At 43.9% G+C, this 72089-nt stretch overlaps 2 protein-coding genes and 1 pseudogene across 2 annotated transcripts in view; 1 reads left to right on the top strand and 2 right to left on the bottom strand.

Moving 5' to 3' along the window:
• Positions 1-5651, bottom strand: part of LOC135515701 (staphylococcal nuclease domain-containing protein 1-like) — a 434912-nt gene extending 429261 nt beyond the window's left edge. Inside the window, 1 exon segment of the mRNA XM_064939384.1 lies at positions 5406-5651. Coding sequence (XP_064795456.1) covers positions 5406-5618 — 213 coding nt within the window. The 5' untranslated portion in view covers positions 5619-5651.
• An 8585-nt stretch (positions 5652-14236) lies between these two features.
• LOC135515280 (paired box protein Pax-6-like) lies at positions 14237-16843 on the top strand (annotated as a pseudogene).
• Positions 16844-24504: 7661 nt separating this feature from the next.
• Positions 24505-65228, bottom strand: LOC135515698 (hepatocyte growth factor-like). Its single transcript, XM_064939381.1, has 18 exons — positions 65071-65228; positions 60719-60872; positions 60333-60445; positions 59613-59727; positions 51163-51305; positions 50409-50529; positions 49890-50008; positions 45925-46090; positions 45627-45760; positions 43006-43099; positions 41267-41388; positions 39195-39230; positions 38711-38825; positions 31362-31436; positions 27362-27499; positions 27075-27181; positions 25999-26141; positions 24505-25833 (listed from the first exon to the last, which is right to left on the bottom strand). Exons 1-18 carry the CDS (start codon positions 65132-65134, stop codon positions 25606-25608), a joined length of 2187 nt encoding a protein of 728 aa, XP_064795453.1. The 5' UTR covers positions 65135-65228; the 3' UTR covers positions 24505-25605.
• Between the last annotated feature and the right edge of the window lie 6861 nt (positions 65229-72089).

Below are 72089 nucleotides of genomic sequence, written 5' to 3'. Positions count from 1 at the left end.
CCTCCCAGACACACATTTGAAAGGGTTGGATAAGTGGAAATAGGCTAATATCTGTTCTGCTCAGGTTTGTAGTCTTGAAGGAAAGGAGTGAAGAACAGGAGACAAAGGTTACACCAAGACTAGTGGGACTGAGTCTGTAAGCCATAAAGTGGGGCAGAAAAGTATTTAGTCAGCCACCAATTGTGCAAGTTCTCCCACTTAAAAAGATGAGGCCTGTAATTTTCATCATAGGTACACTTCAGCTATGACAGACAAAATGAAGGGGGAAAAAAAAATCCAGAAAATCACATTGTAGGATTTTTTATGAATTTATTTGCAAATTATGGTGGAAAATAAACTTTTGTTATTGACCAAATACTTCAATACTTTGTTATATACCCTTTGTTGGCAAAGTCAAACGTTTTCTGTAAGTCTTCACAAGGTTTTCACACACTGTTGCTGGTATTTTGACCCATTCCTCCATGCAGATCTCCTTTAGAGCAGTGATGTTTTGGGGCTGTTGCTGGGTAACACGGACTTTCAACTCCATCCAAAGATTTTCTATGGGGTTGAGATCTGGAGACTGGCTTGGCCACTCCAGGACCTTGAAATGCTTCTTACGAAGCCACTCCTTCGTTGCCCGGGCGGTGTGTTTGGGATCATTGTCATGCTGAAAGACCCAGCCACGTTTCACCTTCAATGCCCTTGCTGATGGAAAGAGGTTTTCACTCAAAATCTCATGATACATGGCCCCATTCATTCTTTCCTTTATACGGATCAGTCATCCTGGTCCTTTTGCAGAAAAACAGCCCCAAAGCATGATGTTTCCACCCCCATGCGTCACAGTAGGTATGGTGTTCTTTGGATGCAACTCAGCATTCTTTGTCCTCCAAACATGACGAGTTGAGTTTTTACCAAAAAGTTATATTTTGGTTTCATCTGACCATATGACATTCTCTCAATCTTCTTCTGGATCATCCAAATGCTCTCCAGCAAACTTCAGACGGGCCTGGACATGTACTGGCTTAAGCAGGGGGACACGTCTGGCATTGCAGGATTTGAGTCCCTGGCGGCGTAGTGTGTTACTGATGGTAGGCTTTGTTACTTTGGTCCCAGCTCTCTGCAGGTCATTCACTAGGTCCCCCATGTGGTTCTGGGATTTTTGCTCACCGCTCGTGATCATTTTGACCCCACAGGGTGAGATCTTGCGTGGAATCCCAGATCAAGGGAGATTATCAGTGGTCTTGTATGTCTTCCATTTCCTAATAATTGTTCTCACAGTCGATTTCTTCAAACCAAGCTGCTTACCTATTGCAGATTCAGTCTTCCCAGCCTGGTGCAGGTCTACAATTTTGTTTCTGGTGTCCTTTGACAGCTCTTTGGTCTTGGCCATAGTGGAGTTTGGAGTGTGACTGTTTGAGGTTATGGACAGGTGTCTTTTATACTGATAACAAGTTCAAACAGGTGCCATTAATACAGGTAACGAGTGGAGGACAGAGAAGCCTCTTAAAGAAGAAGTTACAGGTCTGTGAGAGCCTGAAATCCTTCTTGTTTGTAGGTGACCAAATACTTATTGTCCACCATAATTTGCAAATAAATTCATTAAAAATCCTACAATGTGATTTTCTGGATTTTTTTCCCTAATTTTGTCTGTCATAGTTGAAGTGTACCTATGATGAAAATCACAGGCCTCTCATCTTTTTAAGTGGGAGAACTTGCACAATTGGTGGCTGAATAAATACTTTTTTGCCCCACTGTATGTGACAAAGAGCCAAGTCTTCAGGGAAGATCCCTCAACAACCAGACCTCAATTCTCTATGCTCTTCAATCTGACCTAGCCAGATGCTGCACAACAAATCATCTCCTCTAAAAATAACTTTAGGGAGTTATTTTAATTTAAACCTTTATTTAACTAGGCAAGTCAGTTAAGAATACATTCTCATTTACAATGACGGCCTACCCCGGATGACGCTGGGTCAATTGTGCACCGCCCTATGTGACTCCCGATCACGGCCAGATGTGATACAGACTGGATTTGAACCAGGGAGTGTTGTGAAACCTCTTCCAATAAGAAGCAGTGCCTTAGACCGCTGCGCCACTCGGGACACCCATATTTGACCTAAACCCTCCTAGAACACTTGGGAAAAAACAAGTGAACCTCCCTTATACCCAAAATAATCATTAAAAGTGGATAGCAGAGAACAGGTCTATCATTTACTCTAATTTCTTGGACAAATATGCAGTTTTAGAAACGGTTCTTTGTCCTTGACGTATTACATGGCAACGCAGTAATTTTAATAGCGCAGGCCAGAAGGTTGTGTGTTCGCAGACCACTGTGGACAAGAGCGAAGGAAGAAAGATCTACTCACTAGTAAAAGCATTGCTTGACTATAATCGTATTTGCAGACCAGAGAAAAAAAATGCCTTAAACATTTAAATGGAATTCTACATATTTGCTGAATATTTTTTGAATACACTACAAATTACCAAAATGACAGACAAAGGACAGACAGAGTGATAGGCCAATGTGTTAATTTGACTAATTTTATTATATTTCTCCAATGCCAAATCCATGTGTCTTGTTCGCAACTAAACTGTCCCTGTTTGCAAATAATTAAATCTGAGACGTCAGTAGGAATCTGAGCATGGTACTTTCAAAAGTTTGACCGACCTTTCCACCCCAGACAGAGAAGGCCGACCAACACAGAAAATGTCAGCTTTAACTGCTGGCTCCTTTTCTTCCATTGCTTAACCCAGTAAGAGAAGATCACAAGTGTTTCCCTGAAAGCTGTCCGGGTTTAAACATCTTCTATTGTATAGAAAGTGAATAGCTTAATCAATTGATAGTGACAGAATTTGATTTCTTCCCAAACAAAGTCCATTTTTTCTTCTCGGCTATAGGTTGTAGCTCCGTCTCAAAATGTCAAAGCAACAAAACAGTGATATCCCCATATTCATCACGTCTTTCCCAGGTGTTTTACAGCTCATTTCTAGCATAAAGCATTGTGGATCAAAGCGTTGTTATACATCAGTTTATATCACCAGATCAGTTTTATTTTCTTCAAAATGAAGCTAACAAGGGGTAGGCCTGTACTTTTTCCACATTGGCTTTAATTAAGGGTAGGCCAATGGCGTACCCTCTCATACCCCCTCAATTCTAGATTTTAACTTAACAGCCCTTCACTGACACGGAGGTAGGTTATTTAAAGGGTGCATGGGGGGGGTGGAGCAGATACCTAATTTCATCTGTCAAACAGGTACCTCTTTCTTAAATAGGAAGAAATAGGCTACAATACAAAGCCCTCGTTGTTAGTAAATTCTAATTAAAATGAAGACGGTTAAAATGAATTATGCCTAGTCGAATTTGCCCACTTTCAGCACCATGAGCTGTCCATTTCCGCGGCTGCAACTTCATGTTTTAGCACCACAACGAAAGTTACTTGAATCTGTCTTATTGTGAGGTCAATAACTAACAAATACATAAATGGCCAGAAACAGATTGATTTTGTTAAAAACAATTATAGTAGTGGAAAGCTATCAAAGTTGCCCTCCGGTCCTCATCTTCACACTCAAACTGAGCAGAACATAATCTATAGGCTAGTCTGCACACAAGATGGTGCATTTTGGAGAAAATCAGAGATGAGGGGTGACATAGGCTATATATTGATGTGTGCCCTAATAAGCAACTAATACTACAACACTGAGAACTATTGATATTTCATCAATTACATGACCCTCCCCTAGGCTACACTTTTGTAAAAACTAAACCCTCCACTTGATTGAAATTGAAAAAGCATGACCCTCCCCCATTTTCCTCCAGGTAACCAACCATCCTGTAAATGTCAATCTATCCCTTACTGTAACTGTCTCATACCACACACTTCCCTTATTCCCAAGGTGACCACTCACTTGTTTACCCTCACCAGAGGAAACATAAGTCTATGGGGGACATGTAGGCAGTGGCAGGCAGTCTATAATTAATGTATACTCAAAAAAACAGGCCTTTCCGTCAGTAACTACAGTGGGTGGGAGAAGAATCCTACAGCTCTGAATTGTCTGAGTGTTGTATGATAGCTTGTAGCCATATCTGCTGTAGCTAGCCTATACATATCACACTAGATTAGATAAACTGTGGCCTGAATCTGATTACTGAAAATGCTTTTCAGGAAATGAGACAGGCACACAGAACATCTATCACCTCGAATACAAACTGGAAACGGTATAGACTGGCCCACCGAGAGAGGAAGTAAAATGAGTAATTGCCAAAAAATCGGGAATGTGATTAAATGCAAGGCCCAAAGTAACCCCAAACGATTTAGCAAGCCGAATACTAGACTCTAGAAATCGCTTAGATGTAGAATGAGACTGTGCATGCTAAATCATTTGGGGTTACTTTGGACCACTGTAGCTATAGATACTACAACTGCTGCTGCTTGCTTCCACTACCGAGGGAGTTTAAGGGGGGCGAGGAATACGTGTCAGTTTCTCGTGGTCTCTTCTGAGCAGCAGGACTTGCTGACCAAACTACACTGAAGGCAAAATGTTTCAACCGTTTGATATTTTTGCCACACTTTTTGGAAATAGGTAACTTATCTAATTCGTCTCAAACTAAAATTTTATTTTGATAGTAGTGTCAATTTTTCGAGTTGACGGACATACTCTAACGTGAAAGCTAGCTAGCTATGATAGCTAGCTAACCATTTGGATGTTGTGTGTGGAGATTGGAATCAAATAATGCCAGCTAGCTCCGTTCCAGAACCATAAATCAGAGTTTAGCCACGATACAGCTGCACGCGCTCACCAGGACACGAACTTTGAACACTCCTAGCTAGCTAAGCTAGTGCAGGTTTATCTGGCTACAGTAACCTAGCTACATGAACCCCATAGCCGAGGTTAACCAAGCAATTTTGCTAGGACGGGGGTCATGATTTTAACATCTGCCAACAATTAATGTGCAAAAAAAGTTGTCTTGTTGCAACTTAAACTGGCTCCAGATAGTTCAAACACTCGCAAAAAAGGTTCCTACGGTAAAGGTATTTTCCTAAACACCTCATTCAAGCACTTCTGTAGGACAACCAACTCCCTCTTGCTTGTTTGTCTCAATAGTTTCATTGAGCAATGCAATGTTTACTACAGTACCGTTAGTTAGCACCTTTTACACAAACCCTGTCAACTCCTCAATGTACGTTGCTAATCCTAAACTGCAACATTGAGTCAATTTGTGGTTCTAGTTAGCTAACAGTGTTAGCTAGCCAACAGTGTCTTTGAACACGACATTGAATAGTACTTTTCTAACAAGTAAAATCCCACGACAATGAGAAGTTGAATCCCCCACAAGTTGGCTATCGTAGCTAGCTCGTTAATCGAAAGCTAACAAGCTGTTAGCATCATCCCGAGTCCCACACTCTTCATCCATATGTTCCTACCATCTTGACTATTCCTCTCTGGAGCGCCGCAACCGGAGCAGGATTCGCCTGTGCCGAAACTGATGATGCCATGTCCACAAAGTTAGATACGCCGTTTAGGGGGAAACAGGTAAGGAGCCGGGAGTCCAAAGTGACTGTTCTATTGAAACCCAAGAGGAAAAGGCTGGATAACTGTGAACACACGCTATACCGGAAGCACACGGTACCATGCATACACGTCAAAGAGTTACTTTTCCGGGTACAGGATTAGAAATGAATGGGGCAGATGGGGCTATTCCTTGGACGCGTAATCAGAGTGAAATAAGATCTTCCGGTGCATGTGGAGGTTATACACGTCAGCATAGTATTACCCTGGTACCGTTCATAACGTTATCGTGGATGCCTCGAGCTCGAGACATGCAAAAATTGTACAATGTTATGTGATCTATTCACCCAATGCAAATATAATGATTTATTTATTTAAATTGTATATAGACTTATATTTCTACTGTATTATTGACTGTATGTTTGTTTTACTCCATGTGTAACTGTGTTATACGTGTCGAACTACTTAGCTTTATCTTGACCAGGTCGCAGTTGAATATGACAACTTGTTCTCAACTTGCCTACCTGGTTAAATAAAGGTGAAATCAAATAAATACAAATGTGACCTTGTATAAACCAAAGCTGCTCAACAAATCTGAATTTGTTAATCTACAGAGAGAGGCTATGCGTCTTTGTTCCATTGTAGGCTATTTCAACGGGGGGAATTATTTACTGTCAGGCAAAAATGCCTGTACCTAATTCTATTTTGGCATACTTCCCATCCCATGTCATCGTAGACCAGGAGTGTCAAACATACAACATATTTGCCCGAAAAGCAATTATTTTTTTATCATGTATTTTTTAACATATTTTTTGTGGGGGGGAGAAACGAACTGAATATAATTTAAAATTACTAAAACCAAATTGAAACTGTAGAAATTATAATGGACCTATATTCACAACATTTCTTGAATGTCCAGCCATAGCTGCTGACATTTTTGGGGGAGGCTGCACAACAGCTGGTGGTATCGGTCACCTAATACAGGACTAGTAAAGGCCCAGTGCACTAGTTTTTTTTTTTGCATATTTTTTTTTAAATCAAATTTTTCATAGGATGCTGCAGCCCCCTCAGACCCCCTACTTTCCTTCGGCTATGTGTCCAGCTCACTAATAAACACTGTGCACAGTCAATGGATCTACATTCATACAGTTTCTTGACTGTCCAGCTCGCTAATAATCACTAAACAGTCAGGGCGCATCAAAAATTCCCAAAACGGTGGATAGAGGACTATTTCTTGCTAATTTTGACGCAAGGAAATATAGCAATGTTCAGTGCGGCCCTCCGGACCTCATTGAAGAATGAATACAGTGGCTCAGGTAGTGCAGCTCATCCAGGATGGCGCATCAATGCGAGCTGTGGCAAGAAGGTTTGCTGTGTCTGTCAGCGTAGTGTCCAGAGCATGGAGGCGCTACCAGGAGACAGGCCAGTACATCAGGAGACGTGGAGGAGGCCCTAGGAGGGCAACAACCCAGCAGCAGGACCGCTACCTCTGCCTTTGTGCAAGGAGGAGCAGAAGGAGCACTACCAGAGCCCTGCAAAATGACCTCCAGCAGGCCATAAATGTGCATGTGTCTGCTCAAACGGTCAGAAACAGACTCCATGAGGGTGGTATGAGGGCCCGACGTCCACAGGTGGGGGTTGTGCTTACAGCCCAACACCGTGCAGGACGTTTGGCACTTGCCAGAGAACACCAAGATTGGCAAATTTGCCACTGGCGCCCTGTGCTCTTCACAGATAAAAGCAGGTTCACACTGAGCACGTGACAGACGTGACAGAGTATGGAGACGCCGTGGAGAACGTTCTGCTGCCTGCAACATCCTCCAGCATGACCGGTTTGGCGGTGGGTCAGTCATGGTGTGGGGTGGCATTTCTTTGAGGGGGACGCACAGCCCTCCATGTGCTTGCCAGAGGTAGCCTGACTGCCATTAGGTACCGAGATGAGATCCTCAGACCCCTTGTGAGACCATATGCTGGTGCGGTTGGCCCTGGGTTCCTCCTAATGCAAGACAATGCTAGACCTGATGTGGCTGGAGTGTGTCAGCAGTTCCTGCAAGAGAGAGGCATTGATGCTATGGACTGGCCCGCCTGTTCCCCAGACCTGAATCCAATTGAGCACATCTGGGACATAATGTCTCGCTCCATCCACCAATGCCACGTTGCACCACAGACTGTCCAGGAGTTGGCGGATGCTTTAGTCCAGGTCTGGGAGGAGATCCCTCAGGAGACCATCCGCCACCTCATCAGGAGCATGCCCAGGCGTTGTAGGGAGGTCATACAGGCACGTGGAGGCCACACACACTACTGAGCCTCATTTTGACTTGTTTTAACTGCTGACACACTCCACACACATTTGGCTATCGCTTTCAGTAAAAAGAAAGCGACTAAATTACCACCTCATCGACCGGGAAGGGATTGTGTGATAGATCTCCAGGTAAACGCTGCACTTCCCAAGAGTCACGTGTACCCATTGTTCCAAGAGGAGACGTTGGCTATGGAGACATATGTCACGGAGTCTCTGGGACAGCGGTACATTCGGTCCTCCATCTCACCCGTCTCCTCGAGTTTCTTTTTTGTGAAAAAAAAGGAGGGAGATTTGCATCCGTGTATTGATTATAGAGGTCTAAATGCCATCACAGTGGGGTTTAGCTACCCACTAACTGTCATTGCTACGGCGGTGGAATAATTTCACGGAGCGCAGTTCTTCACAAAATTGGATCTCAGGAGCGCGTATAGTCTGGTGCGTATTCGGAAGGGAGATGAGTGGAAAATTTAGTACCATATCGGGCCACTATGAGTACCGCGTCATGCCGTATGGGTTAAAGAATGCTCCAGCCATTTTGCAATCCTTTGTAGACACGATTCTCAGGGACCTGCACAGGCAGGGAGTGGTTGTTTATATCGATGACATTCTGATCTACTCAGCCACTCACGCCGCCCAGCGAAGCGTAACTATGATGTGGGGGACCGGGAGTTGTTAGCGGTGGTCAGGGCTCTGAAGGTGTGGAGACACTGGCTTGAAACAATTTTTCGTCGTCGCCGGCCTACTAGCTGCCACCGATTATTTTCTCCCTCTCCTTATGTGTTTATTGATTACACCTGTTTTGAGTTGGTTGTAATTAGTTGGGCTTTATTAGTCAGCTGGCCCGCCCGTTTCTTTGTGCGGGATTGATTATTGTGACTGCGGAGGCATTATTCACCCAAGTCTTCCGGCACTGCGGGGTGCCGGGGGACATCGTTTCTGATTGGGGCCCCCGTTCACGTCCCGAGAATGGAGGGTGTTCATGGAGCGTCTGGGGGTCTCGGTCAGCCTGACCTCCGGTTATCACCCCGAGAGTAATGGGCAGGTGGAGAGAGTGAACCAGGAAGTGGGTAGGTTTCTGCGGTCTTATTGCCAGGACCGGCCAGGGGAGTGGGCGAGATACATCCCCTGGGCCGAAATGGCACCATGGCATCCGAGGCTCCTGCGGTGGAGGAATGGGTGCAGCGCTCCAAAGAGACCTGGAGGGCCATCCAGGAATCCTTCCAACAAGCTAGTGGACGGCAGAAAAGTAGTGCTGACCGCCACCGCAGTGAGGCCCCCGTGTTTGTACCAGGGGACAAGGTCTGGCTCTCGACCCGAAACCTGCCTCTCCGCTTGCCCTGCCGGAAGCTGGGGCCGCAGTGTGTAGGGCCCTTCAAAGTCCTGAGGAGGGTAAACGAGGTGTGTTATGGATTACAACTCCCTTCCTATTATCGTATTAACCCCTCGTTTCATGTGTCTCTCCTCAGGCCGGTGGTAGCTGGTCCCCTGCAGGACGGTGAGGTGCCGGAGGTCCCTCCTCCCCCGCTGGACATCGAGGGGTCCCCGGCGTACATGATACAAGACACCGGGTGAGACGCCGGGTGAGGGGCCTGCAGTACCTCATGGACTGGGAGGGGTACGGTCCGGAGGAGAGGTGCTGGGTACCGGTGGGGGACATTTTGGATCCGTCAATGTTGAGGGATTTCCATCGCCTCCATCCGGATCGCCCTGCGCGTCGGCCTCCGGGTCGACCTCGAGGCCGGTGTCGGCGCGCGGGGGGGGGCTTCTTGCCATGGATCATCACTGGGCTGGAGATACACAGGAGGCCTGGCTCTGGGAGCAGGCACAGCTGGATGCCCGACCTGGCTGGATGCCCACTCTAGCCCGGCCAATTCGAGGAGCTGGAAGGTAGCGCACCGGGCTGTGAACGCACACTGGAGACACTGTGCGCTCCACCGCCTGACCAGTATTACGCTCGCCACGGTAAGCACGGGGAGTTGTCTCAGTTCTCCAACCTGACTCAGCCAAACTCCCTGTGTGCCCCCCAAAAATATGTTTTTGGGGGCTGCCTCTCATGCCTGCTCCGTTGCCGTGACTCCTGGTAGCGAAGTCGTTCCTCCTCGCTACTTCAGCCTGTTTCCATGGCAGGGTCTTGTCCCATACTATAACCTTGTCCCATGTCCAAGATGTCCTCCATTCTCTCTTCTCCGGGGCCCAGGATCCCTGCTCCTCCTGGACATGCTGCTTGGTCCCTTGGTGGTGGTTAGTTCCGTCGTAAGAAGTGAACCAAAGTGCAGCGTGGTGAGTGTACATTTCTGTTTATTTGGGTAAATGTCGCCAACAAAACAACAAAACAAAGAAACGACCGTGAAGCTTAACATAGGCTATAATGCCTCTAACAAAGTCAACTTCCCACACTGAAAGGAGGGAAAAAGGGCTTCCTAGGTATGATTCCCAATCAGAGACAACGATAGACAGCTGTCCCTGATTGAGAACCATACCCGGCCAAAACATAGAACTAAAGAAACATAGAAAACAAAACATAGAATGCCCACCCCACATCACACCCTGACCTAACCAAATAGAGAAATAAAACGGCTCTCTAAGGTCAGGGCGATTATAGAAAAATAATATGTACACAGATACTCAGATATTCTAAACTAAGTATCTTGCTAACTTTCAAATTGTCACGCCCTGACCTTAGAGAGCCGTTTTATTTCTCTATTTGGTGAGGTCAGGGTGTGAGGTGGGGTGGGCATTCTATGTTTTGTATTTACAACTTTGGTTTTGGCCGAGTGTGGTTCCCAATCAGAGGCAGCTGTCTATTGTTGACTCTGATTGGGGATCATACTTAGGTAGCCCTTTTTCCCTCCTTCTGTGTGGGATCTTGTCTTTGTTCATGTGCATGTTGTTTGCACAACAAAGCTCGTCGTTGTATTGTTTATTGTTTTTGGTGTACATTGAAAATTAAAAGGAAATGTACGCTTACCACGCTGCACCTTGGTCTCCTTCTGACGACATTCATTACACAAATGTAGTAACAGGTCCATGTAGAATAAACAACCCTTAACATAACAATGTGCACCTTTCATCTTTCATTATCATTCCCTGCTGATACAGATACTGTGCTTATCGCAATTTTGTCTGGTAGTAAATGGGGCTACCTTGGCAAACATGTCAGAGTGGTCATACCTTCCTGTGTGGTGTCTCATATACAACAGGAGTTCCCTGATCCTGGTGCAGAATACACAGGGTTTCTCGCTCCCCATTTTGACTGATACCATTAAATTCAATAATAAAAACAGACAATACAAGTAAAAGTTGTGTCTAGTAAAATGTTAATACCGAGTACCAGGTCTCTCTCCATTCAGATTAATCAGTATTAATTCCGTCTGTCATTCTGGACTTCATCATCTTGCAAGTCTCCATCTGTTGGCTCCATACATGTTTCTGTGAACACATACACACAAAGTCACTGTTCTATTAGCAATGACAGTTAGGATATGTAATATCTGACGCACAAACAGGTACTATGTTGAAGTTTCAACAGGTCAGTATAAACCTACCCAAATATAATCTCCCCACCAAACGACTGAGGATGCCGTCTGGCAAAAGCATCTCCAGTCCATCTGTAGAAATAGGCAGAGTTGAGGCAGAGCTTATCAGTGACACACTGTTCTGCAGTGACACACTGTTCTGCAGTGCATGTCTGTTGCACCACATTGCCTTACTAGCCTTATCAAGTGTTGCACCCCTCACCTTCTCCACCTTCTATATAGGATCTCTGACGTTCTTCCAAAGATCTCCTGGGGGGATTGGCGGCACCACAGCAGCCTATCTACCACGGCCTAATGATGATGTATACCTGAGACTCCAAGCCAAACTCTACAGAGTCCATCCCCTGGATCCTTCATCTGCAGCCCTTGGCTTCATCCCGTCCATTCTCACATCCATTCAATTTCCTTAATAAATATTCTAAACCCATTTCGATGCCTGGTCCAGAAACTCAGGAATTTGAAATAGTTTTTTATTGACTTTGACAAGGAACACATTTACAAGTTGTTTTATTTTTATTTTGCTTATCATTTCACAAAACCATCCACAAGCAAACTCATGTTGCCTGCCCTCTCCATCCCAAATTGGTTGTCTGTCGGCTACAGAGAAGCATACAGTAAAACAAGTATAATATTACAAAGATTTACAATAACTTCATAATACATCAGCAATATATAGAATATGTAGGGTCAAATATGTTATATAGCAAATGTAGGGTACACAAATCAGATCAAATGATTCAGTCATACTGGCATTTGAACTATACAATGATGTGGTCTCAGACACACAGTTTTGTTCACACAGATTATAGGCTACTTCTATAAGCATTATTTGGGGCTCAGCGCTGCCTGTTGGCTACCATGGAAACCATTAAATGTGCTTTTGTGCTAATATTTATCGAATTGCATATTCAATTTTAACAGTCCTTCCAAGTGAGGGTAAATTGATTATTGTCATACTTCATTGTGTAGAAATGCGCTAGAATGAAGGCTATATGACCCCACGTTGAGACGCATGAGGGAGCTCTGTGCGCTTTGGATAGGTTTATGGTACCCTTTTACGCGGGTAAAATGTTCACGTTTCTCTGCACCTAGGGACACAAGAAAGCACAAATTCACGTCGATAGAACCAAATAGAATGTTGTGTGTCATTGAGACATGGTCGGACTATGTTTAGAATTCTTCCTTAGGCCGAAATGGTGAGCCCTGCGAACATTTACGCACACAAGAATGTTTAACCATTTCCGTGCCCGCAGCGTGACTGTTTTATTAACGTTGGGTTGTACACACAAAATATGCAATAAAGTACTCCAAATCAATCGGGGCATGAACTCTGTGCCGTAATAAATAAATATGTTATTTGTCTTCTCTGTCTGTTGGCAAGGATACCCTGGTGTCCAGAGCTGTTTATCAGCTATATACAATGCGTCCTCTACAGAAACTATAACCGTGCGCTAACTCGTGGGTTAATATATAATTTGGACCATATGGCATTTTAAAATCCACCCTTGATTTCAGTGGCACTTCGATCTGTGTGGACCCAGCTAATGATGCCCAATTAGTCATTAAACATGACCAAAAGACGAGCCTTGTGTGGTTTCACATTTGCTAATATTTGCTTGTCAAATATTTTCTTTGAAACGTTTACAGCACATTTTATCTGCTGGCTGGTCAAGAGACATCTGCGACGGTTTTCCTCGTCCTTTTTTCTAAATGAAAGTCCCAATTGGTCCCCCCACATTCGCCCTATCCGACTATTTGTTCATGCTTGAAAGAAAATGTAATAAAAGAGTCTGGATGATGGATTTATGATTTATCAGAAGCACTTTACCATATGGCAGTCGACATCGGGACAGATTTTCAAATGTTAGCTTTAAAAAAAGGAGACTCGATCGGACTAATCTTAAACCCTGATTTGGGAAAGGATGCTCAAGTCACGTGACCCGATACGTGTCGCTTGGAGATGGAATACAGTAAATGGAATTAATTTACCTTTGGTGTCACGTGTGAAATTCGTTTTTGAAAGTCCAAAAAAAGTATCTTCAGTAGCCCAACAGAAAACATGGAGATTGTTCTTGACACACAGTCCATCTTCAGGATACATACTGTAATATACGCATCATTGTCTAGAGAGAGCAGTGGATGCGAGCTTCCTATTCCATTTTATTATTTACCTTACCAAATAGTTATCAGAAATTGAATAGCCTAACGGACTAGCCTTGAAACCCGTTTAGATGGAAGCCTTTAGTCCACTGTAAAAACACTGCATGTGAGATAAAAAATGTCCCTGTTGGCCCTACAGTTTATTACATGGCATTGCATTCTTCTGCTTCAAGTTCACAATTGCAAAAGCTATTTTAATAGATCTAGTAAACCCATAATATACTCCTTTTTTTTTACAAAAATCTTGGGGCAAAGATTTTGACCACAACGTTGATAACAAATTTTACATTGGCAATTTATAAGGGTCATCCATATGTATATCCTATAATGTGTGGGGTTAAATATTGTGGTTCGCAACTTGACTTCCAGACAATCGAGTCTGAATAGACTTGGTTACTTGAGAGTCAGGTACAGTAGGCCTACATGCAATATTGACATTTCTCCTATCAGACCACTACGTCATCTAGAAAAGGCTGATAGGGTATATATTTGTGAAGTCGCGCGTGATTCCTGTCAGTGGCGACCTGTGCAACAGACAGGTGTGAATTGGCATCTCCTCAGACTCCGAATATTCACATTTTACAGGTGAGGTGTTTTATGCACTTTACAATCAGGTCAGTGCATTTTGGGGATGAAGTTCCTCATATTACAGTTTATTCTCTTGATTATCAAAGGAACATCAGCGCTGTATATTATACAGGAATTATCTTGTTGTTTCATTTGATACGGCTCTGAAGAACCAATTGACATGTGTGGAACGAATGGGGACCTGTCAAACGAAGGTAGGTCTATATTCAAACGAAGGACTAACTATAATGTGTTATTAGATTACTTATATCATTGAATTGAGTGGAGACATTTTTTCCAACAATATGCAAAGAAATGTTGATGCATAAAGCTGTAAAATAGGTTTAAATCTTATAAAAGCTATTTTATTCGGTTCTATTCTAAGGGAGCGGGTGTGTCAATCAGCTTGGTGGGGTGTTTCTGAACGGGAGGCCGCTTCCAGCATATAAAAGGAGGAAGATGATCGAGCTGGCATCGGAAGGTGTGCGCCCATGCGAGATCTCCAGAATTCTGCAGGTGCGTATCAGCAGGCTTATAGGAGCTCGTGTTTGCGCCCTATTCGATATTATTCGATACATGAAAAGCATAATTTATTTTATTATTAAGTTAACTTAATACATTAAATAGTTGTTAAATGGTGTGCTTTCAAGGATCTTATGTGGTTGCAACAGAGTCTCACAATCAATTCGTGAATATATGTACAAAATGCATTTCAGCTAATTTCGTGCGTTTTTGTGCGTTTTTGTGGTGAGAAAAGACACGAATTTATGTGCTTCTTAATTCGTGCGAAAAGACACAAATTGAACTAGTAATAATAATAGGCTACACACAAGCCTTTTCAACAACCATATAGACGCAATAGTTTATATTTAATTTTTGTTCTTAAACTCGATGTAGGATCAGGCAAAATCCCTTGAGTTGCGCACCTTACGCAGGCTTGGTCCTCGGTTGGTTGCCATGTGGTGTGGTCATGATGTCTAGGTCCGCTTGTCAACGGATGTGGAAAGCATAGTGCAACCTAGGAGTTTGGTTTCTAGTTTTGAGTCGGTTGATCCACTTCCATCTCTGACACGTGGGAACCGGAGGGGGGAAGGGAGGGGGTGCACTCCACACATATGCGCGTAGGCCTTCCTTAGGGTGGGGGTTAGGGTTAGGTCCAGTTGGAGTTAGGGTTAGGTATAGTTAGTAGAATGGTTAAGGTTAGGGTTAAGGTTAGGGTAAGGTATAGTCAGTAGAATGGTTAAGGTTAGGGTTAAGGTTAGGGTTAGGTATAGTTAGTAGAATGGTTAAGGTTAGGGTTAAGGTTAGGGTTAGGTATAGTCAGTAGAATGGTTAAGTTAGGGTTAGGGTTAGGTATAGTCAGTAGAATGGTTAGGGTTAAGGTTAGAATGGTTAAGGTTAGGGTTAAGGTTAGGGTTAGGTATAGTTAGTAGAATGGTTAAGGTTAGGGTTAAGGTTAGGGTAAGGTATAGTTAGTAGAATGGTTAGGGTTAGGGTAAGGTATAGTTAGTAGAATGGTTAAGGTTAGGGTTAAGGTTAGGTATAGTTAGTAGTAGGGTTAAGGTTAGGGTAAGGTTAGGGTTAGGTATAGTTAGTAGAATGGTTAAGGTTAGGGGTAAGGTTAGGGTTAGGTATAGTTAGTAGAAGGGTTAAGGTTAGGGTAAGGTTAGGTATAGTTAGTAGAATGGTTAAGGTTAGGGTTAAGGTTAGGGTTAGGTATAGTCACGTATATGGTTGTTGCAAAGGCTTGTTTGCCTACTGGTTAAATTCGTGTCTTTTCGCACGAATTAAGTAGCACATAAATTCGTGTATTTTCGAACGTATTGAACCACACAAAAATGCACAAAAACGCACGAAATCTGCTGAAATACATTTGTACATATATGCGCGAATTGGATGTGAGGCTGGGCTGGTTATTGTGCTCTGATGGTGGATATAAATCGTGCGTCAATTCATGAAAACCCAAATGTGCACTCCGCGCTGGCAGGTGTCAAATGGCTGCGTCAGCAAGATTTTGAGCAGGTTCCACAAAACCGGCCTCCTGGACCCGAAGGCGACCGGAGGTAGTAGACCTCGACTCCTCACCCCCGAAGTCATCTCGAAAATAATCGAATGCAAGACGAAAAACCCAACAATATTCGCCTGGGAAATCAGAAAAAAGCTCGCGGCCGAAAGAATCTGTAAATCGGCCAAAGTTCCCAGTGTAAGTGAGATCACAAGCTACACCAGAATGATACAACGTGTGAACAACTGTGAGGGAAATAACTGTATTTTTCGATTAATTTTAGCATTATGTTCTCCTTGTTAAAAGGTATCCTCTGTAAACCGAATTCTCAGGAAAATTCAACTCGACTCTGCGATGTTGAGTGTGGAGATTTCTGCGCACCACCCCAAATACCCAGGTAGGCTGCACATCGTACATCTTGATCTGGGAGATCATTCACTGTGCGCAATTTGAAAAACATAGCCATATAGTCTACTTGTATGCATTCCAGGTCTTCTAGTGGAGACCCCAACGCAGTCAGTAGTGAAGGAGAGGGAGGAGATGGAGACAGTTGAGGTGAACCAGCTCCAGCCTCCCCGGCCCCAGCATCGCAATCGCACCAGCTTCACCCTGGTGCAGTGCAGAGTGTTAGAGCAAGGTAGGCCTGTTCAGTACTGTACTTTAGGCAGAACAATGTCCTACTTTTACTTCGACAACTGTTTATGTACGTTTAGGCTGTGTGTTTATGTGGAGTGGATACATTAATGATTAGGCTTAAACGACTTAGACTTATTCCTATTTCAACAAGGCTTGTTTTAGAACAGCTGGACAAGTTGTTATCCTTTCAAGCTTTGAGTGCTCTCATTCTATTTCTTCCTCCCAAACGGAGCAGAATTCACACAGAGACACTATGCAGACATGTTCACCAGGGAAAAACTGGCATCTGAGATCCAACTTCCAGAGGACACCATCAAGGTTACATGACACAAATTATGCATACAAGCTATGTCATTTCCTGTAAATGTACCTGTAATACTGAGCTACATCTGTTATAATTGCCATTCCACTTTGAAGGTGTGGTTCTCAAACAGAAGAGCAAAATGGAGGAGGGAAGCCAAGTATAAGACCAGTGTCCACGGTGCACATAGTGAGTGTGTGTATTTTTGTTTATTATGGATCCCCATTTGCTGCTGCCAAGGCAACAGCTACTCTTCTTTGGGGTCCAGCAACATTAAGGCAGTTAAAAACTATTTAAAATACTACATTACATTATATTTAATAACACTTTTCACAACACATTAAGTGTGTTCCCTCAAGACACTACTCTACAATCACATCTCTACAGTACAAAATCCATGTGTATGGGTGTGTAGAGTGTGTGTCTTATCATGTGTGTGTGTGTGTGTGTGTGTGTCTCTTCACAGTCCCCGCTGTTCCTTAAGGTGTATTTTTATCTGTTAAACAAACAAACAGATTATTCTGCTTGTATCTGTTACCTGATGTGGAATCAGGTTCCACGTTTGCCAGTTGGTTGTGCAGCCAGACGTATTTGCCATTCCTTTTGCCTCATCCCTCTAAACCATCAAATGTTTCAATTCATCAATCCACAGGGACTTAACTGTTTTTACAGTCACTTTCTTAATGGGTCCATGCTTATTTTTAACTGGAAAAATATATTTCATCAATGTGTCAAGTGCAGCGTCTGGTTGCTCCTCAATACACTGGCATTACACTGGGGTAGCAGGTAGACTAGTGGTTAGAGCGTTGGACTAGTAACCGGAAGGTTGTTTGTTTGAATCCCTGAGCTGACAAGGTAAACATCTGTTGTTCTGCCCCTGAACAAGGCAGTTAACCCACTGTTCCTAAGCCATCATTGAAATAATGGCTGACTTGCCTAGTTAAATAAAGGTAAAATAATTCCACACCACAGACGAAGAAATATTCTTCAAATCAACAACAGAGGAATCACTACAACACTTCTTGTATGACCTCTCATAAGGTATATTAGGACCAGCCTTCAGAACTTTGGTTTTCCTAGATATGGCTACTATATTGTGATCACTACATACAATGGATTTGGATAAAGCTTTAAAGCACATTTCTGCAGCATTAGTAAAGATGTGATCAATACATGTTGCTGATTTCATTCCCGTGCTGTTTGTAACTACCATGGTAGGATAACTGATAACCCGAACCAGGTTGCAGGCACTGGTTGCAGTTTGAAGCTTTTTCTTGAGTGGGCAACGTGATGAAAGCCAGTCAATATTTAAATCACCCAGAAAATATACCTCTGTTGGTATCACATACATTATCAAATATTTCACACGTTATCCAGATACTGACTGTTAGCAGTTGGTGGTCTATAGCAGTTTGAGAGAGAATAACAGTTCACTTTTCTTTCTAAAGCTTCATTTCTGATGAACCAAAAGAACAAAGATTTCCCTTCAGTGAATTCGATGACAACAACCAACTCAATGACTCAACAGGTACATAAACAAGCTAAGCCCCTGAAACATGCAGCATTTCAGAAGTTTTAACACCATATTGTTATGCAAATTGAGTATATACAGCTACAATTAAAAACAATTAATGTGTAAAGTGTCAATAACCTTGTAGCAAGTTACCAACTGACTAACTAAATGTTATGTTTATCTTGTTTGTGGTGTCATTTCAACTGTGTTTAGACTCACTGGGGTCAGAGGGAGAGTTTGGCAGTACAGTTTGACACTTCATGCTCAGACATTTCCCAGAGATATGGTCCAGCTACTACAATAGAGAGAGGTGATTAAGTGTTTATTATGTTTGTCTATAAGAAGGGGGCAAAGCCCTTCTTCTGGAGAGCCACTTACCATGCAGGTTTATGCTCCAGTCCTGCCCTAACTCAGCCAACTCCACAAGTCCACTACTCAGTTTCTCAGAGAGAACTTAGCAGGTGTGTTATAGGAGGGCCTAAGCAAACTCCTGCACATTCACCAGAGCTCCAGGATAATTGGCCAACCCTCCTTTAACCATTTCAGAGATGTACCTATAAAACACAATGTGTAGAGTGAATGAATGTACTACCTCACCTACAGGTATAGGAGGAACAGAAGTGTTGGGCTATAGAGGCATCTCCATTCCTCTTCCATCCTCAGCATCTCAATACTCAGGCAGCACCGCGTTCCCATTGGTCCATCCCCAGGACGAGAGGACTCCATCGGCTCACCATGCAGAGAGATTCATTTTCCCATTGGCTCATCATTACACAGACATGAGGACAGTCTTCCCATTGGCTCATCAGACTGAGAGGATGGGACATTCACTGAACTATCATTGGGATGATGGGTCAGATTTCCAATTTTCTCATCACCAAACAGATGAAAGGATTCTATTGGCTCATCACAGGGAGAGGACTGGTGGTCCATCGCTTATATGACAGAATGTCTCTCCCCTTTTCTCACATCAGTGAATGTCAGAGCCAAACATTCACACACACACACACACACACACACACACCTCCATGGCTCTGCTGATTACTACTGGGCAGGGTATGCAATAGAGTGGGTACAGAGACATTCCAATCGTGACCTAATGTGTTTAAAATGACATTTCTACAGGCTATTGCAACATATCTCAGTGAAATGTATGACTTTTTCTGTTTTGAAAAGTATTTTCAGTAATAAAAAGCGAGTTTGTAATAGCTGTTATTAGTCCTTTGTTGATATAGTCACTGAATTGAATCATATCATCAACTCTGAAGAGTTGAGCGACTATCATCTTTAGGCAGGAGAGGGAGACAGAGTCCTATGGATACATTATTTCTCTCGCTGCCAGACAAGTTAATCGGCTTGTTTGAGTGGACACAGAATCGCTAACCTTGATCGCATAATGCAAAGTTATTTTGGATGCAAGATGCTTGGTAGATCAGTGATTCTGCAATGCAATCCATCTCAAACACACACAATCTCTCTGAGAGAAAGAAGAATGCTGACAGTGCGGTATCTCTTTTCTGTCAGTGCTCAGTATCGCCACAAGAAAGAGTCATATCCTGAGACCCAGACTAAGGTATCCCTGGGGGCCCAGACTAAGGTATCCCTGGGGGCCAAGACTAAGGTTTCCCTGGGGGCCAGACTAAGGTATCCCTGGGGGCCAAGACTAAGGTTTCCCTGGGGGCCAGACTAAGGTATCCCTGGGTACCAAGTCTATTGTGTAGACTGGGGCCCAGACTACGGTATCCCTGGGGGCCAAGACTATGGTATATCCTGGGGCCCAGACTACGGTATCCCTGGGGGCCAAGACAATGGTATCCCTGGGGGCCCAGACTAAGGTATCCCTGGGGGCCAAGACTAAGGTTTCCCTGGGGGCCAGACTATATCCCTGGGGCCCAGATTGGGGCCCAGACGGTATCCCTGGGGCCAAGACTATGGTATACCCTGGGGCCCAGACTACGGTATCCCTGGGGGCCAAGACTATGGTATACCCTGGGGCCCAGACTACGGTATCCCTGGGGGCCAAGACTATGGTATACCCTGGGGCCCAGACTACGGTATCCCTGGGGGCCCAGACTGTGGTATACCCTGGGGCCCAGACTACAGTATACCTGGGGGCCCAGACTGTGGTATACCCTGGGGCCCAGATTACGGTATGAATGTCTGTTGCTCCGACTAAGTTGTTACAACAGTGATTCTAAGAATCAAGGTCCTAGTGAGCAGCTAATTGGTAGAGTCAGGTGGGTTAAATTATCATTGGAGCGAGAGTCTGAAGGAGGGTAGTTCTACAGGAGGAAGATTGGGCATCTCTGCTGTACTGCATCCCCTCCACTGGAAACGTGAACCAAAAGAGTTGCCCAAAAACACTCAAAGCCAAGAGACCGTTGTAGTTCTGTGAGGTTTTCCAGTGGCTCTTTTTGAATGAATCTTACCTCGATTACCCACACCCTCTCTGAAAATGTATTGAGGTTGAGCAGGCGAGGAGATGTCTGAGAAATGGCAGAAAGATGAGTTGAGATAGAACCATTAGCTCAGAGAGCGATCCAAGTTCAGTTTTTAAGATGGCCTTCTCTTGTAGGCTTTGGAAGGGAGCAGACATACTTCAGCACGGTGACTGAGCAGGATCAACACAGAAACACAGGGTCTGAGCATAAACTCCATAGCACTACTTACATATTTCTGAGGTCACTGCAACAAGCTTTCAAATGCCATAAATCATCATGGTTGATTGTTTGATTAAGGTTATTGCAAGAGGATCCCACTGTGTTTACAATGTTGCTCTTGCTTTTGGGAATAGTCCAGCGCAAGGTTCACAAAATCCTTTTCGAATGCTTTCCCATTAAGATTCTTCAATTGTTTTTTTTTTCCAGTAGTGGAAAAAGTATCCAATTGTCAAAGTAATGATACCTTAATAGAAAATGACTCAAGTAAAAGTGAAAGACACCCAGCAAAATGCTACTTGAGTAAAAGTCAAAAAGTATTTGGTTTTAAATATGCTTAAGTATCAAAAGTAAACGTAATTGCTCAAATATACTTAAGTATAAGAAGTAAAAGTAAAAGTATAAATTATTTATATTAGGCAACCCATTTTCTTGTATTTTTATTTATTTACGGATAGCCAGTGGCACACTCCAACATCATTTACGAACGAAGCATGTGAGTTTAGTCCTCCAGATCAGAGGCAGCAGGGATGACCAGGGATGTGCTCTAGAAAAGGACATGAATTAGACCATTTTCCTGTCCTGCTAAGCATTCAAAATGTAACAAGTACTTTTGGGTGTCATTCATACCGTAATCTGAAAATGTATGGCGTAAAACGTACATTATTTTCTTTAGAATGTAGTGAAGTAAAAGTTGTCAAAAAATAAAGTGAAGATACCCCAAAAACGACTTAAGTAGTAATTTCATGTACTTTACACCACTGTGAATTTACCCAACATACAAATCTTTGAAATGGATTTATTTCCCAGAAGCACCAGACGTGACCTATTGACTGTTGGGCTGTTAGTCCGGCAAAAGCGGGGAAAAAAGCTATTTCACGTCCCGTTACAATGAGGCACAAAGCCTTGGGGTTGGTTCGTGACAAGCCACCGCGGATGAGGCTGAGGTCAGCGCTGACAGGTCGGCCATTTTCTCCTCAGCACCGAGGGGTCATGTATTAAATGAGAACCCCACATGACGGAGGAAGCATGCCACGGTGTCTAGTGTTGCCAAATTGCTGTCTAAGCGTGAATTGAACATCTCTAGCTCTGCCCAAACGTTATGTAAGCGTTAACCGAACGTTGCCGCTCATCCTCTGGTCAGGAACTGGGTCATGGTGGACGGTGGCCATCCACCCATAGACTGAGGTCTTATTGATATGATTGACATGGAAAGTGGGAAAATAATACCCAGAGTAAGAACTTGACCCAGAATATCTTGAATTGTGTTCAGAGGGTATGCGTTGCAGAAAACTGTATTGCTGCAAGAATCTTTGTCTGAAGGTTTACGGACGGACAGACGGACGGACAGACGGACAGACGGACAGACGGACAGACGGACAGACGGACAGACGAAAAGAGTGAAACAGGCTGTAATTTACACTGTAAATGTAATATTAAAACGTGAATATAACAAAATCATATAGTATATAATATTAAGACCCAATCCGACCCTTTAAAAATAGCAGCTGTTATAGAGTTTACAGTATACAAGTTTATGAACAGAGTGACCATATATAGTAAAATAATGATGTAAATAAGACATTGGAAGTGGAAAATAGTTTTTACACACACTACTTCACATTATTTACATAACAGTAAAATACACTCACAGATCTCTGCGCCAATTCTATTGTACACTATTGATTCCTGTCCACCTAAAAAAGGCACTGAACAGGTCAAATACTGTGACATAGGTTAAACTAACACACTGAATATTTTAGGATATAGAAATTGGGTGAAATTCTAAGTCTTCTTAGGGGCCCAGTTTGAAGAGATCATTAGTCATACAGACACATCTGCTTTCTGTGATTATAAAAATGATGTCATGACTGGTTTTCAGCACTGAAAGAAAGCTATTATTACATTCCCACTTAAAAGACAAACTATGTTTGGAACACAACCCAACGTTTCATGTGGTATGTTTTGGAACACAACATGTCATTACACTTACTGCATGTCAGTATTGTTAAAAGACAAATGACTGACAAAGTGGTATGTTTTGGAACACAACCCATACTTTTCATGTGGTATGTTTTGGAACACAACCCATACGTTTCATGTGGTATGTTTTGGAACACAACATACGTTTCATGTGGTATGTTTTGGAACACAACCCATACGTTTCATGTGGTATGTTTTACGTTTCATGTGGTATGTTTTGGAACACAACCCATACGTTTCATGTGGTATGTTTTGGAACACAACCCATACGTTTCATGTGGTATGTTTTGGAACACAACCCATCGTTTCGTATGTTTTGGCCATGTTTCAGTGTTTTGGAACACAACCTCGTTTCATGTGGTATGTTTTGGAACACAACCCATACGTTTCATGTGGTATGTTTTGGAACACAACCCATACGTTTCATGTGGTATGTTTTGGAACACAAACATGTGGTATGTTTTGGAACACAACCCATACGTTTCATGTGGTATGTTTTGCAACACAACCCATACGTTTCATGTAATCCGTATGGCCATTCAGTGTACCTCCAATAATAATGATTGACACACTGAGTTTAGAACATGTATCAAATAAAAAGCCGCCATAATCTCCACCTCTTCTATTAGCGAGACGTGTCGCTTTGTCGACGTCAATCGCTGGCGCCCTCTCACAAGGGCCAGATGTATACAAATAAATTAATAGACTGCACACTACGTTCTAATCCGTTTAAATAGAAAACACAGTGTAGAGAGGAAGCAACTCCACTGACGTCTGGTGTGAGTGAGCCAAGGAAAGGCCCAGATCTATAAGACCTATTAAATAACACAGAGTGCCAGAAATACACTCAATAAGAAACAGCTAAATGTGTACTCTGACCACATAACGCACACGCAACCCACCAGGGGCTAGTGTAGAGTTCCCTCAAAAACTGGAGACATGTTAGCCATGTAGGCTAACTGCTAACGTTTGGCTAAGTAACTGTTAGCATTAACATTAGTTAGGTAATAGTTACTGAACAGTCTTTCCAAAAACAACCACTTGGTGAATGGTGAGAGTTAGGACCTGTCTAGAAACAACCTTTTGCTCATAGCCGCAAGCTAATAGCCCTACTCCCCAGGTACTGGTGTAGAGCAGTGTATACCAACTCCAGTCCTCAAGTATCCCTAACAGCACACATTTTTGTTGTAACCCTGGACAATCCTGATTCAACTCGAGGTGGGCTTGACGATTAGCTGAAAAATTGAATCAGGTGGGTTTGTCCGGGGCCACAACAGAAATGTGTGCTGTTGGGGGTACTGGAGGACTGGAGTTGGTATACACTGCTCTACATCAACACCTAGGGAGTAGGGTTATGAGCGTACGGCTATGAGCTAGAGGTCGTTTCTAGACAGGTTTTAACTCTCACCATTCACCAAGTGGTAACTTCTGAATGACTGAACTTCTAGCCATTACATCATGTGCCCTCAACGTGACCCAGTAGCCACGGACCGTATCAAGTCCTGTCTGGATCTCTCCTCGCATGGCTCTGGTTTTGGTTCTGATCAAATTCAAGTATTTTCCAGGAGACAATACTGAGTCATCCATACCATTCCTATTGTCTTGTGGGCAGAGTGAGAGAATGAATCAATTCACCCCTCTTTATGGCTTAAGAGTATTCATATATTTCACCCCCAAAAATAAGCTTTCCATGTCCTAGAAACTATTGTATAGAAATGTTTATAAAGCTAATGCCTCAATCACAAAGACAGCGTCAATACATTTTGGTATACCAGAAATACATTCATTTCCAATGGAATGCTACGTTTGCCTTGCAGCATTGCGTTGCAGAGGCAGTTGCAGTGTGTTCTTTGTGGTGCATACCTTGGATTTATCAAGGTATGCATCACATTGTATGCATAGACAGCTTGACAGAAATGGTAGCAGAAGGTGAATGTTGAACTTTTCTTGCACACAATCCAAATGATGCTAGGTACTACTTTGCGCATTGACGCTATCAGTGTGATCAAGGCGTAACAACCTGGTCCTGCATTAATCAATTTGCATATTATAAGAATCCTTCATGTCCTTTTCAGCCACTCTGAACATGTTATTGTATTCCCAGCCTCTGAACATCCCAAAATATCTCTTCCATTCATGGTGTTTTTTCCCTCCCAAAACTGAGGCGACGTCCAGCCACGAAGCCCCAACATGGCTACTTCCCATAAAGTCAGTTTCCTCATTCTTACATCTCCCAACTGTCTTGTTAGTTAGGCATCCTCTGTTGGAGAGATCATTCTCCATCCTCCCGGCTTGTGGTACAGTCCTAAATATTCCACCCCTCCTCTTACAGTGCTGTGGTCAGTCCTGAATGCTCCACCCCTCTTGCAGGCTAGTGGTACAGTCCTGAATGCTCCACCCCTCCTCTTGCAGGCTAGTGGTACAGTCCTGAATGCTCCACCCCTCCTCTTGCAGGCTAGTGGTACAGTCCTGAATGGAGCGGTTTGGTCTGTGCTTCTTCCAGTAGTTTTTCCTCCAACCTGGAGTAGTGTATGAAGACTTTGTGGATCCACCCCGAGTAGTAGGCCACATTGACGAAGATGGCGGGCCGCCGGGCCAGGGCACAGCCCCTGCCGTGGATGCTCACGCCCACGATGACTTTGCTCTCTCGCTCCTGACACACCAATGGGCCACCGTAGTCTCTCTGTGAGGGACAAACCAATAGCAGGTTAGCGTGGTGCTCATACAGCCAATCAAAAGGCATTATGGTAGATATACTAATAGCTTGAAGTAATAACTGAGTCACACAATGTCGAGTCAATGCATGTTTCAGATCATTTTAATTTAGAGTAATGTTTATGACGCTCACCTCACACACTCCCTGGTCTTTCCTGCCCCCGGCACACACTTTGCTGTCGGTGACAGGCAGGGTTTTGTTGTGGAGCTCAGAACACCAGTTGTTACTGACCATGGGCAGACTCACAGCTTTCAGTGCCCCCTCATATCCTGTCCCTGAACAGGAAGTAGCCGGAAATAAAGCAGGAAACAGTCAGTCTACTGTCCAAACAACATTTCACCATGTTCCAAAGCTATAACCCTAGACAACATGTTTGTCTATATGGTGTCATTGTGGGGGACTTTCCTCACACATTCGACACATGATTTCCTAAGGTCTCTTTTCCAAATATCATGGATCTCTTGATCCAACACCCCCCAATATCTTCACCACACCATAGCATGAAACAGAGGTCATACAGAATACACTTAGTGGCCAGTTTACTAGGTACACCCATCTAGTACCGGGTCAGAACCCTTTTGCCTCCAGAACTGCCTCAATTCTTTGGGGAATTGGAAACATTGCTCAATTGGTATCAAGGGACCTAAAGTGTGCCAGGAAAACGGTCTCCACACCATTACACCACCACCACCAGCCTGTACCGTTGACACCAGGCAGGATGGGGCCATGGACTCCTGCTGCTTACGCCCAAACCTGACTCTGCCATCAGCATGACGCAACAGGAACCAGGATTCATCTGACCAGACGATGTTTTTCCACTCCTTATTCACCAGTGTTGGTGATCGCGTGCTCACTGGAGACTTCTTGTTTTTTGTTTGTTGCACCATTCTCAGTAAACCCTAGACACTTGTGGGTTAAAAGCCCAGGAGGCCAGCTGTTTCTGAGATGCTGGACTTGGCACGTCTGGCACCAACAATCATACCATGCTCAAAGTCACTTTGGTCACTCGTTTTCACCATTCTAACTTTCAGTCAAATAGTAACTTTATATAGCAAGCCACGGCCACTGTCTCACTGTCTGTAGGAGCAAAGCATTTTTGTGAATGGGGTGGTGTACCTAATAAACTGTCCATTGAGTGTATATAGATAATACATAAGACACCACACAGGGATAAGACATAACACAGGAACAGTCATGTAGGGCAGTACCTTTGGTCTCTCCCCAGCCGTACATGAGACAGTTGGTTCCGTCTGTGACCCCACAGCCTGCTACTGGGAGCTGGATGGTGAAGGCATGCTCAGAGAGAGGGGCAGGCCTAGGCGTGGACACATAAACACATGAATGAATAAATAAATGGTTGCTGTGCCTACAATGCATGATTGAGAAGGAATTAATGGATGGATTGATTGATTGATTATATTTTTAACATTTATTTTACCAGGTAAGTAAAATGGCTGACTGACTGTCTCACTGAATGAATGAATGCTATTCTTACTTGGCCAGTTTGAGCAGGGCCAGGTTGGATCCCTCCGGGCCACAGACCACGTGTGCGATGCGGAGCCTGGGGTGGTCCAAGGACGAGTTGAGGTGAAGGAGGCCCACCTGTACACTGTACTCACTCAGGTCTGGAACACTGAGGACCAGAGACTAATGTCAGACACATTCCAAATAGGGTTGACCACACATTGACCAGTCAGTATAAACTGAACATAGTATAAGGAGGTATATGCTGAAGAAAAGATTGGCCACAGCTTGTATAAACACTATAATACATAATATAATGTAATACAATACAGTACTGCAGTATTCTACTATTGGCCACATACTAACCACAGCTACCAGCATCACTAAACTGACACTAGACTATAGAACGCCTCAGCATGCACTCTACAAACTCACTCAATCTGGCTCCTCAACTAACTGTGTTCAACGACCCACATACAGCACATTGCAAAGTCAGCAACAAGCTACTGAACTAATGCTGATGCCAATGGCCACAGTCTTGATGGAAGTAAGGTTCTGTAATGTCGGCATGAGGAGTACAGCTAAACCACTCTCTAGGAGTACAGCTAAACCACTCTCTAGGAGTACAGCTAAACCACTCTCTAGGAGTACAGCTAAACCACTCTCTAGGAGTACAGCTAAACCACTCACTAGGAGTACAGCTAAACCACTCTCTAGGAGTACAGCTAAACCACTCTCTAGGAGTACAGCTAAACCACTCACTAGGAGTACAGCTAAACCACTCACTGGGAGTACAGCTAAACCACTCACTGGGAGTACAGCTAAACCACTCACTGGGAGTACAGCTAAACCACTCACTAGGAGTACAGCTAAACCACTCTCTAGGAGTACAGCTAAACCACTCTCTAGGAGTACAGCTAAACCACTCTCTAGGAGTACAGCTAAACCACTCACTGGGAGTACAGCTAAACCACTCACTGGGAGTACAGCTAAACCACTCACTGGGAGTACAGCTAAACCACTCACTGGGAGTACAGCTAAACCACTCACTAGGAGTACAGCTAAACCACTCACTAGGAGTACAGCTAAACCACTCTCTAGGAGTACAGCTAAACCACTCTCTAGGAGTACAGCTAAACCACTCACTAGGAGTACAGCTAAACCACTCACTAGGAGTACAGCTAAACCAACCAGCTAAACCACTCACTAGGAGTACAGCTAAACCACTCACTAGAGAGTACAGCTAAACCACTCACTAGAGCTACACCACTCACTAGGAGTACAGCTAAACCACTCACTAGGAGTACAGCTAAACCACTCTCTAGGAGTACAGCTAAACCACTCTCTAGGAGTACAGCTAAACCACTCACTAGGAGTACAGCTAAACCACTCACTAGGAGTACAGCTAAACCACTCACTAGGAGTACAGCTAAACCACTCACTAGAGCTACACCACTCACTAGGAGTAGAGCTAAACCACTCACTAGGAGTACAGCTAAACCACTCACTAGGAGTACAGCTAAACCACTCACTAGGAGTAAACCACTCACTAGAGTACAGCTAAACCACTCACTAGAGTACAGCTACACCACTCACTAGGAGTAGAGCTACACCACTCACTAGGAGTAGACTACACCACTCACTAGAGTACAGCTAAACCACTCACTAGGAGTACAGCTAAACCACTCACTGGGAGTACAGCTAAACCACTCACTGGGAGTACAGCTAAACCACTCACTGGGAGTACAGCTAAACCACTCACTGGGAGTACAGCTAAACCACTCACTAGGAGTACAGCTAAACCACACTAGGAGTACAGCTAAACCACTAGGAGTACAGCTAAACCACTCTCTAGGAGTACAGCTAAACCACTCACTGGGAGTACAGCTAAACCACTCACTGGGAGTACAGCTAAACCACCACTACAGCTAAACCACTACTGGGAGTACAGCTAAACCACTCACTAGGAGTACAGCTAAACCACTCACTAGGAGTACAGCTAAACCACTCACTAGGAGTACAGCTAAACCACTCTCTAGGAGTACAGCTAAACCACTCACTAGTACAGCTAAACCACTCACTAGGAGTACAGCTAAACCACTCACTAGGAGTACAGCTAGGAGTACAGCTAAACCACTCACTAGAGTACAGCTAAACCACTCACTAGGAGTACAGCTAAACCACTCACTAGGAGTAGAGCTACACCACTACAGCTAAACCACTCACTAGGAGTACAGCTAAACCACTCACTAGGAGTACAGCTAAACCACTCACTGGGAGTACAGCTAAACCACTCTCTAGGAGTACAGCTAAACCACTCACTACAGCTAAACCACTCTCTAGGAGTACAGCTAAACCACTCACTAGGAGTACAGCTAAACCACTCACTAGGAGTACAGCTAAACCACTCACTAGGAGTACAGCTAAACCACTCACTAGGAGTACAGCTAAACCACTCACTAGGAGTACAGCTAAACCACTCACTAGGAGTACAGCTAAACCACTCACTAGGAGTACAGCTAAACCACTCACTAGGAGTACAGCTAAACCACTCACTAGAGTACAGCTAAACCACTCACTAGAGTACAGCTAAACCACTCACTAGAGTACAGCTACACCACTCACTAGGAGTAGAGCTACACCACTCACTAGGAGTAGAGCTACACCACTCACTAGGAGTACAGCTAAACCACTCACTAGGAGTACAGCTAAACCACTCACTGGGAGTACAGCTAAACCACTCTCTAGGAGTACAGCTAAACCACTCACTAGGAGTACAGCTAAACCACTCTCTAGGAGTACAGCTAAACCACTCTCTAGGAGTACAGCTAAACCACTCACTAGGAGTACAGCTAAACCACTCACTAGGAGTACAGCTAAACCACTCACTAGGAGTAGAGCTACACCACTCACTAGGAGTAGAGCTACACCACTCACTAGGAGTACAGCTAAACCACTCACTAGGAGTACAGCTAAACCACTCACTGGGAGTACAGCTAAACCACTCACTAGGAGTACAGCTAAACCACTCACTAGGAGTACAGCTAAACCACTCACTGGGAGTACAGCTAAACCACTCACTGGGAGTACAGCTAAACCAAAATGTCTCTCAAACAACTATGAAGTGATTGTAAGTTCACCAAATAAACGCTCCTTCTAAATGACCCTCTTATTACAGTGTGTCATCATAAGGCACAGGAGTTTTCCTGACCATAATATACTTACCACAGACACTGTTCCTTTGTAAAGTGTCTTTAGGTTCTTGAAAAGCACTATACAAATCACATGTTTTTTTTATTATTAATATTACTTGCCAATTCTTTGTTATGGCCTATAACTCGGGCTCAAAAACATTCTGACTGCCTGTATGAAAACAAAACTCCTGGCCCAACCTCATATTTCTGGTGTACTATGATTGAGACAACGGCAAAAAGTAACAAAAACCTATTGAAGAAATGGGTGAAACGCAAAAACATCTAAAGCCCATACATCCATTAATACACTACATGGATCAAGGAGCTTTTCATTCAAACTGCTATTGCAGATCTGGACACAGTGACACGGCCCGGGCGCAGACGCTAAACAGATCTGTAGAGGCTGGTGCATCCTGGGCCATATCTCAGCTCTGCTGGGGCAGAGGGTCTGTCAATAGCTTTATCATGAACAGGATATGGGCAGGCTGCATCTTCACTTAGAATTGGATTGGGGGAAAAGAGGGGAAGGGAAGAGGGAGAGAGAGAAGGAGGTAGATGGGAAGAGGGAGGGATGGAGATAGAGATAGACAGACAGAGGGATGGAGAGAGTAGTAGGGAGAGGGAAAGAGAGACAGAGTTGGTGGAAGAGGAAGAATAAAAAACGATAGAGGAAGCAGAGAGAACGCATTATACAGACTCCCCAGGTCTTTGTTTTAACTCTGTTTCCATTCAACCTCTCTCCTCTCTCTCTTCTTCTCCCCCTGCCTCCTACTGTCTCTCACCTCTGCTTTGAATGAGGGAAAAAGAAAGTGAGAAAAGGATGGACGGAGAGATTACCAGGAGGAGAAGCACTGTTGGTCCGTCAGCACCCATTCCTCTCGGATCAGCGAGCCCCCGCACCAGTGAGTGTTCCTGGGTAGGGAACAGGACATCATGATGAGCTTAGTCCCATGCTCTATAGACGCTGTTTGTACTGTATCCAACTCTTAATCAAAAAATACAGAAAATAAATGTGTTTTACAGTCACACAGGTGCAGTGAAATGTGTTGTTTTACAGGGTCAGTCAAAGGAGTAAAGCACCCAAGAGAAATTAGGGTTAGGTGCCTTGCTTAACGACACAGACAGATTTTCCACCTTGACCTTTCGGTTACCGGCCCAACGCTCTAACTGCTAGGCTGTCTGCCGCGCTCTTCCATCCATGTCAAGTCATACAGTCAAACCTTGCGGTCCTCCTCAACATCTGGACATTCTTTCATAATGTGTATGGATCTGTCTCAAACAGCACCCCATTCCCTATTTAGTGCACTACCTTTGATTAGGGTCAATAGGACTCTGGTCAAAAGTAGTGCAAATAGGCTGCGATTTGAGACGAAAGTTGTGAGGAGTAGATGGTTCGTTATCCTGCATGGCACCAATAGAAAAGTTGGCATAAACACAGAGCAGAGATCACCAAAAGGTTGATCGTGATCGACAGGTCCAGGGCCGGACAGGAACAAGAATTAGTCTCTGGTATTTTATCTACTCCAGCCCACATCACAGCGCATGTCACCAACTTAGCCAATCCCCGGCGGGCCACCAGCTATGCAGAAACACACCATACCCCCTACACCCTGACCCAACACACCCTACTTAGACACAGGCAGTAGTGCTGACACATACAGTTGAAGTCAGAAGTTTACATACACCTCAGCCAAATACATTTAAACTCAGTTTTTCACAATTCCTGAAATGTTCCCTAGTAACAATTTGCTGTCTTAGATCAGTTAGGATCACCACTTTATTTTAAGAATGTGAAATGTCAGAATAATAGTAGAGAGAATGATTTTTTTCAGCTTTTATTTCTTTCATCACATTCCCAGTGGGTCAGAAGTTTACATACACTCAATTAGTATTTGGTAGCATTGTCTTTAAATTGTTTAACTTGGGTTAAACATTTCGGATAGCCTTCCACAAGCTTCCCACAATAAGTTGGGTGAATTTTGGCCCATTCCTCCTGACAGAACTGGTGTAACTGAGTCAGGTTTGGAGGCCTCCTTGGTCGCACACGCTTTTTCAGTTCTGCCCACATATTTTCTATAGGATTGAGGTCAGGGCTTTGTGATGGACACTCCAATACCTTGACTTTGTTGTCCATATTAAGCCATTTTGCCACAACTTTGGAAGTATGCTTGGGGTCATTGTTCATTTGGAAGACCCATTTGCAACCAAGCTTTAACTTCCTGACTGATGTCTTGAGATGTTGCTTAATTTTTTATTTGACATTTATTTAACCAGGTAGGCTAGTTGAGAACAAGTTTTCATTTGCAACTGCGACCTGGCCAAGATAAAGCGTAGCAATTCGACACATACAACACAGAGTTACACATGGAATAAACAAAATATACTGTCAATAATACAGTAGAACAAAACAAAACGTATATATACAGTGAGTGCAAATGAGGTAAGATAAGGGAGTTAAGGCAATAAATAGGCCATGGTGGTGAAGTAATTACAATATAGCAATTAAACACTGGAATGGTAGATGTGCAGAAGATGAATGTGCAAGTAGAGATACTGGGGTGCAAAGGAGCAAGATAAATAAATAAATACTGTATGGGGATGAGGTAGGTAGATAGATGGGCTGTTTACAGATGGGCTATGTACAGGTGCAGTGATCTGTGAGCTGCTCTGACAGCTGGTGCTTAAAGCTAGTGAGGGAGATATGAGTCTCCAGCTTCAGAGATTTTTGCAGTTCGTTCCAGTCATTGGCAGCAGAGAACTGGAAGGAAAGACGACCAAAGGAGGAACTGGCTTTGGGTGACCAGTGAGATATACCTGCTGGAGCGTGTGCTACGAGTGGGTGCTGCTATGGTGACCAGTGAGCTGAGATATGGCAGGGCTTTAACTAGCAGAGACTTGTAGATAACCTGAGCCAGTGGGTTTGGCGACGAATATGAAGCGAGGGCCAACCAACAAGAGCGTACAGGTCGCAATGGTGGGTAGTGTATGGGGCTTTGGTGACAAAACGGATGGCACTGTGATAGACCGCATCCAGTTGAGTAGAGTGTTGGGGGCTATTTTATAGATGACATCACCGAAGTAGAGGATCGGTACAAGTCTCTGGATGTCATAAGGTGAATTCACCAATTTGTAAGTCGCTCTGGATAAGAGCGTCTGCCAAATGACTTAAATGTAATGTAAATGTAATCGGTAGGATGGTCAGTTTTACAAGGGTATGTTTGGCAGCATGAGTGAAGGATGCTTTGTTGCGATATAGGAAGCCAATTCTAGATTTAATTTCGGATTGGAGATGCTTAATGTGAGTCTGGAAGTTTACAGTCTAGCCAGACACCTAGGTATTTGTAGTTGTCCACGTATTCTAAGTCAGAGCCGTCCAGAGTAGTGATGCTGGACGGGCGAGCAGTAATCGGTTGAATAGCATGCATTTAGTTTTACTTGCGTTTAAGAGCAGTTGGAGGCCACGGAATGAGAGTTGAATGCTTTGAAAGTCATCTGGAGGTTAGTTAACACAATGTCCAAAGAGGGGCCAGAAGTATACAAAATGGTGTCATCTGCGTAGAGGTGTACCAGAGAATCACCAGCAGCAAGAGCAACATCATTGATGTATACAGAGGAGAGTCGGCCCGAGGATTGAACCCCGTGGCACCTCCATAGAGACTACTAGAGGTCCGGACAACAGGCCCTCTGATTTGATACACTGAACTCTATCAGAGAAGTAGCTGGTAAACCAGGTGAGGCAATCATTTAAGAAACCAAGGCTGTCGAGTCTGCCAATAAGAATGTGGTGATTGATAGAGTCGAAAGCCTTGGCCAGGTCGATGAATACGGCTGCACAGTAATGTCGATGGCGTTTATGATGTCGTTTTTGACCTTGAGCGTGGCTGAGGTGCACCCATGACCAGCTCTGAAACCAGATTGCATAGCGGAGAAGGTAGGGTGGGATACGAAATGGTCAGTAATCTGTTTGTTAACTTGGCTTTCGAAGACCTTAGGAAGACAGGGTAGGATAGATATAGGTCTGTAGCAGTTTGGGTCTAGAGTGTCCCCCCCCTTTGAAGAGGGGGATGACCACGGCAGCTTTCCAATCTTTGGGAATATATCCACATAATTTTCTATTTTGTGAAGTGCACCAGTCCCTCCTGCAGCAAAGCACCCCCACAACATGATGCTGCCACCCCCGTGCTTCACGGTTGGGATGGTCTCTTGGGCTTGCAAGCCTTCCCTTTCTCCTCTAAACATAACGATGGTCATCATGGCCAAACAGTTCTATTTTTGTTTCATCAGAACAGAGGATATTTCTCCAAAAAGTACGATCTTTGTCCCCATGTGCAGTTGCAAACTGTAGTCTGGCTTTTTTATGGCGGTTTTGGAGCAGTGGCCTCTTCCTTGCTGAGTGGCCTTTCAGGATATGTCGATATAGGACTCATTTTACTGTGGATATTGATACTTTTGTTTCCTCCAGCATCTTCACAAGGTCCTTTGCTGTTGTTCTAGGATTGATCTGCACTTTTTGCACCAAAGTACGTTCATCTCTAGGAGACAGAATGCGTCTCCTTCCTGCGGTATGATGGCTGTGTGGTCCCATGGTGTTTATACTTGCGTACCATTGTTTGTACAGATGAAAGTGGTACATTCAGGCGTTTGGAAATTGCTCCCAAGGATGAACCAGACTTGTGGAGGTCTCCAATTTCTTTTCCTGAGGTCTTGGCTGATTTATTTTGATTTTCGATTATGTCAAGCAAAGAGGCACTGAGTTTGAAGGTAGGCCTTGAGATACATCCACAGGTACACCTCCAATGGACTCAAATGATGTCAATTAGCCTATCAGAAGCTTCTAATGCCATGACATAATTTTCTGGAATTTTCCAACCTGTTTAAAGGCACAATCAATTTAGTGTATGTAAACTTCTGACCCACTGGAATTGTGATACAGTGAATTATGAGTGAAATAATCTGTTTGTAAACAATTGTTGGAAAAATTACTTGTGTCATGCACAAAGTAGATGTCCTAACCGACTTGACAAAACTATAGTTTGTTAACAAGAAATGTGTAGAGTGGTTGAAAAACAAGTTTTAATGACTCCAACCTAAGTGTATGTAAACCTCCAACTTCAACTGTATTTCAACTGTTCCTCTGTCTGGAGATACAACTCACCACTATAACTGTCCCTCTGTCTGGAGATACAACTCACCACTATAACTGTTCCTCTGTCTGGAGATACAACTCACTACTATAACTGTTCCTCTGGAGATACAACTCACTACTATAACTGTCCCTCTGTCTGGAGATACAACTCACCACTATAACTGTCCCTCTGTCTGGAGATACAACTCACCACTATAACTGTTCCTCTGTCTGGAGATACAACTCACTACTATAACTGTTCCTCTGCCTGGAGATACAACTCACTACTATAACTGTTCCTCTGTCTGGAGATACAACTCACTACTATAACTGTTCCTCTGTCTGGAGATACAACTCACCACTATAACTGTTCCTCTGTCTGGAGATACAACTCAACTCACCACTATAACTGTTCCTTTGTCTGGAGATACAACTCACCACTATAACTGTTCCTCTGGAGATACAACTCACTACTATAACTGTTCCTCTGTCTGGAGATACAACTCACCACTATAACTGTTCCTCTACAACTCACTGTTCCTCTGAGATACAACTCACTACTATAACTGTTCCTCTGGAGATACAACTCACTACTATAACTGTTCCTCTGGAGATACAACTCACCACTATAACTGTTCCTTTGTCTGGAGATACAACTCACCACTATAACTGTTCCTCTGGAGATACAACTCACTACTATAACTGTTCCTCTGTCTGGAGATACAACTCACCACTATAACTGTTCCTCTGAGATACAACTCACCACTATAACTGTTCCTCTGGAGATACAACTCACCACTATAACTGTTCCTCTGTCTGGAGAGATACTGTTCAACTCACCACTATAACTGTCTGGAGATACAACTCACTACTATAACTGTTCCTCTGTCTGGAGATACAACTCACTATAACTGTTCCTCTGTCTGGAGATACAACTCACTACTATAACTGTCCCTCTGTCTGGAGATACAACTCACTACTATAACTGTCCCTCTGTCTGGAGATACAACTCACCACTATAACTGTTCCTCTGATGGCTCACCACTATAACTGTTCCTCTGATGGCTCATCACAGCAAAACAGGCACATGGCAGACACTTTCACTACAGGAATCATGAGGATAATGTAAAGCACTTTACTGTTTGACCAAATCATGGTTGTAGATGCCCACCCAAAAATAAGACATTTTGAGCGAGGTGACAATGTAGAATATGTTCTTTCTACGTTCATAAGCACCCTTTTAGTTTTTTTATGATCCATGATCTTGGCTGTCTACCTCATGGTTTCCCAGACTCGGTCCTGGGACACATTTAGGTTTTTGGACAGCTGGTTGAAATAGTCACAGTTTTATGATGAGTTGGTAGTGCTAAGGCAAACACCAAAATGTTCACCCGGGGAGGAGCAGGTCTCTTGGTTGATGCCGCGTTTGACTTTGAATGTGAGTTTTTGTGACCGTAGCACAGCCAAACAGAAAACCGGGCCGGCCCATCTTGGTAAAGGGGTCACGGTTTAAAAAAGAAATGGCACAAACATCTTTAAACAGGCCCATGGGCCGATGGCCATGTCACTTTTTCTGTTTTTATTTTTGATAATATGTGTCCATTTCAACCAAAAACTGGTTCAGCCCATGTGGCATTTGCCAGAATTGCCAGATGGCCAATTCGCCGCTGGACTGGTCGATCTCCAAGGCATTCCTTGGACTGTTTTTAATAGGTTCACGGTGAATAGGGTTTTGTTTTTTAAAGTCAAATTTAAAACTGAATCTGAGGGGTAGATCTCCGCCTGTATTTTGACTCAGAAAGTGATCTCGGCTCAAAAAAGTTTGGTCACCACTGACATAGAGTTTGACTCTAAGTAATGAGAGGTGGAAAAGGGTTCCAGAACGAATAAAAACAGTACCAGAACTATATTGATTGATGTTGAAGTATCCGGTAACATGGGTAGTTTGAACATGGAAGACTGCATATGCTCAGCAGCCAATTATTTTGTCTTTTTTGTTATTATTTCATTTTTTCAAGTGTCCAAGTTTAACATGCTTATGTTGCATGAGTCTTCAACTTCCATCAATGCTTTTACATTCATGTCTTCCTCTATTTGTCTTTGAACAGAAGGATGCAGATACAGCACATACAACACATGGCCATGTTCAGTCTTTCAAACGACAAAGTTCACTAAACTCTTAGAAAAGAAAGGTGCCATCTAAACCCTAAAAAGGGTTCTTGAGAAGCAGAACCTTTTTGGTTCCAGGTAGAACTCTTTTGGTTCAGGGTAGAATCCTTATGGGTTCCATGTAGAACCCTTTCCACAGAGGGTTCTACATGGAAGCCAAAGAGGTTGTACCTGGGACCAAAAAGGGTGCTCCTACGGGGACAGCTGAAGAACCTTTTTGGAACCCTTTTTTCTAAGAATGTACAGCTGTGTTCTAGCACAAACATAGGGCCGCCAAAACTAATACACTTTAAGGACTTCATCTTCAGAGCAATAACAAAATGGCACTTTGCTGAAAAGTGTTTAGCGTAAAATGATAAAGCAGGAGCACTTGTTTGCCTTGCAAACCGACAGAAGACTCAAACTAGGTGTACCATGCTTATGTGATGAGTCACTTGGCCTGAGACCTCAATGCCTAGACTTCAGCTCAACTGGCTAACCTAAGACACGTTAGCTCCCATAGCTAATGGCTTTTAGCTCTATTGACTAACACTGTCCTGCGCAAGAGACATGGGTTCAAACCCAGGTGAGTCACGCATTCAATGGTGGCGTTCCTGTGCATTCAATGGTGGCGTTCCTGTGCATTCAATAGTGGCGTTCCTGTGCATTCAATAGTGGCGTTCCTGTGCATTCAGGTGTGGGGTTCCTGTGCATTCAGTAGTGGTGTTCCTGTGCATTCAGTAGTGGGTGTTCCTGTGAATTCAGTAGGGGTGTTCCTGTGCATTCAATAGTGGTGTTCCTGTGAATTCAGTAGGGGTGTTCCTGTGAATTCAGTAGGGGTGTTCCTGTGAACTTAGTAGGGGTGTTCCTGTGCATTCAGCGGTGGTGTTCCTGTGTAGAGGAGGGCTCTTACCCTTTCTGGATGCTGACAACCCAGCTACCATCCTTAGCCTTGTGGACCTGGGCCCCTCCAACAATCCGGGTGGTCTTGTGGATGAAGCAGGATGTCTTAGACACGAGAGAGATGCCTTGGGGTAAGAGAGGAGACAACTCATCTGGGTTAGACTCTGGGGAAATATTTTAACTTTCTATTATTACTAAAGAAGAGAGTATACTTGGTCCAGGGTCAACTACATTGAACGGCAGCGGGAGTGATCAGTTATCCAGCCAAGCATGAACCCTGCTAATAAATACACTGTACAGCTATAAGAGAAAGTTAGGAATAGAGGGAGATATACAAAGAAAGAGAGAAAGAGAGAGAGAAAGAAAGAGAGAGAGAGGGAAAGAAAGAAAGAGAGAGAGAAAGAAAGAAAGAGAGAAAGAGAAAGAAAGAAAGAGAGAAAGAGAGAGAGAGGTGAATAGTAAGCAAGAGAATGCTACATTAATATGACACTCACTTCTTGGGTGAGCAGAGATGTTCGGAGACTTATCACCTGAAACAAAACAATTCAACAATTCAACACATGGACCTCACAAAGACAGGACATGACATATTTCACATGAACCCACTCAACATTAACATACAAAGCACGCAACCTCAACTCCCCTCTTCAAAACTATTCCTACCATTTAGTCCTAGCTCAAATTATCTCTGCATCTATCTGCATTGCAGATATTGAATTGAACCCACAGCAAATACATTTCCTCCAGTCAAGCTCCCAAAAACTTCACGGATCGACATGTTTACATTACAGAGATATAACCGCGAGGCCACTTGAAAAAGCTCCCCATCAATGTGAACTGATTATAGTCCGCCAAGATGATATAGGGTACAACAAAAACAAATCACTAAACTCTGAATCAGTGAATGGCTTTGCAAATAATAAAAGCGGTCTGGATGAGATTCGACATCTGTTGGGAGTTAGAGTGTGTCCATTCTGTGCCAGCTAGCTAAGCGAAACCACTGCACTAAGCCATAACATAACTGTAACAAGTGATGTGAGTAAGTGAAGCTTTGCAGCAAATTTCAGTCGTTAGACTATGTAATTCATTGTAGTGTTACAAATGTGCAATAGTCACGTCAACGGAAACGTCACAAACAAAGTGATAGCTGTATTACTCATTGTTATGTTCCCCAGTTTCTGGGTTGTGGTTTGTGTATTTGTATGTATGTGTGTGTTTCAGGATGGCTTCCTGAAATTCCCCCAAGCAGCTGATTGGTCGGCCCCCATTGCTAATTGGAGAGCTGACCCCGCCCCCTCGTCAGGAAACAGCTGTCTTCAAATACAGACTCCTGAAGCAATATAAGGCCGTGTTCTTTTGCTCAGAAGAGAGATGATTGCTGAGAGAATAGAGCTGAGGGAGACGATTGTGTCCTGTGTTGATTGTGTCCTGTGTTGATTGTGTCCTGTGTTGATTGTGTCCTGTGTTGATTGTGTCCTGTGTTGATTGTGTCCTGTGTTGATTGTTGCTGGGGAGCTGATGGGTAAAGTCTGTGTTAGTTGTTGGTCAGAGTTTTGTTAAGGATTGTGTAGCTGCTGCTTCTGAGGTATGTGTGTGCCAATAGGATGAGTTGGTTTGGATTATTGAAATTGTTTTTGTTCCCAGGGGGGAAGGCACCTTGAGAGTGCTTAGGCAAGAGGCTCTAGGGCATACATATACCCGTAGTATATACTCTGTCTATGCACACGAGGTAAGACCTGGGCGGACCACCCCCTGTAATTTGGCTTAGTGTGCCAGGTGGTACTAGTTAGGGAAGTTGTGGGTAGGCAGGTAAGGTAGGAGAGGGGGGCTTTGACATTTATTTTCTTTGGTTCCGTCCAGCCCCTTTTCCCCAAAATATCCGTGTGATGGAATAAATTCCCTGTAAATGGTACCGATCTCTGCCTTTGTCATTCTTACTCGCACCTAGTCCCATACCTCTTTCACTCCACGGAGAGTTGAGTTGTAGCAGGGTGTTGCGTTCCCTCTCCCTAGAGGCGTACGTAACACTCATGGAACTAAGATCATTGCTGTGTTGATGTCCCATAAGATTGATTGAACAACACAGAGTTATGAGTGTAGCTTGACTTTTCACTGGACTTTTCTTAAATGACATTCAGTAACTGAAGACGAAGCATCATCTGCTGATTGGGCCGCTGATGAGACCTACTGGTCGGAACTCAGGTCTCCTGTGCACGACATTACTATTTTAAATGTCTGAGCTAAAGCCTAGGCACTAGCTCAGGGAGCAAACACAAGACGATGTTACTCACCACACGAGCATGGCTGACTCAACCATCTCCATTATTGATTACTTGACATGTTGGGTCGATGTAGGGTAGATGAAGGGTCGATGTAGGAGTGTATTGGGGATGATACAGAGATTGGATGAAGACTGTTTTGTATTCTTACAGCGTTTGAGGGTAGATGTAGGGTCGATGTAGGTTGGATGAAGGGTAGGGTAGATGTAAGGTCGATGTAGGTTAGATGTAGGAGTGTATAGGGGATGAGACAGAGATTGGATGAAGACAGTGTTTTGTATTCTTACAGCGTTTGAGCTTGCAGTAGTCCCATGGGATAGAGGGGTCTGTAGTGTGACACCAGGGACCGTGCTTATCCTGGTCTGGATTCCTGCATAGGTTCCTCTCCAGACCCACACTGGATTCTCCACTGGAAAACACAACATGAGGACATGCATAAGCACACACACAGAGACACATACTGTAGATACACATACTGTATGTAGACACGCACACATACACACAGAGACACATACTGTAGATACACATATACTGTATGTAGACACGCACACATACACACAGAGACACATACTGTAGATACACATATACTGTATGTAGACACGCACACATACACACAGAGACACATACTGTAGATACACATATACTGTATACAGACACGCACACACACAGAGACACATATGTAGATACACATACTGTATGTAGACACGTACACATACACAGAGACACAGAGATACACATATAATGTATGTAGACATGCACACATACACACAGAGACACATACTGTAGATACACATATACTGTATGTAGACACGCACACATACACACAGAGACACATACTGTAGATACACATATACTGTATGTAGACACGCACACATACACACAGAGACAAGTGGAAAAGTCTGACGCCATAACTGCATTCAGGTTGGAAACTTTGACTCAGCTGTTACTCTCGGGGCAGTGAATCCTCAGAGTTCCAGCTATGCAGAGGCCTTACAAGGAAGCAAAGCAGTTTTGTGAAGAGTGCTCCGGGGAATATTAAAGTATGCAATCCCAGCAATCACAAGGAAGAAGCTACAGACTCAACTCAAAGATACAGTCCAAACACTGTAAACGTGGACTCAAGATCTGGTCGTATACTTCACTGCACATCGACTAAACCGAGCCTAAACAGATGCCTTCAGTAGTCTTGTTGAAACAGCAATTCCAGTCCTTCAGTTTCATACATTCACATAATTGGGACATCTTTAGACGTGATCAATTTGTTGGAGGGCTTGGATCAGGATTGACTGGTACCCTCAGACAAACACAACGTGAGGAGAGGGGGAAACCGATTTGTCAGCCAGTGTGAAGATAATTTAACTTCCCCCGCCAATGTTAAACAAGCTGTAACCTTTACGCCATTTTTCTCCGCCGACCCCTTGACCTTGTGCGAGGGGCAGACTCGCTGGCTGCGGGCCGAGGAGGGAAGCTGATTGGCTTTGATCTGCCGGGCCGAGGAAGCACTTCCTGGGGTCACGGGTCAGCTCTGGCACATGTCCATCTGTCACGGGCATTTTGGCTTTTAAATTACTTTAAATTAAGTATTTCTAACAGCCAGGGCCAACGTTAGCTATGGTACTTTAGCATGGGGGCACACGGATGTGGAGAGGGGGGCAGACTATGCGCCCCTCCAGGGTGGCTTGTTCTGGAAGTTCTGGAAGCACCGTAAGGCTTCCTCTCTGTCAGCTAGAAAAATAATAGCAGGCCCAGAACTGACCCGGGTGGGGCCCCTGATTTCCTGTCGTTGTTTGTTTTCACGGTTTAAATGTATTCATTTACAAGGGGATTTTCTCTAAGCAACGGGAAATACCTCGTCAATAAACAGTTAATCGAAAAAGCCAGACAATTTAAAAAAATGTCAACGAAACCTTCCCAATACATTGCTTGAACCCATAGTTTGCCTTTTTCTCATGTGAATACGGATAGAGAGGTAAGTTCCAGTTGTGTGTGTCTGGTAAGTGTGTGTAATGTATGAGGTTTACTGTACCTGTTGCTATGATTTGCCCAGAGTCCGCAGGGAATTCCTGATCTGGTCTTGGATAAATTGCCTGTGTAATTCCCACCATTGTCCTCATAACAATCTGGGACAGACAGAGATAGAGAGAAGGAGAAAATAAAACACGGAGTAGTCTTAAACCCACCCTATATGTGGTTTATTGAGATAACCATCTACAGTCTCTTTCGCTCTCTCCCACAGACACGAACGCACACACACGGCTACAACCACAGTGTAGAACAAAACGTGTTGATTCAACGTAAAATTGTTAGGCTACCAACTGCAATAGGATTGTTAGTTTGTTCAACAGAAATGTTGTTGAGTAAAACTCACAATCCTATTGCAGCTGGTTGCCTTACAATTGTACATTGATTCAACATGTTTTTGTGTGCGTAGGTCCACTGAGACGACATTCTGATATTGATGCCATCGTAAAAAAATCACGTTGAAACGGGCTCGATTTGTGGTTTGGATTTATTTAACATGTTGTGCCAATCTATAATTGGTGGTTCCCAAATGGAATAAAAGAGCCAGGAAGATTTCTCCCTATATCGGCTGTTGCTAAGCGGAACCAGAGGTACCTGTAGTTACCAAAGCACGCTCTTTTCCTCCAGAAAGCTCTTTTGAAATGCAAAGCATAGACATGTATGAGTGAGAGAGAATTCCAGCAAACGTTGAATTGCTGTCTGACCATTTGTTGTTTCTTCTTGTAATTTGAGGAAAATGAATTTAAGGGCAAACAAACCAAAACCAAACATGCCCAAAAGAATGCCAGTCGTCTGTTTCAGTAAGCGACCACAGCTCATTCTCAATATATTGCAGTTGAAGTTTAGAGGTCAATTGCAAATACAGTACATAGCAGCCATTCACCCGATTACACCACATATCTAGTCATTCACATAGCATACAGTATATTGTTTAAACATCCATACCATGCACATACAGTTGAAGTCGGAAGTTTACATTTACTAGGGTTGGAGTCATTACAACTCGTTTTTCAACCACTCCACAAATGTCTTGTTAACAAACTATAGTTTTGACAAGTCGGTTAGGACATTTAAGTCATTTTTCCAACAATTGTTTACAAACAGATTATTTCACTTATAATTCAATGCATCACAATTCCAGTGGGTCAGAGGTTTGCATACACTAAGTTGACTGTGCTTTAAAATAGCTTGGAAAATTCCAAAAAATGGTGTCATGGCTTTAGAAGCTTCTGATAGGCTAATTTTGAGTCAATTGGAGGTGTACCTGTGGATATATTTCAAGGCCTACCTTCAAACTCAGTGCCTCTTTGCTTGACATAATGGAAAAACAAAAGAAATCAGCCAAGACCGCAGAAACAAAATGTAGTCTGGTCTGGTTGATCCCTTGGGAGCAATTTCCAAATGCCTGAATGTACCACGTTCATCTGTACAAACAATGGTACACAAGTATAAACATCATGAGACCAAGCAGCCGTCATACCGCTCAGGAAGGAGACGCATTCTGTCTCCTAGAGATGAACGTACTTTGGTACGAAAGGTGAAATCAATCCCAGAACAACAGCAAAGGACCTTGTGAAGATGCTGGAGGAAACATAGAACTCGTTTCACTGTGGATATAGATCCTTTTGTACCTATCGACATAACCTGAAAGGCCGCTCAGCAAGGAAGAAGCCACTGCTCCAAAACCGCCATAAAAAAGTCAGACTACAGTTTGCAACTGCACATGGGGACAAAGATCATACTTTTTGGAGAAATGTACTCTGTTCTGATGAAACAAAATAGAACTGTTTGGCCATAATGACCATCGTTATGTTTAGAGGAAAAAGGGGGAGACTTGCAAGCCGAAGAACACCATCCGAACCGTGAAGCACGGGGGTGGCAGCATCATGTTGTGGTGGTGCTTTGCTGCAGGAGGCATCATGAGGGAGGATAATTATGTGGATATTTTGAAGCAACATCTCAAGACATCAGTCAGGAAGTTAAAGCTTGGTCGCAAATGGGTCTTCCAAATGGACAATGACCCCAAAAATACTTCCAAAGTTGTGGCAAAATGGCTTAAGGACAACAAAGTCAAGGTATTGGAATGGCCATCACAAAGCCCTGACCTCAAACCTATAGAAAATTTGTGGGCAGAACTGAAAAAGCGTTTGCGAGCAAGGAGGCCTCAGTTACACCAGCTCTGTCAGGAGGAGTGGGCCAAAATTCACCCAACTTATTGTGGGAAGCTTGTGGAAGGCAAAATGTCAGGAATTGTGAAAAACTGAGTTTAAATGTATTTGGCTGAGGTGTATGTAAACTTCCGACTTCAAATGTATATACATTTGTTGCTGGTTAATGTGTACATACTGCATGTGGATTTTTGTAAATTCAATATTATTATTAATGTAAATGTTGATGTCTATTCAGTCTGTTTACTGTGGGAGAAGCATAACACAACATGTAATTCTGGGTGTACGAAGTGAATAAAGGTGGTGATGGTTCTAATGTATTGCATGGGGCCAGTCTGCTGTGTGGTGTTGTGTCTCAGTAGAATCAATAATTGGCATGCTCAACACAATAGTCCTTCCATCAAAGTCTTTCGGTGCCTGGTTGGAGGAGCATGTGGTAAACAAAACTGTGTCTCACCTTCTGTGTCGATGTTCTCTGTCTCACACCGGGGTATATGGGTGCAGAAGGCTAGTCTCTGGTTAGGATCTGTAGTGAAGCACCATGGGATCTCTGCACCATCTGGGTTCCGACAGTAGTTCTCTCTCAGGTCTCTGTGATGTAAGAGAGAGATACGTACACACCGGTTAAATAGCTGCTTCCCACGTGGACATACTGTACGTAATAATATGACTGTATGTGTCCGTTTCCCTACATTTCTTGTACCAGTGACAGACACAAAAGAAAACCCAAGTGGGTATTGAATGACATCACTCACTTGCACTTGTAGTTCTGCGGGCTGTAGGTGTGGTTATGGGGGAACTGGGAGTCCCAGCGTTGACAAGTGATGCCCGATGGGGTGACACTCACAGTACCGTGGTAACTCTGTCCCTGCTCCCTGAAACACGACGACGTAGCATCCACATCAGAGTCATTACCTGGGTCTGAGACAGAGAGGGGGAGAAGAAGAAGGAAGTTGAGAGAGAGAGATGAAAACAGAGAGAGTGGGGTGGGTATAGGGACAAGAGAGAGAGAGAAAGAGGATTTAGGATGAGAGATAAGCGATAGATAAGATGATAGACAGAAAGAAGAATGTAAAGAGGTTGACAGGGGAGAAACCAGACAGAAGGCAGCAGGGAGAGAGAGAGAGAAACCAGACAAAGAAGTCATGAGGGAGAGAGAGACCAGACAGAGAAGGCAGGAGGGAGAGAGAGACGGAGAAACCAGACAGAGAAGACAGGAGGGAGAGAGATGGAGAAACCAGACAGAGAAGACAGGAGGGAGAGAGAGACGGAGAAACCAGACAGAGAAGACAGGAGGGAGAGAGAGACACCAGACAGAAGACAGGAGGGAGAGAGAGACACCAGACAGAAGACAGGAGGGAGAGAGAGAAACCAGACAGAGAAGGCAGGAGGGAGAGAGAGAAACCAGACAGAGAAGGCAGGAGGGAGAGAGAGAAACCAGACAGAGAAGGCAGGAGGGAGAGAGAGAGAGACCAGACAGAGAAGGCAGGAGGGAGAGAGAGAGAGACCAGACAGAGAAGGCAGGAGGGAGAGAGAGACCAGACAGAGAAGACAGGAGGGAGAGAGATGGAGAAACCAGACAGAGAAGACAGGAGCGAGAGAGAGACACCAGACAGAGAAGACAGGAGGGAGAGAGAGAAACCAGACAGAGAAGGCAGCAGGGAGAGAGAGAGAGAAACCAGACAAAGATGGCAGGAGGGAGAGAGGCAGGAAGGAGGGATAAAGAAAAGAGGGAGAGAGGGAAAAGAAAGATGAATCTCAGAGAATGGGTCATGTTTCGCCTAGAGACAAATGATCATAAACAGTCAGTACAGATGTTGGATCTTAATTTGAGCAGCATTATCTAAGCAAAATAATCCTGTTTAGTCCATAATGTTGCTTGATAGGTGGTTAGGCTATTAACTGGGTAAACGTTCCCTAAAAAAAATTAATGAAAAGTGCAATACTGTTAATATACTGTGTGTGCAAGATTTCATTGAACTTATGTAAATGACAAACCTCTGCATTTTCCACGGTGCAGGAAAATGCAGAGGTTTGTGATTTACATAAGTAAAATAAGAGTGATCAAATTAACAGCCTACATCTGTAGTACTGTATGGTCTATAATCTGTCTATTTATCCAAAACAGTGGTGCCCCACCACGTGACATACCAAAATCAACACTACAACAGACCACAGACTGACATTATGAGACTAATGGGAATGGGCTGTAGCCAACTCTTCTATCTCTGTTATGCCATTCAATAAACGAACACATAGAGTACTAGGCTAATTGCACAAACAGACTGGACAGCCAGGGTAGGTTATAGGGTATTGGATATCACATATCTGAGTGTCAGGACAAAGTGGTTATAAAAACAGATGAAGGGGATCTGAAAATCTGAGTTTCTGATATCCAACAGATTTTTGGGAGAGTTTAGACAGGTTTAGTGTGGGTATCTAATATCTTTCTCCGTTAAGTACTAAAATACTTAAGTACTTTTCAAACATAGCTCTCAAAGCTCTACAAAAGGCTACAAAAAGGGAATATCTACTATCTAGCATCTGCGAATCCCCTCTATCCTATACTGTACTGGCCTCCTTCATGGTGTACAGTGTACCATACCAGGTTTTGGCAGGAGGAACATGCATGTATGGGTTGAGCCTAGCTAGATCCCTGTTGCTTGGGTAGCTTGGCCTCTTACATGTGTGACTGTAAGGGTGGGTTACTGTAACGAAGGGCTGATGGATGTGGTACTCACCGCCAAGCCAAACAACCCTGCATTCAGCCTGCTTAACAAGGCTTCCTGGCCCTCTGGCCTCCAAAAAACGATCCCGAAAAATCTCTGAACTCCGCTTTTTCATGTTACAGTGTACAGGGACGGATTTGTCGGAATTTCTGCAACCCCTCCGGAATTGTGGGATTTGTGCTTCTATACTGTTTGAGAAATGAGCCGCGAACAGTAAAAAAAGGAAGGGAATGTTTGGAGAGGAGGACAGAAGGAGGATGTTCTTTCGGCTTGATGTAATGCATGCCGGCATCTAACGTCGGGTCACCTTTGTTATCTACAGGTTAGGCAGCACAGAATCCATCTGGACAAATTATTTTTTACTCCCCGGTTGTAAATCACGGCCCTCAGCCGGGCGGGGCCGTGGGCTCAAGGTCAGTGTTGAACATCCCTTTGGATGAAGAATATCAAACTGTCTAAAAGTGGTTTCTATCCTCTATCACACACACACACACACACACACACACACACACACACACACACACACACACACACACACACACACACACACACACACACAGAGGATGTCATATCACGCACATGCAAGTATGCAGGCACACACACAAACAGCCAACCCCCCAACATACTAGCACGCCCTCTCATCCCCCATCTAGTCAAGTCCTCAGTTGTAGTGCCAGGGTTTCAGTGGACCTTGCTTTCTACAACACTTCTGACAATCTGTTATGGTTTCAACATCCATGGTGTTACAACTGTGGCGCCTGTGTGTTCTGTTGATAATGATGATGATGAACATTACTCCCAATGCCTCCCAATCTATTGGAACTATCTGTGTCAGTAGCTATTGAGCCATTTTGGCTACTCCCCTACAGTTAATATATTTCATAAGGGTGAATAATAATTTCCACTTAAAGTGACATTTCTGGTTAGTCTTCCATTGACATCAATGCATGACTAAGGATGAGTTTACACAAGCAACCCAATTGTGATCATTTGCCCAATTATTGGCAAAAGGAGCTGATCTGACTGGTGAAAATACCAATTAGTGGGAAAAGATCAGAATTTAGCTGCCTGTGTAAACCCAGACTCAGTAAAAATTTGAAGTGGAAGTTAGGATTTGACCAATAAAAGTTTGTATAATGCTTTGTTGTGTTTGAGTGGTCTGAATTAAGCGTTTTAAACCGTCAAACTCTCCCTCCCCTGCAGTTGACAAATACAGCCCACTTGTCCTCACACTGAAGTAAATAGCTTTTAGCTTAGAGACACATGAAACACTAAATATCCCAAACAAAGCCTCTCCCTGTCTCCTTTGGAAGGCTCCTATACTTATCTCGTTATCCCCCCAAACCACCATTGTGGCCCCTCTACCAAAAAAAACTTTGTCACTCTCAAAACCACAACTCGGCCCTCCCTAAAACCACCACTTCAATCACAGTGGTTGCCCTCACAAAAGAGGTTTCTAACCACAGTAGAATCCCCATACAGATAAATACATCGAAATATTGAAGAGTTCTATTGAATTCTGTGGGAGTCTCGTATTCTATTCCACTGTAAGGAAGGACTAATGGGGAGATTATGGTTTGTTTAGTGAAGTTGTATGGGCATATACAGTTTATTGTAAGGGAATAGGGAATGTGTGTGAGAGAATGGTAAAGTATTGGGAGGGACAGGGGGCCACTCTCTCATAGAGGGAGCTGTGACATCGCATTAATGAGGATCCGGACGAGTGAAAATGTGTACCATCCACTATTCTTCTTTACTTTGTGAGTGCTTCCTGCTCCACCTCGACCCAACACAACCCAACCCACCTCAACACAACCCAACAGAACACAACAGAACCCAACAGAACAATATGCTGAGACCACAAAACCAGACTGATTATCTAACATGTCTGTCCTTCCACACTCTCAGCGTTGGTATGCCATACCAGTATCATTAGACAGTTTGCACTATTTGGGATAAAGAGGAAGACAGTAGAAAGTGCACACACTCACCACACACACTGATGTTGCAGTACTCCCAGGGTGTTTGTGGGTCCATGGTGTAACACCACGGACGCAAACGGTTGTCCGGATTCCGACAGTAGTTGTCATTCAGCCCTTTATCAGGGTACCTGTGAAGAAAGACGGGCAAAAATATGAAAGAGACAGAGAGAGTTATGCTACATGGGTTCATCTCCTGTGTATTAGGATAGAGGGAGCGTTTGTGCAGCTGTGTAGGGTGTGTGTGTAGGGTGTGTGTGTGTGTGTGTGTGTGTGTGTAGAACTTGATGAGGGACTGCAGTGTGGTTGGTCTGGGTATACATTCATCCACAGACCTTCACCACATTCACTGCATACAGAAGGTTGACTAACTAACAGCAGTGGGATAATCCAAAGATCACAAACCATTTACGTTTGAGTAATGAGTCATAATTTAAGTAATAAAAAGGAGTAATTCATTTAAAAGTAAGTAACGTTTAGCCATAACTTATTGTGCTATAAATACATAAGGCTATGCGTTTCCTTACTCACTTTTTAGGTTGGTAGGGGTGTCTGTGGGGCTTGGAGGAATCCCATCTCTGACACTCCTTCCCACTCTCTGTGTGATCCATCGGCCCTTTGTAGTCTTCCCCGTTACACCTCATACACTCCACTGCAAACGCAAAAACAACGTTACCACAACCTTCCCACAATGGCATAGAACATATTTTTGACACTATATTAAAAAGGGAAACACGATTAAAGATGACTAAATAACAGTCTGACTTTTATCTTATTGTAAAGTTGATCACTTGAATAATGTCAGCAACATGCTTATCTCTCAATCTTTGTACAATATTCAATGAGAACTAAGATACTAGCATACTAAACATTTCTTGACATGGTAGTGAATTGGTATTCCCTGGTGCGTCAATAACAACATTCTTGTTCGGCTATAAGAGCACAAGATATGTTTTTCTAGGTTGTTATCGGGATAACAGAGGGTTGTTATCAGACTGTAGTGGTACACTATTAGCAAGCAGAGTTCAGTTGAAAAAAACTTCCAAAAACATGGCTGCTTTTCGACAACAAATCAGCTTCACTCCAGTAAATGACATATCATTGACATTTCAAATATGTCCATGTTGGGCAAACCAAAGGGCAATTTTTCCAAGCACAGATTAAGCCTAGTCCTAGACTAAAGATAATCTCAATTGAAAGTGCTCTTAAATCCAGCACTAGGCTTAACCTGTGTCTGGGAAACTGGCCCCAACGTGTAATTGGACTCTGCTGGTTGAGGTGTTACCTTGGGAGCACTGAGGCAGGCCACACTCTTGGTGCCTGACCTCTGGGTCTGTAGTGAAACACCAGGGCCCACTGCTCTCGTTCTTGGGGTTACGGCAGAAGTTCCCGTTCAGGTCCTTCTTGCCTAGTCTCGCCGGCTGGAAGCTGTGGGAAAGTGTGGAGAAAAACACTACTAAGCATAAAGTGGGAATGACCAAATGTGGGTGACAAGCACGATAGGAGTTGCTGTTTTAGGACTCATAAAGTTGTAGAACTTCATTTTTTAAGATGGGATTTCTGTAGGTTTCTCTTAGATATTGATGTGAATTGGGGGCTAGCACGCTAAAAACTGAGCCAAAAACATAGACAGTTGGTAGAGTCGCAACATGCTAACTTAGCTACATCGCTACATTATCTTTGACCATAGTAATATAGACAAAGTGTAATAAAAATGTATAGAAAATGGAAAATACTATCTTCTAGTACATCCCCCTTCACATTCATTCCATGCCCTCAGGCTAATCTACTAGTAAATGCTTCCAGTCTGACCTGTAAATCAGCCAGTTACTGCTCCACATGCACAGAGTCTCACAACATGGATTTCACCACACAACTACGAATCAGAAACAGCATTTCTTGTTTTCGCCAACTTCGCAAATTTAAACAATCTATTTCTTCTGCATTGTACAGTGCTCAACAAAAATAAAGGGAACACTAAAATAACACATCCTAGATCTGAATGAATGAAATATTCTTATTAAATACTTTTTCTTTACATAGTTGAATGTGCTGACAACAAAATACAAAAATGATAAATGGAAATCAAATGTATCAACCCACGGAGGTCTGGATTTGGAGTCCCACTCAAAATTAAAGTGGAAAACCACACTACAGGCTGATTCAACTTTGATGTAATGTCCTTAAAACAAGTCAAAATGAGGCTCAGTAGTGTGTGTGGCTTCCATGTGCCTGTATGACCTCCCTACAACGCCAGGGCATGCTCCTGATGAGGTGGCGGACGGTCTCCTGAGGAATCTCCTCCCAGACCTGGACTAAAGCATCCCAGGCGCGAGACATGATGTCCCAGATGTGCTCAATTGGATTCAGGTCTGGGGAACGAGCGGGCCAGTCCATAGCATCAATGCCTTCCTCTTGCAGGAACTGTTGACACACTCCAGCCACATGAGGTCTAGCATTGTCTTGCATTAGAAGGGACCCAGGGCCAACCGCACCAGCATATGGTCTCACAAGGGGTCTGAGTATCTCATCTCGGTACCTAATGGCAGTCAGCCTACCTCTGGTGAGCACATGGAGGGCTGTGCGGCCCCCCCAAAGAAATGCCACCCAACACCATGACTGACCCACCGCCAAACCGGTCATGCTGGAGGATGTTGCAGGCAGCAGAACGTTCTCCACAGCGTCTCCAGACTGTCACATGTGCTCAGTGTGAACCTGCTTTCATCTGTGAAGATCACAGGGCGCCAGTGGCGAATTTGCCAATCTTGGTGTTCTCTGGCAAATGCCAAACGTCTTGCACGGTGTTGGGCTGTAAGCACAACCCCCACCTGTGGACGTCGGGCCCTCATACCACCCTCATGGAGTCTGTTTTACATGCACATTTGTGGCCTGCTGGAGGTCATTTTGCAGGGCTCTGGCAGTGCTCCTCCTGCTCCTCCTTGCACAAAGGCGGAGGTAGCGGTCCTGCTGCTGGGTTGTTGCCCTCCTACGGCCTCCTCCACGTATCCTGATGTACTGGCCTGTCTCCTGGTAGCGCCTCCATGCTCTGGACACTACGCTGACAGATACAGCAAACCTTCTTGACTTGGAGATACATTGTGTTGTTTAAGTGTTCCCTTTATTTTTTTGAGCAGTGTACATTAGTTCAGCGGAAGGGTCAGGGGAGACACACATGAACACACACCTTTTGGGAGTAAAATCACCATGTGAAGCATATAGCCTGTAACAATGGGGCCATGCCAGATAAATGGACACTGTAATATTCATCTTCTGAAAAGCTGGCTTTTAAAAACCTCCGTATTCCGCCCTACCACAGCCCCTGCCTTCCCACCAACTGACAGAGAGGGGAAAGGAGAGAGAGAGAGAGAGAGAGAGAGAGAGAGAGAGAGAGCGAGAGAAAGAGAGAAAAAAATATAGAGAAACAAATGGATAATGGAGGGAGAGAAAGAGAGTGAAACAGATGAGGCTATACTCGGCCTTGTCTCAGGATGGTAAGTTGGTGGTTAAAGATATCCCTCTAGTGGTGTGGGGGCTGTGCTTTGGCAGAGTGGGTGGTGTTATATCCTTCCTGTTTGGCCCTGTCTGGGGGTATCATCGGATGGGGCCACAGTGTATTCTGACCCCTCCTGTCTCAGCCTCCATTATTTATGCTGCAGTATTTTATGTGTCGGGGGACTAGGGTCAGTTTGTTATATCTGGAGTACTTCTCCTGTCTTATCCGGTGTCCTGTGTGAATTTAAGTATGCTCTCTCTAATTCTCTCATTCTCTCTTTCTTTCTCTCTCTCGGAGGACCTGAGCCGTAGGACCATGCCTAAGGACTACCTGGCATGATGACTCCTTGCTGTCCCCAGTCCACCTGGCCGTGCTGCTGCTCCAGTTTCAACTGTTTTGCCTGCAGCTATGGAATCCTGACCTGTCCCCCGGATGTGCTACCTGTCCCAGACCTATTATTTGACCATGCTGGTCATTTATGAACATTTGAACATCTTGGCCATGTTCTGTTATAATCTCCACCCGGCACAGCCAGAAGAGGACTGGCAACCCCACATAGCCTGGTTCCTCTCTAGGTTTCTTCCTAGGTTTTGGCCTTTCTAGGGAGTTTTTCCTAGCCAACGTGCCCCAACACCTGCATTGCTTGCTGTTTGGGGTTTTAGGCTGGGTTTCTGTACAGCACTTTGAGATATCAGCTGATGTACGAAGGGCTATATAAATACATTTGATTTGATGATGGAGAAATAAAAATACAAAAAAAGAGATGCTGAAAAGAGAACAACAGAAGAGATGCTGAGACGTGGAAAGAGATACAACAGAAGAGATGCTGAGACGCGGAAAGAGAACAACAGAAGAGGTGCTGAGACATGGAAAGAGAACAACAGAAGAGATGCTGAGACATGGAAAGAGAACAACAGAAGATGTGCTGAGACATGGAAAGAGAACAACAGAAGATGTGCTGAGACATGGAAAGAGAACAACAGAAGATGTGCTGAGACATGGAAAGAGAACAACAGAAGAGATGCTGAGACATGGAAAGAGAACAACAGAAGAGATGCTGAGACATGGAAAGAGAACAACAGAAGAGATGCTGAGACATGGAAAGAGAGCAACAGAAGAGATGCTGCTGAGACAGAAGAGATGCTGAGAAGAAAAGAACAACAGAAGAGATGCTGAGACATGGAAAGAGAACAACAGAAGAGATGCTGCTGGAAAGAGAACAACAGAAGAGATGCATGGAGCAAAGAAGAGACAACAGAAGAGAGATGCTGAGACATGGAAAGAGAACAACAGAAGAGGTGCTGAGCTGAGACAGAAGAGATGCTGGAAAGAGAACAACAGAAGAGATGCTGAGACATGGAAAGAGAACAACAGAAGAGATGCTGAGACGTGGAAAGAGAACAACAGAAGAGATGCTGAGACATGGAAAAAGAGCAACAGAAGAGATGCTGAGACATGGAATGAGAACAACAGAAGAGATGCTGAGACATGAAAAGAGAACAACAGAAGAGATGCTGAGACATGGAAAGAGAACAACAGAAGAGATGCTGAGACATGGAAAGAGAACAACAGAAGAGATGCTGAGACATGGAAAGAGAACAACAGAAGAGATGCTGAGACATGGAAAGAGAACAACAGAAGAGATGCTGAGACATGGAAAGAGAACAACAGAAGAGATGCTGAGACATGAGAACAACAAAGAGAGCAACAGAAGAGATGCTGAGACGTGAAAAGAGAACAACAGAAGAGATGCTGAGACATGGAAAGAGAGCAACAGAAGAGATGCTGAGACATGGAAAGAGAACAACAGAAGAGATGCTGAGACATGGAACAAAGAAGAGATGCAACGTGGAAAGAAGAAGGGATGCTGAGACATGGAAAGAGAACAACAGAAGAGATGTTGAGACATGAGAACAACAGAAGAGATGCTGAACGTGGAAAGAGAACAACAGAAGAGATGCTGAGACATGGAAAGAGAACAACAGAAGAGATGCTGAGACATGGAAAGAGAACAACAGAAGAGATGCTGAGACATGGAAAGAGAACAACAGAAGAGATGCTGAGACATGGAAAGAGAACAACAGAAGAGATGCTGAGACATGGAAAGAGAACAACAGAAGAGATGTTGAGACATGGAAAGAGAACAACAGAAGAGATGCTGAGACGTGGAAAGAGAGCAACAGAAGAGATGCTGAGACATGAAAAGAGAACAACAGAAGAGATGCTGAGACATGGAAAGAGAACAACAGAAGAGATGCTGAGACGTGGAAAGAGAACAACAGAAGAGTGCTGAGACATGAAGAACAGAAGAGATGCTGAGACATGGAAAGAGAGCAACAGAGGAGATGCTGAGACATGGAAAGAGAAGAACAGAAGAGATGCTGAGACATGGAAAGAGAACAACAGAAAGAGTGGAAAGAGAGCAACAGAGGAGATGCTGAGACATGGAAAGAGAACAACAGAAGAGATGCTGCTGAGACAGAAGAGATGGAAAATGGAAAGAGAGCAACAGAAGAGATGCTGAGACATGGAAAGAGAACAACAGAAGAGATGCTGAGACATGGAAAGAGAAACATGGAAAAAGTGCAACAGAAGAGATGCTGAGATGCTGAGAAGAGATGCTGAGACATGAAAAGAGAACAACAGAAGAGATGCTGAGACATGGAAAGAGAACAACAGAAGAGATGCTGAGACATGGAAAGAGAACAACAGAAGAGATGCTGAGACATGGAAAGAGAGATGGAGAATAAAAAAATGAATAGAAAGAAAACCAGAGGGGCCTTCCTATCAGCAGCTCGGCTCAACCCCAACGCCTTCCTATCAGCAGCTCGGCTCAACCCCAATGCCAGGGCCCATTCTAGGGGGAGAGCCGGCTCGGTACTCCCCCCTGTGCCCTCCGACCTCCATAGAACTCCACTAATGCACAACATCACTCATCCCATTGCCAGAGGAAATGCAGAGATCTAACTTAGACCACGAGAGAGTCTTCAGTGAAATAGTGGGAGTCCAGTCTGCTATGAACCAAAACCCTTCCATCCACGTGGTAGTCTAATGCCCAGTCCAGAGACAACCACAAGCCCAGAAGTCCCCTAGACACAAGTGTAGATCTGCCCATATTACTTGCACCTATACCATTAAGTTGCATCCACATGTAGTACCAAGGATCGAGGAGCTTATTTTGGACAGGGCCAGACTTCAACTTGGACCTGACCGACTGCCTGCCAACAGCCAAAAACATAATGAGTTGAGTCCTACTTATTAACATATCAACACGTTCCCTTAACGTCATAAAAGTCTATCAGAATGTCATTAAAATAATACAGGATTTCACTTTATCTGGTGAGCTGCACCCCCAGCTCCACATGAGGAGAGAGAGGAGCCAGTAAGATTTACTGCCTGCCTGTCTGTCTGTCTGTATATACAGTAAAGAGGAGGAAAGAAATTAATGATGTTGGGCTAACAGATGTTAGCCAACTATTCATCTCCTTGTCGAGGAGGGGTCCCTATGGTGTTGCAGGCAGACACTATGCACATAGGTCTGACTCTCTATTTGGACCTTTCCCTCTTTTTCACCACATCCATCACCGTGTCTCTCTCACTGTGTGTCTCTCACTGTGTGTCTCTCACTGTGTCTCTCTCACTGTGTCTCTCTCACTGTGTCTCTCTCACTGTGTCTCCCTCTGGGTCTCTCATGTTTCTTTCTCTCTCTCTGTGCCTCTCACTCTATCTCTGTGTGTGTCTCTCTCTCTCTCTCTTTCTCTGTGTGTGTGTGTGTCTCTCTCTCCCCATCTCTCTCTCTGGACAAGGATAAACACACCAGCTTGTATTTAGATTTAGCCCCAGTAAACTGGAAACTGGAAAACTGCATGCTGAAATGACAGCATTATGATCCAGCGGGAAATTATACAACAAGTTCAAAATGTTACAATGAAGAACTCTGGAACCAGATAAAAACAGCCCTCAAATTCAACTCTGGACCTATTTTTTTGTTCCCCTCTAATCAGGGACTGAATTATTGGGACACCATGATTCTCCTCTAATCAGGGACTGATTTATACCTGACACACCAGGTGTGTGATTCTCCTCTAATCAGGGACTGATTTATACCTGACACACCAGGTGTGTGATTCCCCTCTAATCAGGGACTGATTTATACCTGACACACCAGGTGTGTGATTCCCCTCTAATCAGTTACTGATTTATACCTGGGACACCAGGTGTGTGATTCCCCTCTAATCCGCGACTGATTTATACCTGACACACCAGGTGTGTGATTCCCCTCTAATCAGCGACTGATTTATACCTGGGACACCAGGTGTGTGATTATCCTCTAATCAGCGACTGATTTATACCTGGGACACCAGGTGTGTGATTCCCCTCTAATCCGCAACTGATTTATACCTGGGACACCAGGTGTGTGATTCCCCTCTAATCCGCAACTGATTTATACCTGGGACACCAGGTGTGTGATTCCCCTCTAATCAGCGACTGATTTATACCTGGGACACCAGGTGTGTGATTCCCCTCTAATCAGGGACTGATTTATACCTGACACACCAGGTGTGTGATTCCCCTCTAATCAGGGACTGATTTATACCTGACTTGAGTACCCTGCAATAGAGCAATCTCCAAATACACTTTAATACAACTGACTACACAACCTTTACCTAACAAGCTACTATACCAACTTCAAAGTACTCCTTTAGTGATATTATAATCCATGTCCTAACGTCAGACAGCAGATGTAAGCCCTGAAAAGTCACACCTGCAATCAGTGATCAGTCAAGCATTCCAATAATAGTTACATGAAACCCAAATGATGCCTGCTTCATTATGTGTAATTCTCCCACACCGGGACAGTCTCCCGCTAACCAGCTGCAACTCTCAGCCCTTAAGGAGAGGGGAACAAACTTGTGTTGTGGTTCAACTGGAGGGTGCTACATGCATTCGGTTACTCGTCAGAAAAGGTCGCTGAACTCGGCTGTATATCAAACGCAGGAATATTTAGAGGTCTGTACATCTGTCCATTTGTGCTGGGGTCTGTGTGCATATCCATCTCTCTGTCTGTGCATATGTGATTCATTCAATCAGTCAGACAGTTTGCATGAATAATCCACCAGCTGATCAAGGGGGAGGGGAGGAGGGGGCGGAGGGGGAGAGTCAAGGTGTCCTGGGGGAGGTGAGAGTGGGCCCTGTATTTTCATCTGGGTCTGAGGCTTGCATTTTTCTCATGTCTGTGGCTTAGTGAGCTCAGCTGGAGTGCACATAGAACATTACCTCAGTCTATACATCTCTACTCTCTCTGCACTCTCTTTATCTCTTTACTCTCTCTTCTCTCTCTCTACACTTTCTTTCTCTCTCTCTCTCTCTCTCTCTACTCTCTCTCTCTCTACTCTCTCTCTACATTCTCTTTCTTTCTTTCTCTCTCTACTCTCTCTCTCTCTACACTCTCTTCTACTCTCTCTCTCCCTTCACTCTCTCTCCTTCCTTATGTTTCTTTCTTTTTCTCTCTCTATCCATCTCTCTCCATCTGTTTCTCTATCTCTCCCTCTTTCCCTGCCTGCTTTCTCTCTTTTGTTCACTCCCTCCCTCCCTCTCCACTCTTCTTTAACTTCATCTCCATTATCTCCTCTCTCCTTCCTCTCCGACCCCAAACATTGCTGTTAAAATGTCTTGTGGCTAACGAGCAGTGCTAACAAGAACCTGGCTCCAAACCATCATTAGATATTCACTGGTCTCGCTTAGCTTAACCTGAGAGCTTTTCCTGCTGTACCTACTGTACTTGATGACCTTTCCTCTTTCCTTTCTGACAACCCTCCCTCCCTCTCTGACAATTTGTTTTTTGTTTAACTAGAGCGATGTAAGACGGGATAGGTCCAGGGGGGGTAGGATGTGTGTGTTGTGTGTGTGTGTGTGTGTGTGTGTGTGTGTGTGTGTGTGTGTGTGTGTGTGTGTGTGTGTGTGGGTGTGTGTGTGTCATAACACTACAGTGTTTAAGTGATGTATAAGTGTTTGGCTCTTCCATTCACTGATGTGAGAAGAGGGGGAGACATTCTGTCTCAAAGAGTTTTACTCAGAAGGAGCTCAACTCATTAACCATCTGAGTATGTCACCCAACAATCTCACTTTAGCCTACAAGGCCCAACACTCTAATGAAGCCTTAGAAATACCACAGACTGACAAATCTGCATATCCCACAGAAAAATAACATTTAAAAATTTGTTCAAAATAGAGAAAATTACGTGTGTTCGTGAGGGAAGGATTCAGTCCATGACTGACAGGGAATCTTGGCCTTGGTTACCGCCCTCCTGCCTTTGTAGTTCACCCCGGAACCGATGATACACTCCCTCACATAATCTAAAAATGCCAAGACGAGAGAGAAAGACAGAGACACAAACATTCATGTCAGAGTTAGCAAAACACTGTCATTATTTGCATGGAAGATATAGCTCCCTAAAGTTAATTAAATGTCACTTTGGGGCGTTTCGTCAATTCTCAAGCGCGAGACTCCACAGCTTAAACAATCCCTTGGGTCCAAACTGTAAACAGCGGCCATGTTGTTATTGCTCTGGTTGGTTCACTGCATGTTTGTGTGCACATCTCTGGCCACTGGAGTTACATAACTAGAGCGGGAAGGCAGTTGTTGTGTCAACAGACAGAGAGCTCTTAAACCTTAGAAACTCAAGCTCGAAGGATCCGTCACACCACAAGAACCATCACTCTAGACAAACAACCTATCTGCATTGCTATAAACGTCTATAAACTTTCCACTGACATTTCAGAACGTTTCGGAGAAAAGAGAGAGTGTATAATGCCATGTTTGAGGCAGATCTCACTAAGTCAACATTAACGGTTATCCAGCGTTTTTTCCAAGACAACATTTTACGAGGCTTTGGAGGGGGAAAAGCGACAGTGTAAGGCTAAAATGTAATGTTTGAGCTCAAGTCAACAGTTATATTTACCTTTTTTCTCATAAAGGTCGAAGTTCACCCTGTGTTCCCTGTGAGCACTGTCCATGAAGCGGTCAAAGGGAAGCAAGTGGCATTTCCTGTTTTGATGGTCAAAGTAGAATGCCCTGTAAGAACAGACAGGAAGTAGTTGAGAGATGAGCACTGGGTGATAAGAAATATGAAGGCTGTATGAAGGGAGGAGGGGAAAGAGGGAAAATGTAGGTCACTGGAGAGAGAGAAAGATGGAGAAACAGTGAGTGAGTGAGTGAGTGAGTGAGTGAGTGAGTGAGTGAGTGAGTGAGTGAGTGAGTGAGTGAGTGAGTGACGTGTGTGAAACAGTTGTGAATTTTGCATGCATCTGTCTCTATGACCATCTTTTTTGTTTGTGTGAGATGCACCTGCAGGTGAAGGTTTTCTTGTTCTTGCTGCACTTGCGAGCACAGTGCTCCAGCGAGCGGCTGTTCTTGACCATGGAGGGCTGGGGGCAATCTGGACACAGCAGCCTGGTGTCCTCACTCTTCTGGTACTGCTGTAACAACTGCTTCCTGCACTCTGAGACAGGACAGAGATGATACTTCTGTAACGACTGCTTCCTGCACTCTGAGACAGGACAGAGATGATACTTCTGTAACGACTGCTTCCTGCACTCTGAGACAGGACAGAGATGATACTTCTGTAACGACTGCTTCCTGCACTCTGAGACAGGACAGAGATGATACTTCTGTAACGACTGCTTCCTGCACTCTGAGACAGGACAGAGATGATACTTCTGTAACGACTGCTTCCTGCACTCTGAGACAGGACAGAGATGATACTTCTGTAACGACTGCTTCCTGCACTCTGAGACAGGACAGAGATGATACTTCTGTAACGACTGCTTCCTGCACTCTGAGACAGGACAGAGATGATACTCTGTAACACTCTGAGACAGGACAGAGATGATACTTCTGTAACGACTACCCTGCACTCTGAGACAGGACAGAGATGATACTTCTGTAACGACTGCTCCCTGCACTCTGAGACAGGACAACGACTGATGATGACTGCTCCCTGCACTCTGTAACGACTGCTCCCTGCACTCTGAGACAAGACAGAGATGATACTTCTGTAACGACTGCTTCCTGCACTCTGAGACAGGACAGAGATGATACTTCTGTAACGACTGCTTCCTGCACTCTGAGACAGGACAGAGATGATACTTCTGTAACGACTGCTTCCTGCACTCTGAGACAGGACAGAGATGATACTTCTGTAACTACTGCTTCCTGCACTCTGAGACAGGACAGAGATGATACTTCTGTAACGACTGCTTCCTACACTCTGAGACAGGACAGAGATGATACTTCTGTAACGACTGCTCCCTGCACTCTGAGACAGGACAGAGATGATACTTCTGTAACGACTGCTTCCTGCACTCTGAGACAGGACAGAGATGATACTTCTGTAACGACTGCTTCCTGCACTCTGAGACAGGACAGAGATGATACTTCTGTAACGACTGCTTCCTGCACTCTGAGACAGGACAGAGATGATACTTCTGTAACGACTGCTTCCTGCACTCTGAGACAGGACAGAGATGATCTGTAACGACTGCTCCCTGCACTCTGAGACAGGACAGAGATGATATACTTCTGTAACGACTGCTTCCTGCACTCTGAGACAGGACAGAGATTATACTTCTGTAACGACTGCTTCCTGCACTCTGAGACAGGACAGAGATGATACTTCTGTAACGACTGCTTCCTGCACTCTGAGACAGGACAGAGATGATACTTCTGTAACGACTGCTTCCTGCACTCTGAGACAGGACAGAGATGATACTTCTGCACTCTGAGACAGGACTGCTTCCTGCACTCTGAGACAGGACAGAGATGATACTTCTGTAACGACTGCTTCCTGCACTCTGTAACGACTGCTTCCTGCAGACAGGACAGAGATTATACTTCTGTAACGACTGCTTCCTGCACTCTGAGACAGGACAGAGATGATACTTCTGTAACGACTGCTCCCTTCTGAGACCAGAGATGATACTCTGACTGCTTCCTGCACTCTGAGACAGGAGATGATACTTCTGTAACAACTGCTTCCTGCACTCTGATATAGGACAGAGATGATACTTCTGTAACGACTGCTTCCTGCACTCTGAGACAGATGACAGAGACTGCTTCCTGTGAGACAGACAGAGATGGAACAAACCGATGGAACAGACAGACGGTGAACAGAAAGAGAGTAGACAGACAGACATGCACACACAGAATCTCGGCTATCAATCTCACACACACACACACACACACATACACACGCGCAACACTAACTCCGCTTCCCTCAATCAATGTGTATGAAGCCCAGAGCTGCCCCACCATTAAATGTTAAAACAGTGAAGTCAGCTGTTTATAGGTCAAGAACCAATGAACCATCATTGTTTGTATTATTTGACTGTTGGTTTTGCCATTTATGAATGTGTTATTCAATGTGTTTCTATGGGCTGTAGTAGTAGAGGCCAAATTAAATATTTGAATATATGTTGTTGATACCTACAGGGGTCCTGAAACTGTAAATCAAATAGCTAAATGATCCATGGTATGACCATCTTAAAACAATTCCATATGTCAGCTTAGTAGACCTCCCCAACGGCTTAGACTTTTAAGGGTTGTTCGTGTCTCCTGGCAGATATTACGTTACACATAAGAAAGCTACAGGGACCTCAATTGAACATGTGAGAAGTTACAACTAGACATACTTTTGGTGTGAAGGGGTTTATAGGACTGAAGATATTAAACTTGTTATCACATGGTCTCTCAGAGTTCTCCTCATTGAAAATCCATAAATAAAGTATTTAAAGAGCATATACTTTAGTGGTGCAGTCTTTCCTTCATCATTTGTGACCAGAGTGAAAAATTCTCAATTGAAAAGTGCTTAGGAGTTTTGAATGTAAGAAACATGTTAATGCGACCACATCAGAGACAATTCGTTGTGTCTGTACTCTGCAGCTCACTGTGCTGTCTGTGAGACTCTCCGTGGTCGGAATGGTTTCTGGGAGGACACAATGCCTGGGCGGCATTAGTACTAGATCTGGGACTCATCACGCTGTTGTTCTAACATGCAACCCTCCTCACGCCTCGCAAATACACTTCACTCAGACTCTTCCTCTCCCTCAGACAGAGCCAAATAGACATTCCGTTATCTCACCGACGCAATATCAGATTTAGGCGTATTCGTTTTTTAAATTGACCAACGTTGGTCAGATATAATCCGAGTTTTTGGGGGAGTGATGACAAAAGACAAACTTCGGTTTGGTATTAGCGGGTTAGGTTTTAGTCCACTATCTTGGCATTAACGTTAAACATGCCAATGTGGGAAGACTGGTACCGTTCCTTTTTCCAAAGTGGAGAGGACCTGTATCCAATAAAACGCATCTCCTGTTTAAACAGCAAAGGAACCGGTTAAAGGTGCGTCTCGTTATCGAATTTGCATACGCATTCAATCTGTGTAAGTGAACATTTGCGAGGGAGTTAATGGAACTCGGCTCTGCGTCCAGATGTGGCTATAGCGCAGCTCACCTCTGCGCGCACACGCAGGACGCATGCGCACAACATCCACTGGGTTTAACCAGAGCAATTTAATTTACCTTGACTGAGCTCAGGAATTAAAATGAAGTTCATTTGTAATTTTCCCTGAGCAGTTAGTTATAGGTCTATTTAGGTGTTTTCAATATAGCTTGATTATATCAACATATCAGTTGCGTGGATAACTGCACGAAATTATTTCAGTAGCTATGCATTTATCGTTCCAGGGACAGTAAAGGGCCTATTACATTAATGAACTTGACTTATAAAACATGTTAATGACAAAGCAGTTATATCGCCAGCAGACGCACTTCAAAAACATGACTGCAGCGCAGAGGATCTATGATGTGTACTATAGTTACCTTTACGCAGATGGCCTACATACATTTGGTATTTATGACAGTGAAAACAAAGTAATTTCTCACTGACATGCACCTTTTCTTACGAGTCAATTGAACCACTCGGCCCAATTCATGAATATAGCCTAACACTGATATAGGCCTCTTTTTAAAAACAAAATCTTTGAAACCGAGAATCTGTTAAATTCAACATATGCCTCTTTTTTTAAAGAAAATCTTTGAAACTGAGAATATCCAAAAATCAGTGTTTCACAAATGATTCTCTCTACTAAGCAGCATCATCGTGTTACCTTCGCCTACATGCCAAAGCGCAACGCACATTCCCTGCCGCACCAACCAGCTAATGCACTCATAGGGACAAACTAAAGACATGGCCACCTCAATATCATTCCAATCAACCATACAATATCAACCATTATCAAATTCCTCGAAATAATTCAGGCCATTGATCACCACTGTGGATTTTGATAGATGTTGCAGCGTATCAATGTATCAACCACTAATTTAATAATGTTTTACGTTTAGGCTACCAACACAAATAAACATTTTAGTCTTCATGGCATATGCAATATTTCTGCGCAAAAGTAAAAGTGTGCAGGCCAGTTAAACGTAGGTTATAAATGATTGGTCCATGGAAGTGCTACACTTCAATCCATTTCATTTACAAGTCTTCGGATCTGTGTGATATATTTAGAGAACTCGTTCCCTTTCACGCCTATGAAAATGATATAGCCTATACGCACAGCCACTAAACCGAATATCAATGACGGGTTATGTAGGCTATACATAGTTTACCGTTAGGTCATATTGCCTAGTATCATTTACCTGAATTCACAGCGAGCACAACACACAAGAAAAGTTTGTAAATCCAGATGATATCTGCCTTCATTTTTGATGGAGTAGAGTGTATTATCCTAATCCAAGGTTTGCGGCGTGGATTGATTGAACGTCCTCTCCGCGTTATACCTGTTTATATGGTCCGATCTGGGATTAACAGGAAGAGCCCACAGTGCAGCCAGCGATGCCCCCTTTACTGGAAAGAAGCCGTCCCTGGTTCAACCCCCAGTCCGCTTTATCAAACCGGTTCCCCTCCCCCAGCTGTGCGGCAATTAACCAGCACTTTAACCGCACTCTCGTCCCTTCTTCAGCCAGTTTCCACAGGCTCACGCAAAGTACGTTTGTCAATTTGTTTATCTTAAGCAGCTGGGGGTGATACCAAAACGGATACATGTAATTTCCCTTGTAATAGACTGAGAGCTAATATGTAGAAGTTTATGCATTTTGGTTTCATTTGGCACATTTGAATACAGCTGGTCAGAACGTGTCCGGGTCCAATGCTTCAGCAAGGGACTGGGTTGATGATAAAATATGAAAAAATGTTTGAGAACTAGGCTTGATCCTCCCCCTTGATAAGATGTAGGCCCCCCCTTCCGACTTTGGCTGAAGTTGCAGAAGAAACTGGGATGATTTGCACATGCATGTAGAAACTTTATGCAGCGCATTGATTAAGCCCCTAATGACCTAAATGCTGGCAAAATGCACAAAAAACCGCCTTGCACATAAACGCATGGGGATTAGCCTAGGTAACTCATTTTTATAAATTCCTGAACACATGGATTCAGTTATCTCCCCCAAAATGGAATTGAGAATTTGTGGAATGCAAGTTCCATAAAGTAGTTGGCTATAGCTTGTGTTAAATGAATGTACCCAGTGAGCAAAATTGGTTGAAATATGTATTTTCAAAGTATTTAACCTCTTTTCTACGTTTTTTAAAGTCTGCTCATAGGGTTGGCTCATGAATGGTATAGATGAGTGATAATTCAAAAACGAGAGAAACAAAATATAGGCCTACTGGATAATATTGCAGCAAATGCCACAGATGCCACGAGACAAATATATATATTTATATATGTCCAAGCTAAAGCAATATTTTAGACAAAATATGAGTGGGGGAAAATAATAATTTCGTTTATTTGCTTACATTCTAAATCGCAGCATGTACTAAAATAATCAGCAGAAATGCTCCAAAATACAAAAAAAACTGAACATAGTAAGAACTGAGAAGTTGAGAACACAGGAATGTTGGAGGCAGGCCACCTTTAACTTGGAACGCTGCCCCCAAAGCAATGGCTTGCCATCAGATTTCTGGGACAGTAATAAAATGCAATGCCAGTTATTTCGGTCCCAGACCCACATCATAGACAGTAGCTTCAGGCTGCCTTTCGGGTTTCATGGCGGCATCCCATCGGGAGCCTTTTGGGTGACAGTGACAGGATCTACAGTCTTACAGTGAGGCGTTTTACTCTTGGTGTGGCGAGCGAGTGGGAGGGGAGCAAACAAGGGCTGGAAAACTTCCCATTTTTAGGTACCAGCCAGCCGGGCATTTTGTTTAACCAGTAAGTGTTCCTGAGTTTTGGACACAAAACAAACCCGTGGAGGGGGGTGCCTTCTTTTATCAATACTTCGACCATTAATGGGCAGCCCGTAAGAAAGAGCTCTAGAGAGAGAAAGAGCTCTAGAGAGAGAAGGAGAGAGGTACTGGCAAACCCCTCAGTCAGGGCAAGTGGGGCAGAGCCCCACCTGTTTAGCCCTGCCAGTTTAGCCTGTTTTGCATGTCTTTTTGGCATTAATATGTGTCACATAAGAACACATTCTTATTTACAATAATGGCCTATGAACAGTGGGTTAACTGCCTTGTTCAGGGGTAGGATGATAGATTTTTACCGGGAATTCGATCTAACAACTTTTTGGTTACCGGCCCAACGCTCTCACCACTAGGCTACCTGCCGCCCCAACATGCCTGACCGTGCAGTCATGACTGAACCGGGAGTACAGGAGGAGACTGAACACATCCCTGAGGGGCCCCTGTGTTGAGGATCAGCGTGGTGAATGTGTTGTTACCTACCCTCACCACCTGGGGGCGGCCCGTCAGGAAGTCCAGGATCCAGTTGCAGAGGGAGATGTTTAGTCCCAGGGTCCTTAGTTTATTGATGAGCTTTGAGGGCTCTATGGTGTTGAACGCTGAGTTGTAGTCAATTAATAGCATTCTCACATAGGTGTTCCTTTTGTCCAGGTGGGAAAGGGCAGTGTGGAGTGCAATAGAGATTGCATCATTGGAGTGGGTCTAGGGTTTCTGGAGTGGGTCTAGAGTTTCTGGGATGATTGTGTTGATGTGAGCCATGACCAGCCTTTCAAAGCACTTCATGGCTACAAACGTGAGTGCTACGGGTCGGTAGTCATTTAGGCAGGTTACCTTAGTGTTCTTGGGCACAGGCACTATGGTGGTCTGCTTAAAACATGTTGGTATTACAGCCCGGGACAGGGAGAGGTTGAAAATGTCAGTGAAGACACTTGCCAGTTGTCAGCGAAAGCGTCTACCTCAGGCGAGCAATAGCTTGAGACTTTCTTAGATACCGTGCACCAGCTGTTATTTACAAAAATACATAGTCCGCCGCCCCTTGTCTTACCAGACACCACTGTTCTATCCGGTACAGTGTATAACCAGCCAGCTGTATGTTGATAGTGTCGTGGTTCAGCCACAATGCCGTGAAGCATAAGATATTTGTCATACGGTGGGTGTAGCTGGTGCATGGAAGTCAGGCACAGGAGAGCAGAGAATGAGTGAACAAAGAGGTACTTTACTGAGGCAATTGAAAGAACAGAACTCAACCGTGTCACAAAAACAAATGCCCAAGGAACAAGTGAGGCAGCACAAAGTACAACAACCAAGTACAAAGTACCGGCTGCCACAAATCACGGGTACAAATAAAACCCGGCGCAACCCAGCCAAAAGCATGCCAACCTAGACAATAAACCCCACACAGACATGGAGGGAACAGAGGGCTAAATACACATAGTAATCATGAGGAGATGTAAACCAGATGTGTGGTAAACAAGACAAAACAAATGGAAAAATGAAAGATGGAGCGGCGATGGCAAGAAGACCGGTGATGTTGACCGACATCTCATTATGGGTGGAGGCAGGTGAGCTTGCACGTCAAACTCTTCTTTCACTCAGCCTGCTGTCAGAGCAACATTTTCCCAAAACACATTTGAAACACTTTAGGTCTATCATTACTATAGTATGTAGAGGTCGAACGATTATGATTTTTCAACGCCGATACTGATTATTGGAGGACCAAAAAAGTTGATACTGGTTAATCGGCCGATTTTTTAAATGTATTTGTAATAATGACAATTACAACAATACTGAATGAACACTTATTTTAACTTAATATAATAAGTCAATAAAATCAATTTAGCCTCAAATAAATAATGAAACATGTTCAATTTGGTCTAAATAATGCAAAAACAAAGTGTTGGAGAAGAAAGTAAAAGCGCAATATGTGCCATTTAAAAAAGCTAACGTTTAAGTTCCTTTCTCAGAACATGAGAACATATGAAAGCTGCTGGTTCCTTTTAACATGAGTCTTCAATATTCCCAGCTAAGACGTTTTAGGTTGTAGTTATTATAGGAATTATAGCACTATTTCTCTCAATACCATTTGTATTTCATATACCTTTAACTAATTGGATGTTCTTATAGACCAGTGTATTGCCAGTGTAACAGTATAGCTTCCGTCCCTCTCCTCGCCTCTACCTGGGCTCAAACCAGGAACACATCGACCACAGCCACCCTCGAAGCATCGTTACCCATCGCTCCAAAAAAGGGGAACAACTACTTCAAGGTCTCAGAGTGAGTGACGTCACCGATTGAAACGCTATTAGCGCGCACCCCGCTAACTAGCTAGCCATTTCACATCGGTTACACGAGCCTAATCTCGGGAGTTGATAGGCTTGAAGCATAGCAAAGAGCTGCTGGCAAACGCACGAAAGTGCTGTTTGAATGAATACTTGCAAGCCTGCTGCTGCCTACCATCGCTCAGTAAGACTGCTCTATCAAATATCAAATCATAGACTTAATTATAACATAATAACACACAGAAATACGAGCCTTTGGTCATTAATATGGTCAAATCCAGAAACGCTCATTTCAAAAACAAGATGTTTATTCTTTCAGTGAAATACGGAACCGTTCCGTATTTTATCTAACGGGTGGCATCCCTAAGTCTAAATATTGCTGTTACATTGTACAACCTTCAATGTTATGACATAATGATGTACAATTTTGGCAAATTAATTATGGTCTTTGTTGGGAATAAATGGACTTCACACAGTTCGCAACGAGCCAGGCGGCCCAAACTGCTGCATATACCCTGACTGCTTGAACGGAAAGCAAGAGAAGTGACACAATTCCCAAGTTAAAAGAAATTCATGTTTGCAGGCAATATTAACTAAATATACAGGTTTAAAAATATATACCTGTGTATTGATTTTAAAGAAAGGCATTGATGATTATGGTTGGGTACACATTGGTGCTACGACAGTGCTTTTTCGCGAATGCGCTTGTTAAATCATCACCCGTTTGGCAAAGTAGGCTGTGATTCGATGAGAAATTAACAGGCACCGCATTGATTATATGCAACGCAGGACATGCTAGATAAACTAGTAATATCATCAACCATGTGTAGTTAACTGGTGATTATGTTAAGATTGATTGTTTTTGATAAGATAAGTTAAGCAACTTACCTTGGCTTCTTGCTGCCCTCGAGTAACAGGTAGTCAGCCTGCCACGCAGTCTCCTCGTGGAGTGCAATGTAAGGCAGGTGGTTAGAGCATTGGACTAGTAACCGGAAGGTTACAAAAACGAATTAAATAAATAAAAAGAAATCGGACACAATCTATGTCCAAAAATACAGATTACCGATTGTTATGAAAACTTGAAATCTTCCCTAATTTATCGTCCTTTCCGATTAGTCGGTCGACCTCTAATAGTATGTTCCAGTATCCACTTCTGCAGGCTATCTACTCCACATAAATTGGAATTAGGGCCAGGTTTTGGAATCACATCAACATCTGAAAACAAAGCATCATTCCCCACTCCATTTCCCTATTGGGATGACCTCACGGTTAGATGCGGCCTCCTGGCTATGATACACTACGGTTCATTTGGCGGGAAGAGCTAGACCGGGACCATGTGTGTGATCTCCTTCCAGCTCGCGAGATCGGGTTCTGTTATATACCACCCCATTAAAACCCCATCAGTCAGTCCTTCCCTCCCCTCCCATAGCTAACTCTCTCAGCCCCAGAGCCAAAGCTCTCCCTGCTATAGGCCCACCTACCACTGCCTAGGCTCACTCTCTCCTCATCAGGACATAGTCAGTGACAGTGTCCGTGTGTTCTAGGCCCGGAGAGGGAGGCTAAAAGCTCAAAACATTAAAATGCAATACAACATAATGAGTGGACCTGTCAAATGAGACATGGAGACAGGGCAGACTGTAGCCTTTTGGGTGCCCTAAGAGAGATTTGTTTGAGGGCCATGGGGCAATTTTTGTTTCTTTTTGACCATTTGAATTGAAAACATTCTGTTACCCAGAAATGATTTGATATTAAGATAAGAAAAAACAGCTTCATTGAACCTTTAAAGCCAGTTTTCTGCAATTCTACACATTTTGCCATAGAGCGGAGAGAAAACTGTATTTTTATGAGGCAGAGATATTTTTTTGTTGTTGCAGTTTTACAGATAATTTCATGCCATTCTACACATTCTGTAGTAATTTATGCCATGAAATTATGATATCTGAGTGAGAAAGACTAACAAAATCAATGGGCCCCCCTGGAGGTCAGGGCCCCTGGGCACATGCCCTGCATGCCCAATCGGTATTCAGCCATGATTACTACAATTATACATAGTCTAGCCAGCTAACAACTAATCAAAAAATTGTTAGCTGACATGGCTAATTGAGTGACTGTGGTTGACTGACATAGGAACACTGTGGAAAACACTGTGGATGCAAATTGCATCTAGTCTATTCTACTATTCTTACCCTCAATACTAAGTTGAGACCATGGTTGAGTTCCGAAAATAATTATAACAATGTTTTCACCTAGACGTTGAACTGACGTCTGTGCCCAGTGGGTTGCCTGGCTGGAAAACAACTTCCATCAATATTTCTCTCATTCTACCCACATCTACTCACCTGTTGCTCCGATTCTCTCCACATCTTTCCCCTATCTCTCTCTCTCTCTCTCGCCCCCCATCTTCCCTTTCCACCTCCTTCCTTTCTCTTTCTGGCGACACTGTCTATATCCTTCCTGCTGCTTTCTTTCACTCCCTTTCTCTCTCTATTCATCTCCCCCTCACTCTCTGACATGCACCAACACACACAGTGCCCAGGAGTGCTGAGCTAAGCAGAGAGGTGTGGACAGGAGAGGTGAGGAGAGGAGGAAGGGAGAGAGCCGGAGGGATGGGTGGTGTTCCTCACCAGGAGGATAAAAGGAGGGTGGACCTTGGACTCCACAAGGACAGACCTTGTCAGCACCAGCCAGACAAAGCCATTGATCACGTGACCCCATTCATTCCTATGTGATGACTCAATAGAGCATTGAAGCCAAATGGAGTTGGTTAAGAGGGCATCTCATAGAGACAACATGATCAATTTGAGCTACTCCAGGAAGTGATGTTGCAGGCGAGCTCAGTGCTGTCCCCTCTCATTGTGTAACTCAAGTGGAAGGCCGGCGGGGTACTGCAGGCTGCCATTAGCAAATACAGTAAATTATCCTGATAACTTCTTTGTCTGATTTTTTAATAGTCGCTTCAAGGACATATATCTGGTGTATTAGAATAAATTATTGGTAAAAATATTGCCATTTTTCCAGTCATTATAATGGGGATCCTGTTTTCTCTCTTGAACATCTGTGGCTTCAATACCAGGGAGCAGTCATTCTCCCCTGAAATTACCATATACACTACCAGTCAAAAGTTTGGACACACCTACTCATTC

Source organism: Oncorhynchus masou, chromosome 27, assembly GCF_036934945.1.
Source record: "Oncorhynchus masou masou isolate Uvic2021 chromosome 27, UVic_Omas_1.1, whole genome shotgun sequence".
Classification (NCBI taxonomy): Eukaryota; Metazoa; Chordata; class Actinopteri; order Salmoniformes; family Salmonidae; genus Oncorhynchus; species Oncorhynchus masou.
Note: the sequence above shows the minus strand (reverse complement) of the source record. Positions and strands in the feature narration are given on the sequence as shown.

What these genes read in the sequence shown, in the direction of transcription:
- LOC135515698 (XM_064939381.1), bottom strand. Translation starts at nt 65,134, where the DNA reads ATGAAGGCAGATATCATCTGGATTTACAAACTTTTCTTGTGTGTTGTG. An exon ending in TCCTTCCCTCACGAACACAC is followed by an intron (nt 51,306 to 59,612) that starts GTAATTTTCTCT and finishes ACTTTCCCACAG; the next exon opens with CTTCCAGCCGGCGAGACTAG. An exon ending in AAGACCAGGGAGTGTGTGAG is followed by an intron (nt 25,834 to 25,998) that starts GTGAGCGTCATA and finishes TGTCCCTCACAG; the next exon opens with AGAGACTACGGTGGCCCATT.